This window comes from Python bivittatus, unplaced genomic scaffold (assembly GCF_059951505.1).
Source record: "Python bivittatus isolate LINGU-HERP-01145 unplaced genomic scaffold, Pbiv_v1 ctg000980_np1212, whole genome shotgun sequence".
NCBI classification, from domain to species: Eukaryota; Metazoa; Chordata; class Lepidosauria; order Squamata; family Pythonidae; genus Python; species Python bivittatus.
The window spans coordinates 23,294,082-23,366,170 of record NW_028277125.1 but is presented as its reverse complement, the minus strand read 5'-3'; positions in this window follow the sequence as shown (position 1 = coordinate 23,366,170).

The window sequence follows — 72,089 nt, the reverse complement described above, 5'->3', positions numbered from 1 at the left end:
TTTTTCATTGTCTTTCAGGAAAAACAAGAACAAAACAACAGGGGGGAAGAAAAAAGCAAAGGAGAGTATCTCAACAGTATATTTTGCAATAAATGAATAACTGGATATGCTCTTTATGGTAGCCACATGTTCTCAAAATGTTCCTACCGTCCCCCAAAGATTTGGGACCCTTGTAGGATGCCATTGATGATTCAGTCTTTCTTTATTGAAGGAATCACAGCTGGCTCACTTCATAAGTACACGGAGGCAGGACTAGCCAATGTGTAACTTAGTGAGTACTTGCAGAAGCCAACCCCTTTCAGCTGAATATTAGTCTACATGTTACACAGAAACATAACTACTAGGAAGGAAGGAGAAGAATGAGGTAACTTTAAGCAAATAAGTAGCAATTGTGTCCTACCTACATTTGCTTATATCAAATTGCCTGCTTCCCATTTTTACCTCTTCCATTGCCTGGTGCAGAATAGGTTTAGCCTTACAAACCCAGATCTGAAATTCTGTGGAGGAAATTCATGTAGGGGCAAACTGGAGCAGAAAAACATGGCTGCATGGAGAAGGGAGAAATACATACCCTCCAATTTTCTGTGTTCAACGTGATTTCCCCCCCCCCCCCTTAAAGTGGCTGGCCCTTTCTTTGTGCCCGTTTGTAGTTAGCTACTCAGCCTGCTTTCAGTGAGAAATTCCAGGAACAGTTTACTCATTTTTTTTTTAAATGCTCAGCTGTCATTGTGCAGTTTTTAAGCTCTTGCCCTGTTTTCACAAAGCCTTAAGTTCCTTATTGCCATCTGTTATACCCATTGTAACAGGGGCTGACATAAAGGAAAGGTCAACATTTCGACAGGAGAGAGAGGATGTGCGACAAATTGTTACAGAGCTTTGAGAGAATGACAGCATGATTCTTGTGACTCTTTCTTAAACATCTTGCACGTACTTTGAACATGCTTTTTTTTTTCAGCCTTCCTACTTCACCTCCTCCTCACAATCTTACACACATCTACTTAGAAGTAAATCCCAAGAATTCAGTAGAGGTTACATATATTACATGCATACATACATTTGCTTGGGATGAAGGGGAAGTTTCTTCTTTTTATTTTTTGAGGGGGGGATTTTTCTTTTCTTTCCTCTGCACATTCTTATTTTTTAATGTAAGTCTGCATTACATTTTTGTAATAGTTTTATCTGTTCTATGTGATCTTTAATAAAATGATTGCAAAACTGATATAATTCTCTTGCCCTTATCCCCATTTATATATATATTTGATTACAAATAAGTATTAAAACCTAATGCTTAATCTCTGATCACAATATGTTCGTTTTTAACCTACAGAAGTTCCCAGAGGAATTCTAAGTGTTTCCTTCAATAGCTCAACTTCCCATAATAAAGAACTTTGTAAAATATTTTGAATTATTCTCTTGGTACATAATATCTGTCCCCATTATTGAAAGAGCAGTACATTAGCATGCAGCTCACAGCAGATATAAAGAATACATTCTTTCCTTAAGTAAACTGAGAAACATAAAACTAAGCAAGCTTTTAGCAAGCTCCTATCCTGTCTAGAAATAAAGGATATATCAATATGTTTATTCAAAAGAAGATGGATGAATGTAACCTATGATTCTTAACTGCAATTTTAGCACATATTATGATAATTACCTTTTCTTTAATGTCCTAGGGAACTTTGAAACCAGGCCATGCGCCTGCAGGCTTCTTCTATCAACCCCCAATGGTTTTGCTTTTGTTTGCTGTCCACCTGTTCAAATTAAAACTGCAAGTAATTGCATTAAACAGGTTTTTTTTTTCTATGTAGAAATTGTGGCCTACCTACATTTGTGTGAAGCTTAGGGCTACCATATCTGGGCTGAAAAAATCTCGTAGTTGTCTGAATTTTTGCAGCCCAAATAAAGTTAGGCTTTTCCAGTTTTGTGCCTCAGACTTTTGCCCAACAGCAGCCTATAATCACTTATTTATTTATGAATGCCGACTGAATCTGAACCAATGACTGCATTTATTCCACCACCCCCTAATGTTAGGGGCTATGAATGTGGAGAAGAAAGTCTCTCCCCTCCTTCAATCATATTTTGCTCTGATTGAAGGAGAAGAATACCTACAAGCATTAACTTTGCTTTGATTACCCCATTCTCTTCCTCTTTGGAAAGTTGCAAGAAGAACCGAATAGTTTTCAGGCTGTTAGTTATTTTGCCCATTTAAGAAATGCACAGTGCTGCCAGAAACAGAAGCAATTCTACTGCCACTCAACTACCCAACATAAAAGGTTTTAAGAGAAAGTCACTACTTGGGCCCCATACTTGAATGGGTTAACGGGACAAATTGCATTTTGATTAATAACAGTCTTTTAGCCATAGTAAGGGCATGGAGAATCCATTTACATTGTCAGTTGTCAAATTCCATGTACTAGGTATGTAGTTCAAGACAATATTATCCTCTGAAAATTTTAGCTTTTGTTGCACAGTTACATTTATATGGTCCAGTACTTTCTCCCAAAACTTAATAAGTGTAGGATATTGTAAAAACATGTTTTAAAGAAACATTATCCTTATTACATCTCCAACAAAATGCTGTCTTAAACAGTCCTTTTCTATATAAACATAGTGGAGTCCAATAAATTCTAAATATTATTTTTATTGTATAAGTTGTATTTTAAGGTGCATTGACACTCTTGCTATAGAAGTTAAGTTCCACTGTCTACACAATATAGGAACCTCTAATTATTTATTCCACTAATCTCTCAGCATCTGCATATCAAATTGATTTATTGATAAAAAAATACCTATAAAAACTAATAGTAGGTTGTTTTTTTTAAGTTTTAAAGGATTTAACAAGTTGTTCTAGTATATCAGGTGTCTCAGAAGCTGAAAATGCTGTTGGCCCAAACAATGTTGTTAACAAATGTTGTAACTGTAAATATTGCCATTGATTTACATCTGATAGAGGATATTTATCTCTTGACATGGTGTGTATTAAAAATTCATCTTCATCATCTATCAATTGGTCCAAAGTCAATATCCCTGCTTCCATCCAATTTTTCCATATCGCGATCTTTTCCCCAATTTTTAATGTTGGGTTTCCCTATAAAATCAATTTAGCATGGGAAAAAGGATTGAGTCTTTTTTTATTAAACATTACATTACATAGCTTTCTAACTGACATAATTTTTTTCCAGGGATACTTGAGTTTTTGAATCCTAATACTGTCCATCCAACCAAAGGTGCTACATATGTATATTCCAAAGTTGCCCAAATCAGAAAATTAACACCAATTGTTGGCTTCCAGTATTTGATAATTGGCAATAGGTAAGTTTGATGATATAGCTCCAGATTTGGAAAACTGAATCCTCCCCCATTAACTGTTAGTTGCATTTTCTGTACAGATATTCTCAGAGTCAAAGAACCCCATAAAAGTTTTCTAAACAAAGAATTTATTTTCTGAAAATAACTTCCAGATATTGGAACAGGAATTCCTCTCAGAATATAAATTAATCTGGGAATAATATTCATTTTGAGAACATTCATCTTTCCCCAAAGGGTAAGATTTAATGACTCCCATCTATTAATATCTGAAGAAACCTCTTTATATATTTTATTTATATTATATGTTACTGAGTTATATCTTTTGGTATGCACATACCTAAATATTTAATGGTTTCGGTACAAATACGGAATGGATATTCCTTAAATGGATGGGTAAACAAATTTTCATATGCCAGTTCTTAATGTTATAATGCTATAAAGGTTCTTCAAAATGTCAGATGAAGTCACAGTTGTATTATATTTGAATAATGGTCTATTTATTCTGAATTTCTGAAAGTAGCTCCAACATATGGTCACAGTTATTTATTTTGATTCTTCTATTTGTCTAGATATTTATATATTGTCACCTTGTTTTGTGGGTCTTTTGATAGTGGTTCTATAAAAAAATATGCTCTGCCTTATCTGACAGGAGTAATCTTCTCTATCTCATATTGCTCATATTTGGGAAAGTCCACATAAAACTTCTATAGAATACAGGAAGCTGCTTTATTTAGACTGGGCATCAGCAAACTTCTTGTGTAAAGGGTCAGACCCCACCCTCTCCACCTCTGTGAGTATGACTGGCAGGTCTGCAAACCAAGGAGTGTGGTAGCCATTGGATGCCGTCAGCTCTTTGAGGCAATCCAGACAAGGAGCACAAACCATGAGTACTGACACTACCTTTACTGTAAGGTTACAGTAACAGAATCTTGCAAGTCTGAAAGCACCTCCCCCCCCACCTTTACTTTCCAGAGAACTAGGGAGGGTCCCTTCTGAGGTGCTTTCTCCACCCCCACCCCTCCTTTGGACTCAGATTTCTCTTAACGGACCATTGTCTTGGCTATGTCTCTTCCTCCTGTCCCCCAAGGTTATTCTCACAGCCCATTGCACTGCCAGCAGGGAGGCCAATTATGAGTCACAGCTGTCCAAGGTGCCCTGGCCCTCAGCCCCATCCCTTGCTCTGGGGGCTTAGCTGAGGCTTGGGCCTGGCAATATGCTGCCCACCTGCCCATTCTTAGCTCAGGCTGTATGAAAACTGGCTGGATTTGGTCCATGGGCTGTAGTTTGCCAACCCCTGATTTAGGCAGTGTTCACTTATGTTTAACTAAGTCAGGTGAACACCTAGCAGATGCATTTTTCCTCTTACTTTAGTTTTTTTTTTTTTTTTAATATATATGCTCTTTCTTTTTTCTTTTAAATTAAGTTGTTCACTGCTTTGGGCATCTAGTAGATGGAAAGGGGAAATGATATTTTTCCTAAAAGAATAAAATAAATATCCATACCAAGCTCCTGCTGCCTACCAGTGTAACTCACATTATATAGTCTCCAAGGTAACCAAGGAAGCATGGTTTTGTCTCGGTTGGTTTCTGGCCCAATCATCCTATAAAAATATTCACTGAGTTGTTTTTTTGTCTGTTTTATACTGGACTGAGTGATAATGATTTGGGATATGGCAGCTTCATGTAGTTCCTTATCAATGCATCATTATCTCGCATTAAGCATAAACTTTTCATGGGTAAGGAAGCTTCTAAAATGTTCTGGCCTCAGGCTTACAGACTCTGATGGATCCTGGAGATTTCACTGTTGCTGGTGGGTGTGTTCAAAATTTGCCCATTGGACCTGTTCAAATAGTCAATGCTGACTATATAGCATAAAGCTTTGGTCATCAGTTTGAGATACGGCAGGGATTGGCCTGCTGCATTCATGTAATAAGTAATATTTTATGGAGTAAGAAAATATTTTCTTCTAATTGTATCTATTAATGGATATTTCTAAGCATATTCTTTTTGACTGGAACTCATGAACAGTTAAGGTGTTATAGAAGTAGAATTCAGGTGATTCTCTGATGGTTTCTTAAATGTGATCAACATTTCAGCTTAGCAGAGGAGGATGGGAAAAGAAGGCTTCCATTGCTTTGGCCTTCCATTGCTGCTTCCTACAAGGATTTAGGCGATAAAACTTTCTTCCCTTTAGAAATGGTGTCTTGGGAAATGAAATGGAAGTTGCTCAGGTCTTGATCAGCCAGTTTTGCACTTTTATTTTATTTATTATATCTTATCAATTTATAACTTGACTTCCTACAAATGTACCAGATGTATAACAGCCATGATAAAACAACTAACACAAAGTCCCATACACAAACACAATGTTAAAGGAAGAAACCACAAAAATGTCACATCAGTTACCATGGAACCTAGTAACTCAATGAATGCCTAGTAAAACAGGTGAATCTTAGTTCAGCATCAAAATGTCAGTAAGACTGCCATGACATTTAATCTATTGCTGGGATAACAAAATAAGCCTCATGTTCAGTTCTAGGAATACATATAGGCTGATATAAGGAGAGGAGTTCTTTCAATGCTGGTGTCAAGCTATTTTGTAGATCCATTATCTGGAATTCAGCTTACAAACAAATAAGCAACCAATGCAATTTCTTCTTGATTGATATTTATGATCCCTGATAGTTGTTTCTATCAGTATCCTACTATATGTATTTTGCACTAATTGTAGTTTGGTGGGGGGAGGTCATTTTCAAGAGCAGTTCCACATAAATTTTGGCTTGTATTATTGTAATGCGTTTTATCTAGGCCTCTTTGACTGAGGCCAGCCTACCTTTCTTAGAACCTCTGAGGTACAAGCTGTAGGTAGGAAAAGGCATTCTGTATTACTGATGACACCTGGCATTCCAGTGATAACTGAACACTGAATCAAGAAGCACTTCCAGACTGTGTTTTTTCACCCTCAGTGGGAATGCAACACCATCCAGTCCAGGCTGTTTACTTAATTCTGGACCTTAGAGTTATCCATAGGCACTGATCCAGCACTAAACTCATTTAACTCAGATGATAAACTGAAAGGCAGCTGGATATCATCAGTATACTGGTGGTACTTTGCCATTATTCCCCTAAGGACCTCTTCCTGTGACTACCTATTAAGGTAAATAGGATGGAACCCTGTAAATCCTATGGCACAATGACCAGGGGTCCAAAGGAAAATAACCCAGTGCCCCTTTGAAAAAAATTCTGGGCTTCATCCTAGACAATTGCTTAAATGAGAATCAAAAGTTAAAGATACCAAGTGAAAGTTTGGGAGCATCAAAGGAAAACTCTGTTCCTGACAGAAATAACCCATTAGAGAAAAAGGGCCATTTTCAGAACCAAAACTGTAGTAGAGAAATATAAATGAGTCAAAATAACCTCTTCCTCCAAGTATTCCTGGAGTTGCCTAGTCACCATCACAGATCTGTGGAGAACTTTTAAAAGAATGGTTGCTCTTTGAAAGTTATGGGCATCACTTTCTTCCCTAAAGAGTAATGAATGAATTAGGCAAACCAGTCAATCTCCCTAAAATAAATATCGGACACATGAAAAGTGAAGTGAAGTCTACGTCTTTTCAGATGGACCTTTCTAAGAACTTATACACTTTATCTGGTTGCATCAGCTGAAAGTTACCTCACACAACCTACCTCAGTGATGCTCTGAAAGCCTGTACTAATATTAAAATAAGATTACTGCACCAGAAAACCAGTGTAAGACTTGGATTTTTGATCTACAGAACTTACTAGATGACTTTGATCTGATTGTTCTTGTTTAGCAGAAACTGCCCTCATGCATGCAGATTTAAGCTCTGGAGCAAAGGTGAGATATAAATGCAATAAATAAAATAACAATAGCATCAATTTCTCAGTGAACACATATGACTTTGCTATCAAAGTGCCTTGCAAATTTATTATGCATGCTACTGACAACGTTCAGCCAATACTCACAATTTTATGTGGTGTTTTCAATGTGCTTTCAACACCTAGCCCTGCAAGACATTTAATCTATCTAAAGGTGGCACTTTACTCTCTTATTAGATGTCAGGGGAGAAGACTGGAATTAGAACATTTTCATGAGGATAAACAAGTTTCCAGTTGTATCTCAGTAGTGTTTTCTAAAATAAACCATTTATTAGATGTTTCAGCTTTGCTTTAAAAAGGATCCAGATAAAATGGAAAAAGTTCAAAGAAAGGAAATAAGGATGACTTGTGAACTAAGAATTCCTACAAGGACGATTTGAAGAAATTAGGAAGAGCCTTCAGAAGAAAATCTCTTTGTCTATGTATATTGCTATCCCATCATTCAATATAATATGAAATAATTTATGTACAAGAATTCCTATCCACAATAATATTACGTGAAGGGTTGTAAAAGGGATCTTTATAGACCCTTCAGTACTACTTGTCCTTATTGATACAGAATCTTAAAACATATAAATTCAAATACAGCTTTACAATTTTTATGGCTCACATTCTGAATCGAAAGTTTGATTAAAAACACACTTACCTACATCAATATGTACCTGTCCAACTCAAAGTATAGCTGGCCAAGTTAAATTTGAGTACCAGAAAAAATGAAGCAGGATAATAACTCCAGATTACCACAATTCTCATCTACAGTGGTACCTCTACTTACGAACTTAATCCGTTCCGTGACTCTGATCGCAAGTCGAGTTGGTCGCAAGTCGAAGTAAATTTTCCCATAAGGTTCAATGTAATTACTGTTAATCCATTCTGGCGTCTGTGGACCACGCGTCAGGGGCGGAAAAATGGCCGCTGACCACGCGGCACGGGCGGAAAATGGCTGCGGACCATGTGGAACGGGTGGAAAATGGCCGCGGATCCGGTTCGTAAGTCGAGGTGAGTTCATAAGTAGAGGTAAATTTTGGGGGCCGGAGCTGATCGTATCTCGAAAATTTTGTAAGTAGGGGTGTTTGTAAGTAGAGGTATCACTGTACAGTAATTTTATAACTTCTGACAAAGCTTGGCCAATCTCAGTTTGATATTCTTCTGTCTATTCATATGTTCCCCTTGAGTGTTACCAGCTCATTCAGTTCTCCTGGGAACCACTTGATGGTCTTAGATCCATCTCACTTTGAAAGCCATCTCTTTCTGAGTCTGAGAGGTAACCATTCTGGCATTATCCCATGTGCTGCGTAAACTTCAATTTGTCTGCTTCTTTGGCTCATGTGGATGTCATGTAATCTTTCATACGCACACACACACACAAAGTTTACTTTATAATAACATCAGTAACAATATAGTAACAATGTTGCAAATTATCTGATATGCAAAAGAATGAACTACATGGCCAGGCGCTGGGCTAGCTCTTAAAAATGCTACGTGCCACTAAAAAAATAATTGCATAAGAGCAAATAAAGGTGACAGCAACCAGTCTAGGTTAGGATTAGCAGTACTGTAACTGCTGTTTCTCTTTGTTTGCCTAGCTTGCAAGCCACATTGCCATAGGGTTCAGCCCTTGCTCAGACCCTTGTTGGAATCTGAATGTATTAGTTTTATGCCATTTAAATGCTATTGCAGATCTTCTAGAGAAGCTGGGATTCTGACCCTTTTGCCTTTGCCCACCTAATAGCTTGTTTTTGGTTTTGTGTTTGGTTAAGGAAGGCCCATAATCAGATTTGTGAGCTCCCTTTCCTTAGGATTACATCACCAAGTGGACCTGATCTTAACCTGCATTTAAAATAAACATGCCATTTTATTATTTTTGTAAAGGAATGGCTAGACAACATGCTCCATATGTTTATTAAGAGAGTAAGCATTCTTTGAATTCTGAAACGCTATACAGTCTCCCACAGCTCTGTGATAGAATGCACGTTTCATATTCCAGTGGCCCTAGAGTCAATTCACTGACATTTTAGAAGATGAGATCAGAAGTGAGAGAGAGAGACTTCTGCCTGAGTTCCTGGAGTTCCCCTGTCTTTGAGGGCTGTTACTATTTGACTAGATGAACGAAGTGTCTTACTCAATATGAGACAGTTCTCTATCTGCTTATGATTGCTCCACAGCTTTCAGAATGGCTAACAAAATACAGAGACGCAGTCTGGTGTAGTGGCTAAAGATACCAGAATAGAAACCGGGAAACCATAAGTTCCAGTCCTGTCTTATGCTTGCGTTTGGTGACTTTGGGGCAGTTTCTCTCTCTCTCCTTCAGCTCTAGAAAGAAGGCAATGGCGAACCACTTCCAAAAATCATGCTAAGAGAACTGCACATACTTGTCAAGACTGACTTGAAGGTATGTGTGAGTGCACAGACACAAAACAATACAAAAACCATATGGAAAAAGCAGCTATATAAAATAGGGCCCTATATATAAAGATCTAAAAGGCGAAGGGCTAGCTGCCACTGAAAAATAAAATAGGGGCAATGTCTTGCAGCCATAGATGGGGAGGGCGTTCCAATAAAGGGGTGCATTACTGAGAAATCTCTGAGGCATCACCTCTCTCCCTCCAGACATGAGGATCTAGTCATCTACTTCTTTCATAGCAAGGAGGGAAGGAGGGAATCAAAAAAATAAAAACCCTGTTATAGTTTCATGTGAACAAACAAACAAACAAATAAAGAAGTGTTAAAAGAGACCCAGATTCAATTCCACCCTCAGCCATGGAAGGCCATCCTCTCCCTTTGTTCAACCTATCTCACAGAGGAGTTTTTGGTGAGGGGAAATGCACTGTGTTTTATTGTCCTCTGTTTACTTCTGCTACATTCCCAATTAGACTACAGTGAACCTCCTCTTCAAACATCTTGGCAGGTTAGTACAGACTGTCCTGAGGACACAGCCTTAGAAAGAGCTCAAAACAATATTAAGTGCTCAGCAGGTATTCATAGAAGCTAATTATAATGATGAACATATAGACTATAAGGATGCAGAATCAGATAATGGAAGAATTCTTGACGTCTGTTCAAGATACCACTCATCTGAGATGCATAATCATCAACCTGGCATATGAACTTGCATCCAGTAAAAAATATCTCCACCACTCAATTGCCATTACAGTTACCTTCCAAAATAATATATTTAGGGAAGATGCCATAATTCATTGCCTAACTCATCAAAATGGGTAGAAAGAAATCTTAGTTTCTATAGGTATTCGATGCTACTTTTCTTTTTTTTTTAATGTATTATCTGAGTAACAAAAAGGAGGCCCTTCTGTTACATTAGGTGTAGGGTGTCTCTTAGCCCCAGGGAGCTCTCCTTTCAGAAAATACTTCTGGAAAAGCTGGCGGGGGGTGGGTGGGTGGGCTGTAGAGGGAGTTCCATGTCGGTTGCCCAGGTCTCTTTTAGGCAAAGGAAGTACATATTAGGGACAAGATTAAGCAAACATTTCAAGCTGAGATTTAGTCATAGAATGGAGAGAGAAGAAATCGCAATATAATTATGGCTTTCCACTATCAGTTACTTTGACAACTGTTGCAGTGAGACCATGATGAGAGATGGAGAGCCTGACTTCTCAGCAGACAGCAACAGAAGGGGTGGAGAACCAGCACTATCTGGCACGCCAGTACGAAGAAAGGTCAATGCTCTATTTGCTTTTTGGGGCAGACGGGCACTTTGCATCTACAAGCAATGCAAGCTTTTAAATATGTGTGGGGTATGTGGGGGTGTGTGTACATATACATATACAAGTGTGTACCTATACACTTTGCTTCTCCTTTTAAATTTAAATCACCAAGGTGCTTTTTACCTGAGAAAGAAATTAATCATAGAATGCAAACAAATAGAAATGGGAATAGAGATATACATACATACCCCCCCCCCCAAAAATCATATCCCAGAAATTAATTGGCAAAAATTCCTGTGGCTTTTAAATTACGTCGGACCTCATTTCATATGGATACCCATTGCATTCATTAAGGGCGTGCAGCATGTCATTTTCATACAATGGTCTGTCTCTCTCCAGATAAGTTGCTCAATAGCCCCAGATGCCATCATGTTACAGATTTCCTAGAATTGTCTGGCTGGCCTCTAACAGAAATAGGACATTAGATTACATGTTTCTTGGTCCACTTCAGTGGGTTTCCTGAGATGCACTAATTTAATATTCAAAAAAGTAAATCTGTGCCTTTATTTAAATTTGCTAACCTACTGCATCAATAAGACACAAGACAATATGTTGCTCTGTGTGCATCAATTGTTATGACCCTGCTAAAGCAAGCGAGGGGCATTTTGGAGTGATGAGAATTGATCCATCAGAAATGGAGGCACAACTGCATTCACGATTCCATGGTAGATTATTTACTTATTTTATTTATTTATTTATTTATTTATTTATTTATTTATTTATTTATTTAAATGTATTAGCTGCCCAACTCCAGTAGACTCTGGAGATAAGAGATAGAGATGTGGGCTAGAGGAAGCATGCAGGGACCTTTCTTTGCAATCTAAATTTGATAACATACAATCCTCAGCACCTCCCTTGTCCGTTAGCCATGTTAACAGCACAAATCTGAAGGATCACAATTTATCTCCCTGCTGTAGCCAATCAAACCTGGTAAATCCATTTTTAAGATAGTCACAGCTTTCAAGGTAAGAAGCAGTAACGAAAGTGTTGAGGCATTAAAACAGGGCTCAACAAGAGCTACCATGTCCTTAAAGCTTCAAAAAGGAGTTAACAGTCAGGGCACTCAGGACAAGGGGTCACATTAATCAAATAAAGGAATAAAAAGAGTCTGGAAGTAAATAAAAATTTTAAGCCCAGTTGGCAAATGTACTCTGTACAGTAGCTTCAAGTCTGTTAGTCTTATTATAATAAATAAGATGAAAAAGATGATAGCATTACTTCCAAATAATATTAATTTCTAGAATTATATGGCTTTCTGCTTTGCTTGTTTCTAATTTTGTTTTAAGCCTAGCAGACTAATGAAATACATCGAATGCATCTTCAATCTCTGGGTACACACGCACACACACACACACACACACACACACAGAGAGAAACAGAAGCATAAACAGAATACGAGATCTGGGTAATTATGCTTAATTCTCATTAGAAAAACCCCTAACTTGTGAGTGTTCCAGTAAATTTTCTAGCCAAAGATCAAGTAAACTTGATTGATTCTTTTTATGTAGCCCTTTTTCCTTCAAATATTAGGGTGGGAAAAATACATGACCAATTAGTCACAGAAAATAAAACAAATTATACTGACTACATTGGTTATGAAATAAAACAGTGGTCTATACTACTACTACTGATCATCATCATCATAATCTAATAGATGTTTTACATTAAAATGGCTGGGTAAATAGAACAGTTTTGACTGGGCATTTAAAATATTACAGTATTGCCACCAGTTTTACATCAGTTTGGTGTAGTGTTTAAGGCATCTGGCTAGAGACTGGGAGACCATGAATTCTAGTCCTGCCTAGACACAAAGCCAGCTGGGTGACCTTGGGCCAGTCACTCTCTCTCAGCCCTAGGAAGGAGGCAATGGCAAACCACTTCCAGAACCTTGCCAGGAAAACCGCAGGGACTTGTCCAGGCAGTCACCAGGAGTCAACAGTGACCCGAAGGCACCAGGAAAAAAAAAAAAAAGGCAGCCCACAACTAGTGGGTCACTGGTTTTCTCCCTCATGACTTGCATAATGCACTCTGCAAACAGGAGTGCATAGGAAAAGGCCTCCATCCATTTTGTGTGGGAAGAGGTGTTTCTTCAATCCCAATGAGAGCAGAGCCGCACAGTTTGAGACTTCAGAAGTATATACTGTACCACAAACCTCTGGAGCTGATGAAGTGGCTTCTCCAATACTGCCGCCTCTTTGTAATTGCTCACATGGCAGAAGGAGAAAATGATTAGATACACCATAACCATTACTTTTATTAAATTAAAATTATAATTAATGCAGATTCTACCCTGTCTACCCACTATTGGAATGTGGTCTTCTGGCATGCCATTGAAAGGGTAATGAAAAAAATAATGCTCCCCAGCCTGAGAAAATATTGTACACTCTTAATTTAGAATTTGAAAAATCAGTTATTCTGGGTTGGCCAAGAACAAGGACCCATTTCAACAGTGTCAGCACAGTGCTAGTGACACAGTACTGCTGGGGGGGGGGGGCTGTATTTCACCTGTTCAACCCTTCAAACAGGATGCCTAGGGGGGCTCATTGTACCACTCTGCACACACCTTGCAATGGCCCTTTCATATAGTAATTTTCTCTATCTTTAAATAGTGAACATTCTTATTCATCAGAATAAATTCATCAGTAGTGACAGAGTATGACTCAGGCTCCCAGTCTTCGATGTCACCTTCAAAGTGTTACAACTGAATCCCTCTTCTAGTGTTTCTGTCACCATTCTGTCAACCAGTAAAGAACAGGAAAACCAAACTGGGAAGCCTGGCCCCACAAAAACACCCTTTTTACTCCCTGCACCAAACACGAAGGGAGAACTTTTGAAATGGAAAGCCTAGCATTTATGACTCCTGATAATCCCCGATGCATGCAAATGAGGTGAAGGGGCTATCCAAGAGAAGGTTTGCCAGGACACTCCCACCCATGGAATTTTTTATATATATAAATAATCTGGAGGATAAAATAAATTAAATCTAACTGCACTATGGCCACAATTCCATTTTCCATTAATATTTTGTCTTCTTTAAAGCATGTGTATACATACACACATCAATTTGTAAACTACTGAGGGATTTTTTTTTCCTTTTAATCAGTGAATTCCAGAGCTTCCTTTCTTATACCCTACAAGCTGGATTTCTACCTATATTTTCAACTTTCTTTTAGTTTCTGAAAAACCACTAAGACATCCTGTCATAAAACTGATAGCAAAGTTGGGCTGTCTTCCTGCCACACCAGTTTCCTCATGACAAAGAGGAAATGACAATTACTCATTTTCCCCTTACCACATTAACAGAGGTCTGGAGCAAACTCAGCTATTTGGCATAGATTTTCCTTGGCCGCTGAAGTCTTTTTTTCCCCCCTAATTTTTGCACAATCATTTATCCTGTGGAATACAAAAGACTTTCAGTTTGCTCAGTCCTATTGTACAAGGAAATGTGTTCTATTCAAATGAGGTGCAACGATTTTCTGAAAGCCATGCCATGCATTTTTTTATGAATGGGAGCAGGAAGTGTCAACAATTTAATGTTTTATCACAGGTAACAAGCAATGTTCTTTTCTGAACTGGCATCTTGTTTCCACAGCCTATTATGTGTACCAAACACAGTTGGGTGCTTTATATCTACTTAGTATGGTTATCATTTTTGTCAATTTCAGAGCCCTTTACAATTGTTCTCTCTAGATAGACTCAGTTCATAGAAAAATAGAGGCCATGTGATTTTCATACGATTTAAAGAATATTTGCTTCACCAAATAACTTGGCAAAACAAATTGAAAATTGAAGGAAAGTGAAGAATTAAAAACTTCACTCATTGAAGAGAAAATGCAAAATAATAGTTGGGCTCTTGTCTAGAAATAGTCCTAAATTTAGGAAATTAGAAAAAAGTCCAGGGCACCTTTTTTCCTGACCATAAACATATGTGTGTTGGGGGGCAGGGGTAAGGAGAACAATATAGACTTTCTGTATATGGACTTGACCACAGTCTTATCCAGCAATTCCATCTCATAAGTCATGGAAGAAGAATTTTTGTTTTAATACTAGAATTCCATTCCTATAGTTCTGAAATGACACAATTTGAGATCTTTCTCCCAAACCACATGCTCCCCTTTTTGCTATCTTATTTAATGTATTGTCTAATCTGAAAATCATTTTGGAATACTGGCTATTTTGAAATTTTTTGAATGGTTCTTATGATGATGCTATCTTAGTAGGATTAAAAAAAACCACACACACTAGGAAAGGTAATGGATCAGAATGAGTGCAAACATTTAGCAATACAGCAATTCACTTTAAAGTTGTATGTATGTATGTCTTTTCCATTACAAAAATCATAAAATGTTTCCCTGGAGTACATGATTTGCTCTTAGTGCTTAATGGAAACCAGAAAAGATCATGGATTTCTATTACTGGTTTCCCCAAATTAATTTCATTTTACAAGTTTACACTTGAGAAATAGTTACTCAGATTGATCATTCTTTTTCCATATATGTGTATGAGCTAAGCATTTGTTCACATACATTAAGTCTTATAAATCTTGCAGTAGTTTTGAATTTTATTGTCTGTAGGATTAATGACTGGTTATTATAGTGTTTGTTTCTGATTCCTTCTGAATTGGATAGTTCATGAGAGAACATAACACAGTTGCACAATCTGGGAAATCATTCTCAAGCAATTAATATTGTGTGAGAGGGAAAACAGCTCTATGTCACATTATGATTGCCCAGATCTACAATTTACTTTCCATTGAAATGGGAAGGGGAAATAAGGCTGTTCAGTATTCCAAATTATATGCACAGTAGGCTCCTCAGTTCATACCTGGTGTGTCAAACACAAGGAAAGTGCTGGGCATGGGTAACAAGTTTTTAACAAAGAGTTATGATGCCTGCCCAGGTTTAATCATAAGAAGGTGAAGATCTTCTGAATAGGGTTATTGATCTCTCTGCTTTTCACTCTGCAAGTCTTGTTTTATCAGCACAAACAATCTCTTTCTGATCTAAATGTAGGGCTGGGGCAGGAAACTCATTGTTCAGATTTTGTCTTGTTCTGCTCTAATACTGTTTGGCTCCACAAATGGCAAAGTATTTGTTAAATATTCAGGTTTAGTGACTCAAGCGAATCACTAAAGAAGAGCCCCTTAGCTCAGACAGGACAATGGTGGACCAAGAATATTTACAAGCACTGAAACCTTACAAGTACTAAAAGGACAGAGACCTATTTTACTGTTGCTCCCTTGGAGCAGCTATTTGCATGATGGTACTTGTAATTTATTTATTTATTTTTATTTATTTATTAAATTTGTATGCCACCCATCTCCCCCAACGGGTGACTTTGGCAGCTCACAATTAAAACAAAACCCACAAACAAAAATAAATACCACATTAATTCATTAAAATTAATTAACCAATTAAAAAGTCAAGCTATAAAGCAAACCCTATACTTAATTTAGGAGGTATTAACCAGCCATCATCTGGGAAAGGCAGAAGGAAAGAGAAGAAGAGGACAACCAGCAGCAAGGTGGGTGGACTCAGTTACAGTCATAATGAGTGCACTGTTGGGAGACTTGAAAGAACAGGTTAGGGATAGATCATCATGGAGAAAATCTATCTATGTGGTCACTTGGAGTTGAAAATGACTTGATGGCACATAATCAATAAATCAATCAACCTAGTAAGAGCCCAATCCATACATTTGTCCTCTTTTAAAACCATCAAAACTAGTACCCATTACCATCTCTGAGAGCAATTTCCAATTTTAACAATTAGATTTATGTCTGCCTGGGCTGTACAGCACATTAGGCAATGATTTTGATCAGATGCAATAATGTCTGTTTCTTTTTACACCATACTCATGTTTTGCAGATCTTCTTTAAACATTTTGCACCTGGTCTGAATGGTCTGCCTCTTTTTTCTTCCTCCAGGTGACATCCCGTACATGGCTGTCTTGGGAGGGCACCTTTGGCAGCCATAGAATGTATCCAACAAAGTATACCCTGAACTTTATCCCAGTCCCCTGGAACTTGTGCAAGTCACTTCCTTGTAGGAGCTCATTAGTAGTATGAAGATGGTACCTGATGCCAAGGATCTTTTATAGGCAGCACTGGTGGAATATATTGATCTATCCTTGTTATCATCTTCCAAGTTTCACCACCATATATTGATCTTGGTAGAATCATAGTATTCTGGGTCAGACTTTTATTGCAATCTTGATAGCTGATAAAGACCAAATTGGATACATTTGTTGGAATATGACCAATGCTTTTCCTATCCTGCAGTAACATTTGCCTCAGTGCAGTGCCTCTATCATTAGAGATTATACTTCCTATAGCGGTGAATTGCTGCATATCCTCAATACTTTGACATCTAACAACTAGTGCATTTCCTTGAACATTATCAACTTGTAAGAAGTTATCCTTATTCCAGTTTCAATGGCTTCTATTTCCAGCTTAGTGGTCATACTCGGTAGATATTTATTTCCACTAGCAATGCTGTATCATCTGTGAATTCCAGATCGATAAGCCCACACTGATCCTTTCAAAGAATTCCTGATTCTATGCAGTTCATAGCTGTCCATGGTGAAATCCTGCTTGTTCTTCCAACAGTTGCTTGTCTACCACATCCAGCAGTTGCTTGAGTAGGATGATGCAAAAGACCTTGCCAGGAATGAGAGTATAATGCCTCTCAAATTGTTATAATTGGTGGCATTGCCATTCATAAGCAATTTGGTGATCATTCCCTTTCTCTGTTTCCCCAGGATGCATTCTGTTTACCAACATTCATTCATCTTCTGTTAATTCTCCCACCATGTGGTTTACCTCTAGCTTCAGCAGTTCAGCTGAGATCTACTCATGCAGAGAAACTTACAAATACATTTGTTGAATATTTTTCTGCCACAAAAACAATTACAATTAAAGAGTCTGTTTCAATTTCTTAACCCAATGTGTTTTTCCCCAGGCAATGAGCATTGGAAATAAAAATGAATTCAGAATTCAGGCTTCATTGCATATTTTTGAAAGATGTTAAAAGGCAGGTTTTAAGCTACTTAGCAAAAGAGGGCTTCAGCTGCCACGGTCATTCATCTAATGCTATATACCAAAATAGCATAACTAACATAGGCTAATTTAGAAATACTTTGCAACAAAATTCACAGATGGTTGATTTGTCATTTTTATTTTAATGAACATCCAGAAATCTAATGTTAGTAATTTGTTTGATGACACAGAATACTTTCTCTGGGACTGCCTAGGCAAAGTGGAGTAACTGGGGTTCCTTCATATATGATGAGATGTTTGCTGTTCTTATAATTCAATCCTATTAATTCTTTCCATATATGTGTGTGTAGACACACACATACACACTTGTTCAGATCTAAACTATAAACATTTTTTTCATAATATTGCATTTTTTGACATTTTGCTACTATTGGAAAATTTATGTCAGTAAGAATAAGGCTTTCTTTGAAATAATGTAGCCAAGAGAAAGGGCCATCCTTTTTTATAGTTGTTAATAAATACCTGTGCAAAGAATCACTGTAGCAATGCATGGTCTCTCCAGGAACATAATGGATGACCCAAATCTCAGCAAAAGTGTTAAAAAGGAAATGTGTTGAGTTTATGCTCAAAAGTTTTAAAATGGCCTTTCTATTTCCATTGACGACCTTCTGTGAGCATCTATATTTCACTGCTATTATTATTGGTGTTGTCATGTTTCAATTGCTTCAAGCAACAAAATATATTATATAATTAGCATAATATGTACAGAATATATATAATTAATATTTAAAAACTGGGTGACACCAAAAGGAAGAAGCCAGACTACCTTGATGGAATTTCCTAAATAAGCCACTATGATCAGGTTCATACATCATGCTAAACCTTGTATGAGATGGGTGGCTATACAAATATGATAAACAAACAAACAAACAAACAAACAGTAATATGATTTGTTTGGTCTTGGCTTAGTGATATAAAAAAACCCCAGGCTTTGAGGTTTGTAAACCATGATTTTTGGCTTAGCACAACATTCTGTCTTATTCAACAACCCAAGTCTATAAAGAGCTGCCTAATTCTCTTAGCTATACAAAGCCTTTTGGTAGTTTTGCAGCAAAACTCCATGGTGTGAAAAATGATATAACGTAACTGAAGATGCACATGATATTGCTGGAAATAAGCAGTTCAGTACCTAGATGGGAGACAGTCTTGAACTGCATAATAAAGCAAAGACTATAAATATTTTACCTAAATATTCAACCAGTAGACACCTACGCTTGGATTCAATATTAAATTGGCAGGAATATTTTAAGGAACTTAAATATGAAGGGTTTTCTATACCCTGTCAGAATCTTCTGATCATCCCCTAGGCTGGTAAGGTAAAAGGGGTGAGGGGTAAAGACAGTTGTGGTCCCCATATTCTGAAATGATCTCCTCCTTAAAGGGAAGTTAACAACCTCCCTGTTGTTCTTTTGGATAGTGTTAAAGGCTAAATTGTTTCAGAGGGCAGTTGAGGACCACTATCATTGCACTACTTGTATCAATTAAATATTTAATTGTTTTTATTCTGTTGATGATATATGTATAAGCTTCTATGATGTAAGTTTCCAGGTGTCATTATAGAATATAGTAGGATAAACAAGCAAACAAGGAATTTCTATAGCAACAGGTTAAGCATCACAACTTCCTCCCTTCTTTAAGCAGAAAGATTTGTGGCGTTGACCCTAGTACATAATATGTCTATGTGAACCAGGCAAAATCCAATTTAAGTTGTTTTTCAGAAAATTCAGCCAGTGTAATTTGGACACTTATATTGACTGGAAAAAATCTGTTGGTTTGATTCAGATTTCTAAATTAGTTTAGAAAAAAAATATGGTTCATATGCAGAAGCATCTAAAACTACCCAAATTGCTTTGGGAGTATCCAATTCCATGCAATATTTTCAACCAGTTTTCTGGTTTAATTCAAAAAGCTAATCTGATCAAATCACCTTAAGACTGAATATTTTCACAGCTCAGATATATAACCCATTATTAATTTGCAACGGTTGTTCAGTGACTTAATGTCACTATAAATCATACTAACTTTGATTATTTCTGGCTTAATATGTTGTGTTTACCCACCCCTTAAGACTTAGTGTCATATACAAGTCAGGCCATTATGGCTTGGTCAACAGAAGCCATTGGCTTAGCATTATGTGCAAATAGAACCAATCTGTGTCCAAAGAGTAAATCAGTGAAAATTTAGATGAAGAACTGGAAGCAATCTAAATAGAGATGATTGCCTTTTTTATCTGTCATGAATGGACATATTTGTTTATCTGAAAAAAATTGCACTTATTTGAAACTATTTGACATCTCAAATATAGACCCATCTCAGGTTTTGCTATACTAAACTGATGCATTGAAGACACAAATGTGAATGAATTAGTTGCTGGGTGGAAAAAAATAGACAGTTGGGGGAATAATTAACATTGAGTTGATGGGATGTTGGGGTGGGGTGGGAGAAGGCATAGAACTATTTAAATTGAAAAGTACAGCCAGTCTAAGGTTGGGTAACCATAGTTGTTGTAATCTCACATGCAGATATTTATATAAGTCTACAGATGGTGTCAATTCTTTGTATTGTTAAAGTCACTTTTTCAAAATGAAAGTTAATCAGAGTGTAATGGTATGTGGGCGTGATCTTGGGAGACTGGAGGGAGAGTCGCAGACTGGACAACTGGCATGTAAAAGGTAACTCAGCCGACAGAAGGAGGGAGGGCGTGGGAAATGTTTCAGAAGGGATCCTCCCTAGTTTTCCAGAGAGTAAAAGGAGAGGAGAAATACTTTCAGTCTTGCAAGATTCTATTAATGTAACTTTACAATAAAGATAGAGCTAGTACTCCTGACAGTATTAGCATGTGCTTCTTGTCTGGACTACCTCACAGGGCTAATGCAGAATTGAGACAGGGTAAGACATTTCAAGATTTTAATCATTTAAATCCTGACCAATCCACCCCAACTACTTACCTTTCACAAAAGAATTGTGTGGTGCCTCATTTAGAAAAGCAAACTGATAGCTAACTATAATTAAGAGCTCTACCTAACTGCCAAAGAATGATTGATCCTGATATTACTTAACTAATTTCAGATCCTGAGAGAAACCAATTTATTTGCAAAGTTTCTTTTCCATATGAGGCTTGGTTGTGTTCAAAACCAGACAGTTAATCAAGTCCTCTATAGATTCAATTTTGTTGATAATTCTGATATGTTCAGTGCCTTGGGATGAATTAGAAGTGGAGAACTATCAAATATACAAGTATTTCAACAAGTACTGTTACTGCAAGCCTATTCTTGTTATTTCTGTGATAGTACCTAGCTTTTTTAACAATTGTCTCTGAAATAAGCATTTATGAAGAGAGTTGTATGTTAACCCTATAGTGATAGTTTTCTTCTATTTGTGTCATAAACTATACTTGAGATAAAAAAGGAACATCTATAAAATTATTTTATTTATTGCCATGTTTAAATAGATGTCTTCAGGGAAGACAACTGAATAAGTCACAACTGCCTAGGTTTACACCTTACACTAAGTAATGTGGTTTGTTTGCTTTTGATTTGCCCTATTGTGTGAACCCCTACCACTATGGTTTATAGCAGGCATGCACAATTTTCATTGAATCAAGGACCACATTAATTTTTGTAGATCAAGTGGAAGGTCATGCTATCCATGATGGGATCACATAAAATATATAAAAATGGACCTGGGGTGAAGATTCATTAAATATTGTCTGTCCCCTTTCCACAAATTTGTGATTTTATTTTTAGAAAAAAAAACAACGCAGAGACTTCATATACATTTTTGTAGATATTTTTAATTCTATTTTTTTCTAGTATTTTTTTCTAGTAATATGTTCTCTTAATACATATATTTTTGGAAAGTATTTCTTCCTAATATATGCTTTGTTTTATACAATTTTCTCTAACATGTTCATTTTTATATGCATTTTTGACTGGAGAATTGCATTGAAAAATTTGGAAAAGTACCACATCTGAAAGACTGTTGTGTCATTCACAAAGTTTTATCGCATTCTGATGTGAACTGGCCTAATTAACAATTACTGGACTAATATATAAACTAAAAAAAAATTCTCCCATATGTTCAAATGCCATATCAGTCCCACACTTGAAGAGCACATATCCTTGCTAGTTCAGAAAGAGATCTCCAAGAAAAATCTGGCCCTCATAACACCACAGCTGTAGCAGTTGTCTTGATTTACCCCAAAGGTTTCCTTTTTCAGAAGATCTAAAACTTATTTCTGATTTAGATTAAGAATAGCAAGCTACTCCTGGAGACTCTGAAACAGGACATGGAAATCCTATTTCTTTAGGTGAGAAACCTCAAAAATGCTTCTTCAACGTGCAACAGCTCTTTGTCTTTCTAACTGCTGACTGAGTCATCCAACCTATGGAGAATAGACAGCAGAGAGTATAGTCAGTGGCCAGGCAGAGGAATATGTGAGAAATGTTTAGTCAGCAATGGATTCCTTGTGAGTAAGGGTCTTATCATGAATAGAAAGGGTCCAGGATAGCCTTGGGTGCCTGGTTATAGCTGAGCTCCAGACTGTGCTTGGAAGACTCAGCTTTAAAAGGCTTTGGTCTCAGGCTTTCAGTTCTTGGAACATTGTATGTTAGCACAAAAGATACTTGCCTTGAAACAAAACTGCTTTGACAATCTTGCACCTGCTTTGTGCAGGCGGGGTCTCTGTCAGATTTGCTGTACTTGATCCTGGGATTTATTTCTGCTGGCAAAGTGCAGATTTATTCTAAGTGGGACCTGAAAATCAGCAGCTGACTCTCTCTTGTTGCTGACTCTTATGAGAATAACTGTTCCTTGAAGAAAAATGTTCTGGGTGGTGGAAGGATTTGTAAACCTCTTCTCTGCCCCACTTGCTGGTGCTATAATTGATGGGAGCCTCTAACGCCACAGGAGACTGCCACACCTCCTCCTTCTCCAGGGAGGCAAAAGTGTGCCAAGAAAATGGAAAGGGAGAAATGTCACATTAAATGCTAATTCTTTATGAATACGTTCTGCTTTGTAAAGCAAAACTGTACAAAGTGAAATTTTGCTTATTTCCTTTGTAAATTTCATTATTCCATCTTCATTAATAATATTGTCTCATGTTTTATGTTTCACTACATATTTGTTGAACTCCCATCGAGCTCAGGAAATTACCAAATAAGAAATCAGACTGGAGGTTATGAGGTAATTCATTACAGGTAGTCTTTGCTTAGTGACCACAATTGGGACCTGCAACTCCATTGCTAAGTGACATGGTTGCTAAGTGAAACATCATGTGACTGTGACAGGCTTACAACTTCACTTCTACTGTGGTTGTTACGCAAATCACTACAGGTTGTTAAGTCAGACATCACGTGACCATGACTTGTGATTTTACTGCTGGCTTTTCCATTGACTCTGCTTGTCAGAAGCCAGTGGTGAAGCGCGCAACTGACAATCATGTGACCATGGGGCACTGCAATGGTGGTAAATGCCCACCTGTTGTGAAGTGCCCGAATGTCGATCACGTGACCACTGGCACATTGCAATGATTGTAAATGTGAGGACTGGTTGTAAAGTTACTTTTTCAGTGCCATCATAACTTTGAACGGGTGCTAAATAGGGCAGTCGTTAAATGAGGTCTACCTGTAGTAGTTTTTAAATAGTTGACTCCTGAAAAAGAACTCAGATTAGAGCAAGTGTAAGAATTCATCTATTAGGAATGGACTGTAGGAATTGCATTAAAATGAAGGAGATACGTTTGGTGAAGTTTCATTTCAGGGCCTCTGCGAGGATGATTATTTATTTATTTATTTATTTATTTATTTATTTATTTATTTAACTTTTGTGACTATTGCAATGCTTGAGCAGACACAAAGCATTTTAAGTGATGAAGCTATACACATGAACTATTTATTCTAAAGCCTATGATATACTAATAACAGCAAACTCACTACTTGACATTTATAGTTTAGCATGATTAATACATACTAATATTCCTTAGAAATTCCTCAAACACTCAATGGGATAAGAGTGAATGTATGTATATGGGTGTGCTCCTACAAATAGATGGTTAGGATATGTAGAAGCAACTCTAAAATAACCACTCAGGATTAAATTTTTCTTCGCTTTGAGAAGACATATACTTATTTTTTATGCAGCTGCCTCAATTCTTTTTAGGGGTTTGACATTTTTATTTCCTTTGAATATCATGGCTGAAGTTGACCTTTTTAATCCCCAAAACACAGTTAAGTATAAATATACATACTTTCCTTAATGAAGCAGTGACTTCCCTCTAGTTCAACACTGCACTCATAAAAAAAGTTTCATTTGTTGTATTGGGAATGCCAATGCACTATGACTCTTATATGTTAAGCACTGGAAGAATCTCCAGGGATCTGGTTTTGCCCACCTTGAAAGAGATGGTTGTTCACCCCCTCATCAAGAAGCCATCCCTGGACCCAATGAATCTGAACAATTTTCATCCAGTCTCCAGAAAGTGGTCTGAGAAGGTGGTTGGCTTACAGCCCCAGAGGAACCTGGAGGAAGCAGATTATGTGGACTCAATTCAGTTTGGGTACAGGCCAGGTCATAGGACTGAGACGACATTGATAGTACTTGTTGATGACCTTTGGGGTGGGGGTAGTGCACCCATCCTGGCCCTCCTTGTTCTCCCAGCAGCCTTCAATACCATTGATCATAGTATCCTTCAGAGTTGACTCAGGGGATTGGGAGTGGGAAGTGCACTCCTTTCTCTGGAGCAGGTTCCAGTCACTACTGGTAGGGGGAGAAAGACTGAGCCCAATTTCCCTGCTATTCGGGGTCCCTCTGGGTTCTACTCTGTCTCTCCTATTAAACATCTATTTAACATCTCCCTGCTTTTATTTAACATGTTCGTTTAATGTGAAAATGTGGGATGAGGTCATCTGTTGACATAGGGTAAGGTATCACCAATATGTTGATGATATCCCAGTTATACATATCTGCCCTGGGCCCACCAAGTGATGCCATCAAGGTTCCTTCCCAGTGCCTGGAGGCTGCAGGAGTTTGGATGTGGGAGAACAGGCCTCCTGCAGCCTCCAGGCACTGGGAAGGAACCTTGATGGCGTGGGGCTACTCATGGGGCTATCCTTGAAGACATTTGGAAGCTGCAGATGGTCCAGAATGCAGCAGCATGGGTGGTTCTTGGTGTTCCATATTTTGCTCATGTAGTAATACACCACTGCTGGGTGAGCTGTACTGGCTCCCAGGGGATTTCTGGATGCTATTCAAGGTGCTAGTTATCACCTATAAAGTTCTACATGGCATAGGGCCAGTCTATTTGTGAACTGCCTGTCTCTGATTCTGCTTTCCCCCCTAGATCTAACAGACCCATTGCTCTGGGTCTCTTCTATCAAGCAATGTCATCTTGCTGGATGCAGGAGTCATGCCTTCTCTGTTGCAGTGCCTGCCTGTGTAACACTATCCGTCCTGAGATCTGAATGTCCCCAACCCCGTTAGCCTTTCATAGGGCTTTAAAAGTCTGGCTATTCCCCCAACAAGCTGTGCTGGTTAATTCATTTTTATTGTTCTTTTCTATAAATGGAATGATTTCTGTGACCTTATAAATTATTTGGATAGTTGATTTTTTTGAGGGGGGTATCCTTGTATGCCACCCAGAGTCATTGCCATGAGAAGGGCAGCTATATATATCATTTAAACAAGCAAACAAACAAATAATAAATAAATAAACCTAGCCCCTATTACTACTATAGACTCACTATTGCAGTGGGTGAACACAACTAATATTCTCATTCAGCCATGAAACTAAATTCAGCTTGCACAAACCCCTTTCCTTTCTTCCTAAGAGGACTTCAAGGAGATCAGAAGATGTTGTTTATTTGTTTAATTAAAGGTTATGAAGTTGGCTTCTTTCAATAAAACATAAGACAGTGGTCATGTTTTGCTTAAGAACATCCAAGAAATATCTGATTTGCTACAATTTATGAGACAGCATGCTAAACCAAATTAAGGGGATATTTAAGTCCCTAAAAGATTACCAAGATTAAGATCATGGTTATTCAAAATAGTAATCCTAATTAAAATAGTGGTGATTCTAAATAATCAAAGAAATATGGGAGTTAGGCCCATGGAATTCAGTGCGACTTAATTCTGAACAAACACCTGTAGAATTTTGCTACATATGCATCAAAGACTGCATGGAGTAAACAAAGTAAATAGAAGATTCCACACCACCCTGGGGAAACTCCTTTCCTCTAATGCTAGAACTCTGAATCATTTGGTGAAACTATTAGACAATGGCACCAGTAAGTTCAATACAGATGAAATCAAGTATTTCTTCCAGTTTGGTTGACTGCACACATACTAAATACAATCTGTAGAAAACAGCAGTGAAACTCACATATCTTTGCCTCCAGGGCTGGGGTTAAAGATTTGTCAGTTTCACCATTGAATTTCATTTAAGTTTCATTTCTATAGTGAACTGGATTTTTCACATTTCATATCTTAATATTGCCTAGCACAATATTCAAACCTGGTCAGAGTCAGACCCTGGATTCATTTTTACCAGTTTGTCCAACTGACAGGGCTTCTTTAGAGATCCAGGCCAATGTTTTCTAGCTCTACCTGGAGATGCTGGGGTGGAAAGACCAGTTGCTGCGGCACAGGGATGGGAAGATGCTGTTGTGCTCATGTCCTGGTTCTGAGATTGTCCCAGGAGACTGGTTGGAAATTGTGGCGGGGAAAAATGCTTGACTAGATAGCCCTTTGTCCTGTTCATGCATGGCAATTTTTTTTATTCCAACCCAACAGAAAAAACCAAAACAGAACAGAATGAAATGGGAGCAGATTTGATGTGGAGAAAGAAGCAAAAGAAAGATCAGATCTGAAAAGGGGAAAAATCTGAGGCTATCAAGGAAAAAACATGGGAATCTTCAAAGCATCTGTACAGAGAGGGAGTTGGGCAGTAGTTCAGAAGGCTGCTGACTCCTCCATTCAAAGTCCTTCTCCCTCTTGGTCACCTATCTGTGCTCCTCAGTGCACACATCCAATATGTACAAATTTATCCTCCTAATTAGCCTTTCTCTCACACATACAGTTAACCTATATCCACACACCCTAATCAGTCTCTGGGAAAGAATCTGTGTGTATAACCACATACATAAATGCAATGTATTGTTTTTTTGTTTTTTTTACACAGAAGGAAATACAGATGCCTCCTGTGGCCACTGGTTGTAAAGGGGCTGGAGAGAATTATGGATGTTTCCTTTTCCTTGTTATGCTTTTAAATTTTTAAGATGTTTGTTCATCCAGACCCATCTGTTTCTTTTTCTTAACTAGTTTCCCCCCCCCCCAACATCAGCTACTAAGATTTTTTTTTTGGCTCAAACCAAAATAATGGTTTGCACATTCAGCCATTGGCAATTCTTGCTGCAGAGTAAAAACAAAATTATAACAACTATAATTAGACATAAGAATAATCTGAGACATTTGTATGCATTAGTAGAATAGCAATATCCACATTAAAACAAAACCAAACCTGATCTAGACAGATGAATATGGTTTCCCTCATGTAAGTGGGGGTTAATGGGTCAATCATGCTCTTGTTTTGCTCTCATTTTCAAATATACTTCAAGTCCTTCTGACATTGTTTATCTAAAGAACATTGTAGACCTATTCAGTTATAAGACCTATTGAGTACAGTAGGAATTATTTTCAGGTGAGTATATAATTCCAGATTCGTTCACACATAATGATAGATATACAGATAGATATGTAGATAATTCATCTCTTAGTAGCAGCATTAACAAAAAGTCAAAGACCAATACAGGTAGACCCCAGTTTAAGAACAAGTTCCATTCCCAAGGTCTGTCCTTAAGTCAAATTTGTATGTAAGCTGGAGCAGTATTATTGTATAATACTATATAAGTAGTATTGTGTAATTAAGTTCAACCATTGTGTATTTAACTTGAATTTTGCCACAATAGGCTCTGTTCTTAACTATGGGTCATCCTTCAACTGGGTGTTCTTAACCTGGGGACTACCTGTACTAGGAAAGATAATTGAGGCTGTGTTCATGTGACACATTAAACCACAAATATATATTGCATCAACCACATTATAGCTTAGCATGCTGTGAGAATTCAGCTTATGTGTTTTGCAGATCTAAACAATTAGATCACCTGAATAAACCATGGATAAGCACATTACATGAATAAAAATTGACAGGAGAGAGAGAAAACAGTTGGCTGGCATTCTTTGGTGCTGTTAATCTTTAGCTTCCCTACTTTTCTTCCCCTTTTCGTCTCATTCTAGGTTAATGTGATATAACAGGATCAGGGTTAGTAAATATCATCATCTGAGAATACCCTTACCCTTGGCATTTTCAAATAAAAGCAAGAGTTTCTTTCTACAATATAGTCCTAATCTGCTCTTCAGGATTCCTTCATTTTTTTACAATGAAGGCACCCAAAATTTACATATCTACTTGCACGGCAGCTCTTTCAGGAGAAGTGATACAGTGTAATATACAGAGCTTGTCCTGCTATACAAGACTATCTGAAGCCATAAGCTGGCTTTACAATAGTATTAAAATGTTAGGGAAAAATGGAGACTTCCAAAATAATGATAGCAGTAGTTTTACAAAAATTACACAATATCTCAGTGCATCTGACTTTTAGTGTAACATTTTCCAGATGAATGTGAGCTTGAAGATAAAAAAATACAATTTATCTCAGCATTCATTAGAAATCACAGTGGAACAGAGATAAGATCAGCAAGTGCACCATGTATTAAAAACAAGCTGATTTACAGTAAGTCACCCAATGAAACAACAGTCAATATTTCTTTGAAAGTTGGGAAGATCAGAGAACACTCTGGAACACTGTAAAATACTACACAAGATCTTTTGTAATTAGTGTAAAAATACCTATCTGGATTGGATCAAAAATCTATCTAATCTGGCATTCTGATTCAGATAGTACAAGAGCAATCTTGTTTAAAAGTTAGAAGTGGTAGACAAGAAGAATGGCCTTCCCCTATTAGCAATTTTGCTTAAAATAAAACATTTATATTTTGCTTTTATCAGCATAACCTCAAATAATAAAAAGGGTGATTAAAATTATTATTTTTATTGTTGTGCACTTGATATGTATTATTTCTGTTGGGGTGGAATTGAGAAATGAGGGCTTCTTAGAATTAAGCACCACTGATCCAAATAAAAATGCTTATCAAATTTTGTCCTGCTTTTTTCCTTCTATTATCTCCAGCATTTCAAAGCAGAATATAAATGGCTTACAATTAGCTACTTAATACTGGATTAATGAAAACACTTTTTTTGGTTGCCCATCATGAAACTCTTCAGTTGAAAGCAGCACACCCATTATAAAGCAGATGTTGGTCATCTGCTACTGTCCTTGGAGCAACTTGGTTAGTCTAACTTGCAGCTACTTGGAATAATCCAAAATAAATGTTTTGTTTTGGCTTCTCACGAATAAAAATTTGAAAAATGAGGAAGTCCTCTAAAATCACTCAGTCTGCAGCCACAATGAAGCACCATTGTTCAAAAAAATATTTGGTAAAAATGGGCGTCCAGTTCTTGGGCAAGTCAGAGTATTCTTGTCACTTTTTTAATTCATTCAGGGAACATGTATTTCTACTTGGTCTTCTCTCCCCCTTCCCATTCAAAGTCCTCCATGGAGTCTAGTTCAAATGGGTAACTTTCAACTTGCAAGATTCTGTTAATGGAATCTTACAATAAAGTAGAGCTAGTGCTTCTGGGCGTGCTTTTTGTCTGGACTACCTTGTAAGGCTGACACAGCATGACCATTTTGGGCTGGGAATTTGGGGATTTGTACTATTCTACAGTAGTGGGATAGGAGGAGGAGCAAGGAGCAATCTTATTAATTTGCCTTCTGATGAATGGATGCTTGGACATACAAGCAGACAGCAATGTTGTGCATAGGATTGCCACCACCAGGAAAAACAACAAAGACCTTTTTCCCAATTCCAAAGATGCTCTCCAGGCCCAAAGACATGCCGATCCATGCTATATGGATGAGCCAAGAAGGTGATTATTGTGTGCAAGCCAGGTGAAAGGAAGTACTGAGGCAGGTCATGCTTACACAATCACTCTCCCTGTCATTCATCCATGCACTGAATCCTGTTCTGAATTTATTTTGGAGGAATAATAACTGTCTGGTGATCCTACCAGCTAAATAACCCCAACATGCTAAACTGAATAGCTCAAGACTCACTATTCTATGTTTGGTTTTCATTTAACATGTTGCATGAATCCAGCTTTTCAGCAAATTCAGCAAGGCATATTTAAGCAAACTATGCCTTTCTGTCATTGGAAATTCAAGTCTTTCACACATGGCATACAACTCTCCAGAGTTTAAAAGTCAGTCAGCATTCAGTCCAAACTTCTATAACTGACTGTGGCCCTGATTGCCTAGTCCCAGGGTAGATACCTAGTCCCAGAATCTATACCTTTGAATTTAGGATGCATAGCAATTGTTGGTAAGTTACACTATAGCACCAGCCCTGCCCAATGTACAAAGAAGTTTGAGCAACTATAATGAATGCCTCTTTGCCAAGAGGGGAGATGCCACCATTCTTGAAAAAGGCACTAGAGCTCCTCCACATGAAGAGGCCAGCCCTAGGGCCAGCCAAACTAGACAACTACTGCCTATTCTCCAACTTCCCCTTTTTGGGAAGGGTTGTTGACAAGGTAGTAGGGCATCACTATAAAAGGTTGTGGAAGAAATGGATTATCTAAATCTTTTTCAGTCAAGGTTAAGGTTCAGTCAAGGATGGAAACCACACTGGTCATTTTCATGGATGACTACTGTATGGTAGGACTTGATTAAGGAGTGTGGTTGTGGTCTTTCCTGGAGTGGAAGGTAGTGTCACTCATGCACTTGGCACTTCATGTTTTAATAGCCCCACTAGAGTTTCCACACCAGGAAATCAACCCCACAAGAAAACTATAACTATCTTTATTGAGGCTTGCTATAATAACAGAATCTTGCAACTCTGATTGTGCTGTATCTCCAACCCATCCTTATACCCCAATAAATCAGGGAGGTACCTGCTTGAGGCGCTTCCAAATATTACCTTGTTTCTCAGGGCTTAAAAAAAATCTTATAAACCCTTTTGCCTAGGTAATGTTTTTTGCATATTTCCGTCAAGGTCATCTTCCTTATTCTTTACATGTTTGGACTACTCAAATTCACTTTATATGGGGTTACGTTTGAAGACCCTGGAAATGACAACTGGTACAAAAATGCAGCTCCTGTAATATTAACCAGAAGAACCTGATATTCTCATATTATACCAGTACTACAGGAGCCGCATGTTTTGCTGTTTTGTTTCTCAGTACAGGTTATAATTTATAAAGTCTTCAATGGCTTGGGGACTAGATATCTTCAGAATGGGTTACTTGGAGTGGACTAAGACATCCAGGCAGAGAATCTGTACCAGGAAAGAGCAACAGGAGGTAGCCCAGAGGTAAGCATTCTCTATTGGGGCTCTACTCTTATGTAATAGCTTGCTCCCTGAGATGAAAACAGCTCCTTTCCTCTCAATTTTTCCAAAACTTGTAAAAGCTTGATTTTACCATGGGACCATGGGGTGGGGGTGAGGGGTAATAATAAACATGGCATCCTGGGAGAGTAATGGGCACAGTAATATAAGGATTTGTAGCATTTATTGTAGAAATTGCTGTAAATGTTATTGGTTGGTAATGGAATGATGATACTGTATTACAGGACTTGTAAGCTATTTAGATATATTTCACAGGAGTGGCTTAGAAAAAGCAACATAAATAAACAAACATGAAAAAAACCAAACTAGAATAGGCAACAAACAAAGGTAAAGTTTACTGTCCTGATTTACCATTAGAGCAACTACTTTATTGTACCTAATTGGTGTTGCTCTCTGGAGTGGCTTTCTGCCCCATGGACTGAGCTATTGAGTTGCTTCAATAGAACATTGTGATTTTCTAATTGGGTGACTTCATAATGAACTACTCTAAGAAACATCTCAGAGTGATATCTGTGGGGCAGTCAGCCAAAGGCTAGCCAGAGGATGAATGGTGATGCTCTCCCCACTAGGCAACAGGAGTTTTGTGTTTTGGTCTCTTTTTTCTACCACAGATGGTAGATCTTCTAGGGCAGGATTCCTCAACCTCAGCAACTTTAAGACGGGTGGACTTCAACTCCCAGAATTCCCCAGCCACCCATGTCCACCCGTCTTAAAGTTGCTGAGGTTGAGGAACCATGTTCTAGGGTATCTACTTTATAAAGACATTAGAACTTGGCCCCAAATACCTGGACAATTCCTACATGGGAAGAAAGAGTTAATAAACATTCTGGCCCTTGTCTGCCACCTAGTGGGTATCAAGAGGTTTGCAGGTCAGGTCTACCGCTTTGTATACAATAATTCCTTGGCAGGGTCCAAAGATAGGCTGCAGCAAGGTTTAATCAAAGCATAAGAAAAATAAATAGATGAAAATCTGATTGCTCAGCAATTCTTAAGTAAGGGGATGATATATAATTAAAAGCTGTGCCTGAATACAAAATATGGGCCTCACAACCTTTTGATTCCCGTCATTACTTGAAAATTTTAAGTACCATATTTAGTATACCAGGTTAACCTACTCATTAAAAAAAAAGTTCAAGTGTGACAGTTGAAGGTCTAAACTCTGGGGAAGAGGGGAGAAATGGTGGGTTTAAAGGTTCATAAGTTCCAAGTAAAATAACAGTGATGCACCACAGTTGCGCATTATAACCAGGTTTCTGCTTAAGAATGCTTAAGTTGAGATGCCTCAATCATTCCCAGCACCATTTGAAAATGGCAAAACAAATCAATTATTTAAAACAGATGTTGCTTCTGAAATAGGACATCATGATCTACTTGCAGCCTTTTAAATTATATAAATGCTAATGGTGGCTTTTAAAGATCCAATGAAGAAACTTCAGACAAGCATCCTTTTTTTTAAATGACAGATACCGACAAGTGGAAAGCAAGCTTGTAATTTCTAATCAGTATCTGTCAGATACAAATTCTAAAACACACCTTGCAATGACTTTAGAACTTCTTGGCTTTATCAGAAAAAGCAGAACTTGTTTGTTCAATTAAACAATATTCTGATTTTACTGAAGATAAACATGAAATTCTTTTGCTCACTTTCTCAGGTTAGTCTCAGGACATGATTTACTTGCTTTACATAGAGGATTGGACCCAGTTCCTGCATTGTATCTTCTTTTGTTTTAAGTCACAGATTTCAAATTGGGCATGTGTGAGTGTGTTATAAAGTTTTCTCTGGAAAAACTTCCTGGGAATAATTTAGGACAGGGTTTTTTAACCTTAGCAACTTCAAAACGTGTGGACTTCAACTTTCAGAATTCTGGGAGTTGAAGTTCACAAGTCTTAAAGTTGCCAGGTTTGAAAAACACTAACTTAAAGCAACTTCTGTTCCTGATTCTACAGTAGAACTTCTCATCTTCTTTGGCCCTGTTTTATTGTGTCCTTTGGGATTTATTCCCAGGTAAATGTACACTGAGAGCCAGTGTGGTGTAGTGGTTAAAGGTTGTTTAGTCGTTAAGTCGTGTCCGACTCTTCGTGACCCCATGAACCACATCGCACGAGGCCTTCCTGTCCTTCACTGCCTCCCTGAGTTTGCTCAGTTTCATGCTCATTGCTTCAGTGATGCTATCTTACCATCTCATCCTCTGCCGTCCTCTTCTCCTTTTGCCTTCAATCTTTCCCAGCATCAGGGTCTTCTCCAAAGAGATCTCTCTTCGCATTAGGTGGCCAAAATATCTGAGCTTGAGCTTCATTATCGATCCTTCCAATGAGCAATCAGGGTTGATTTCCTTTAAGATTGACTGGTTTGACCTCCTAGCAGTCCAGGGAACTCTTAAGAGTCTTCTCCAGCACCACAGTTCAAAGGCATCAATTCTTCGGCGCTCGGCCTTTTTATGGTCCAGCTCTCACAGCCATACATTACTACTGGAAAAACCATAGCTTTGACTATGCGGATCTTTGTCGGCAAGGTGACGTCTCTGCTTTTTAATATGCTATCTAGGCTTGCCATAGCTTTCCTCCCAAGGAGCAAGTGTCTTTTAATTTCATGGCTGCAGTCTCCGTCTGCGGTGATCTTGGAGCCCAAATAAATGAAGTCTGTTACTGCTTCCATTTCTACCCCTTCTATTTGCCAGGAATTGATGTGTCCAGATGCCATGATCTTAGTTTTTTTAATGTTGAGTTTCAAGCCAGCTTTCGCACTCTCCTCTTTCACCCTAATCAAGAGGCTCTTTAGTTCTTCTTCACTTTCTGCCATTAGGGTGGTATCGTCTGCATATCTTAGGTTATTGATGTTTCTCCCTGCAATCTTAATTCCGACTTGTGATTCTTCCAGCCTGGCATTTCTCATGATGTACTCTGCATATAGGTTAAATACGCAGGGTGACAGTATACAGCCTTGTCGTACACCTTTCCCTATTTTGAACCAATTGGTTGTTCCATGACCGGTTCTAACTGTTGCTTCTTGGTTAAAGTGGTTAAAGGTACAATGTTAGAAACCAGGAGACTGTGAGTTCTAGTCCTACTTGAAGCATGAAACCAGTTGGACAACTCTGGACCAGTCACTCTCTCTCAGCCCTAGCAGTGGAAGGCAATGGTAAACCACTTAAGAAAATTGTATGGACTTGTCTAGGCAGTCAGTGAGAGTCAAGAGCATCCAAAAGAAAAAAAAAAGTTTACTTCAGTGGCACTAACAGTCTTTTTCTAATTTCAAGGATGCATGGGAATTGTACTTCAGTGAACAGACTAGGCTAGAAATAATCAATGCAGTCTTTTTTGAGGTGAGGATGAAGGTGCGGGAAACATGCCTTTTAAACTAGTAAAAACATGATAGTTCACAGTAGGCAAGGTGCAGGCCAAATACAGCCCCCTAATCCAGTGTTGTCCAAACTTGGCCACTTTAAGATGAGTGGACTTCAACTCCCAGAATTCCCCAGCCAGCCATGAGTTGAAGTCCACTCATCTTAAAGTGGCCAAGTTTGGACAACACTGCCCTAATCCTATCTGTGAAATCTCTGGAATCCCACAGTTCTTTCCTCTTCAATTCAGCAAAGCAGTTTTAAAGGAAAGAGGCCTTAAAATAATTTGTTTTTGAATAAAATCAGCCTCTCAGCACCTCCCGAAAAGCAGGTTCAACATTTTGATGCTGACGTCTCCTGAGATGCCCTTTTCTTTTCTTTTCTTTTCTTTTCTTTTCTTTTCTTTTCTTTTCTTTTCTTTTCTTTTCTTTTCTTTTCTTTTCTTTTTTACTATCATAGGGTTGCTGGAAAACAATAAATACCTCAACATCAAAGTGATTCCTTGGTTGAAAAAAAAGGGGCCTGCCCCCTAAGATATATTTTCACTGTAGGTAAGTCACGATGCAAAACTGAATTTCAAAAACATGAACTTCTCTTGCTTTCATTAGTGAGACCTGAAATTTCAAAAGAGCCAAAAGCAATAAAAGTCAGTTCTACTGCTCTAATTCTTCACTCATCTTGAAGGAAAGAACTAGGTTAAAGGAGATACTTTTAATAATATGGTAATTTACCAAACAAAAAGCTGCTGGGAGGCTTGGAAAGCCCCAGCTAAAAAAATTCAACAAGGAGATGCTGACAGATTTTATCTTCAGGATTGATAAATGAGTCATAGCTGTGATGCAAGTTTAGAATATTATTAAGTTGTTCTGGTTATGTAATGCATAGCACTTTGCTTGTAGCTGGAATCACTGTAAATTTCTTAATCTTACAAGACAAGTCATAAACATACGTGGAGAGATTATACATAATTTGAATACTCTGCTTTTGAGAGCCACATTTCTAAGGTCCCATCATGCAGTGTAAATCAGGGTTAGTGAAACAAGAATAAGGAAATGTTAAGGAGAAAGTATATGATGAAAAGGACACACTGGAATGAAATCCAGAGGCATACTTTGCAGAAAGGTAGCCAAGTAAAATTGAAATCTCTGCATCTAAGAATTTTGGTTTGGCCCAGAAGGAGGATTTGAGACATAAGTTGGCCTCACTGTTTGGCAATCATAAGGATGAGCAGTGTACTAGACAAATACCAGGTGCTACTGTGAACGCTCAATGAGATTTTATGAGATCATGTTGTCCTTGCATAAAACTTCTCACACAGGCTCACCACAACCTCATGAGCCCATAGAGATTTCAATTTATTTTATTTGAAGTGAGCTGGGTGCTTATAGCAGGAGATCTCATCCTGATAACATGTGACAGCAAGAGAAACAGTAGGCAAGCCATAGAAGACAGGCCAAAGATAACCCCATGCTCTTCTATTCTGCAGTCCGTACAGGCAACTATCACTGAAATTCAGCAATAAATCTCCAACATTCAGCAATGGGATTTTTTTTTTTTTTTTGCATGGGGAGAGGGAAATATGGCCTAAATGTAGTATATTTAGTGTCTTCTGAGCACAAAAGAGCTCTTTTGCCTTAACTCCCCAACATGAAAAAAACTCCTAGTATGAAATGAGAAAGTCAAACTATTCCCTTGAGTAATATCACTGCATCACTGCTGTGCTCCTAGATATAGTTATTTAATTGCCAAACCTAACTAGGGCATGTGGTGGGATATATCTGATAGGCTTGTCCTTTATTTAGAACTCTTGAGCATATAGGTAGAGCTCAGACTTTGACCAAAAGATAACATATAGCAAATTTGGTCTTTTCTACTGGCTGAGGAATTCTGGAAGGTGAATTCCACACAGCTTAAAGTTGCTAAGGTTGAGAAACACTGATCTAGTTTTTAATTTTCATTATTTCTCCTTCTATATTCAAACCTGAATATATTATTAAAGAATTAAAGTACAGGACAATACAGGCAAATCTTGAAATCTCAGTGTATAAATCATTTTTGATGTGGATTTAGCTGCCAATGATATGCACATTTTTTGATTCCAGCTCTTAAAGCCCAGCTACAAGGCAAAAAAAAAAGAAGAATTTATTCATCCAGACAGAATCTTTTATTTTTAATTAGAGAAGAAAATTCATATTACAGAGCTTGGAAGGAAAAATATACTCTGCGTGCCAAATTGTCAAATGGATAAATTTTAACAAGATGTTTTGATTTTTGACTTTGGGATCCTGGCCTGTACTTGATTCTGTGAGGAGAAATGCTTATTAGTAATGGGTGAAGGCTATTTTAGGCTCCCAGGGTCTGAATGTTTATGTATCTCTATCATTCCTTTCTCTCCAAAACATCCATTATTTTTGTAGTAGGAGATGATTTTAGGAAGCTACTCTTAGAAAGTATAGTTTGAGATCATAGGCTTTTTAACAAAAAACATGCTGAAAGTATTCCCTTAAAAGATTCAGGCTGGTAAGCAAAACTAAAAAAATTGATAGTACCATCAATACATTATAATGCCATGGTTGCTAACTTGAAGGACAATTCTATGTTAGCTTTGCAAAATAGTGTAAATGTGTGTTAATGATTAAAATCAGAGGGAGAATGACAGAGATTCTATAGGTACAATATATCTTTTACCATAGACGTGAAAGTGTTATAACTTACCTAACGTATACAGTGGAGCTATTTCTCCAGCTAGCAGCAAGGAATGCATTTATACAGCTATGTCCAGTGCAGCAGATGGAATAATCATGAGCTGCTCAGACCTACAACAGTTATCCATGCTTCGATCACATCCTGATTTGACTGCTGCAATGCACACTACTTAGCGTCATCCTTGAGGAGTGTCTGGAAATTGAAATTAATACAAAATATGTCAGGAGCATATTGCAAATTGTTTTCTTGGCCAATTTAAGGCACCAGTAGCAACATTTACTGTATAGACCGTTGACCCTGATGTGCACTACCCGGTCATTGAAGTCAGCAGAAGATGTGCTCGTTTTCAGATGTTTTTCATTTTGTCAGGCACACTGAAAGGTGCCTTATGGAGAAATTTCCCTTGGGAGATGTGCTCAACCCACATTTTGTCAACTTTCTGGAAAGAGGTCAGGAACTTCCTTTTCAACCAGGTTTCTGACTCTGAGTTCATTTTGATAGTGGTTTAATGACACTTTGATTGTTTATGGATTTTTTATGTTTATAAAAATTACAGGCACCATTTAAGCAGAAAGATAGAATAAAAATTGTCAAAATACATAATAATAAAATGGCCATGCATGACCATAAGTTGGGAACTTGAGCCACTGGTCTACAAGAAGAACTAATCAATTAATCCTGGTCAGTTCATGCCTGCTTGTTGATGTTCAACAAGTAGACTCTCACATACTTTGGACATGTGATGCAAATAAAAAAATTACTACAGTTTACAAGATTGAGGCATGTGGAAGGTGAGCATAATGGATAAGGCGAATGCACACAGTTCAAAGAAATTACAAGACTGTCTTTGGAATTGCTATAGAATATTACTAGAGGCAGGGCAAGAAAGTAAGCATTTGCTTATGAGGTCACTAGGACTTGAGCCTTTAAAAAGAGTTTTAATTTTAGTCCTAACAATAACCTCTCCAGCCAAAGGCTGTCATTTAGTATGGTAGAGTTGTAAAATTGACCCTGTGAAAGGCAAGAAGAGGTAATTTGCACTGCTCATCACTACAACTTCATTGTACTCAGTTGAAAAACTATTTTCTTCTTCAGCTATTATAAAGTTGCTATGCATTTTAAAATTAAAAAAAAAACCAAAACAAAGCAAAATTCCCTTGAAGAAATGAAGTCCATTTGATCTAAAGTATTGATTTAATTACTCTACCCACCTTGCAGAATTTCTCAAACAGCCAACAGTGTATGAGAGAGAGAAAGTTGCACGGGTCAGTCTATAATGAGTAGATACACCAGCTGTGAGTCTGAAACATACTGTTTACAGTATGTGTTCCTGTGCCAAAATAAATTGTGCAACAAAACAAGAAGAGGGAAAATGAAAGCTCATTTTAGTGACCTTCTGTGTATTCCACGTATCAGTGGGTTTAGAAGTACCCCACTGATTTTGTTAAAATGGTCCTTTTAAAAATGGGGTGGTAATGTGGAAGATTTTTTAAAGTAATCTGTAAAATATTTGGTAGGTCTAAGATGCTGTAGATCGGAGTGCAATTCCAATAACACAGTACAATTGTTTTGTCACTGTGGTGTTGTGATTAAGGTATTGGGTTAGAATGAGGTTGAAGTCCATCCTAAACTATGGAAGTTCACAGGGTAATTTATTACAAGTTTCTTTTGTAAGCAAAAGGAAGCTAATTCCCACCTGGGAAACAAACAAATTACTACATCTTCTGCATATAACAAAGCTGGAATTGCACCATCTGCTAGCATGGGAAGGTGATGAGCAGAAGACAGGAATGAATGTATAGTTTGAAAAGTAGTGGAAGTAAAATATATCCTTCCTTTTTCTCTTTGGGTGGTACCAGCTCCAGAAGGATGACCCCAGGGGGGACATGTAACAGGTGTTAGAATAAAGAATCTGGATAAGGAGGAGCAATCTTTTATGCACTGATGATTCCCTTAGTTTTTTCTCACAGCCTCTCCTTTGGAATCAAATCAAAAGCTGATTAGAAATCCACAAAGTCTGCAAAAAGAGAGACTTTAAGACAGTGAGGGAGCATTTTTTGGCTAAATGATGAAAGACCAGATGATGGTCCAAGGTTGAAAGGTCCCCTCTGAGTCAAACCTACTCCTCAGTAAGAATATTTTCACTTTGGATCCAATACAACAGTTTTATCTGTAATTGGTGGGCTCTAGTCTATTTCCTTAGTTATTACAGAAAGTAGTGACAGCAGTCTGGTTCTACTCAGATGGACAATATTCAGTACTGGTAATACAAGTAAATAAAGCAGTCAGCACTGGGATCCACCAATTTTTAATTTAGTCATTCTGGAGGGATAAAATCATTTCCAGGAACTTTCCCAGTTAACTGTGTGATAAGGTCCTTAACCTTGGCTATAGAGGTTAATTGTTTCCCTGTGAATCTGATTCTCAGAGACCATTTTAAATCAGCTTGGCTAACAAGACCTAATAGCAAACTCCAGTCTTTAGGTTTCTCTTTGGAAAGCCTCTGCCTGTTAGGGTTTGAAAATATCAGGAGTCCTCTTAAGCAGCATGCCTGGGATATTGAGTTCTAAACTAGTCCGAGCCTGGTATCTAATCCCACAGTCTGTGGATTTTTTTCAAATGGGCACATGCCATCATCCTATCCTTCACCCACTCTAGTTCTAAAATTTCATTGGTCCTTCACCTTCGCCAAGATGGATGTGCTACCCTCCACAGTCCTGGAGGGCATTATAAAAATATCTCTCTACATCAGTGTGTATGCCCATGTGAGGATGCTGTGGAGTCTCTGAGCCCCATGCTCCTCTATTGCTCTCTTTCCAGGGACTCTCAGATGACATTCATCTATCCATTTCAGAAGAAATACCCTGGCAGACAGTGTCTAACTTTGGAGTTCTTATTGCTCTCTGAGTTTGCTTGTTTGTTTGCTGATGTTCATTACCCAACTAGGTAACATCATCAGAGTGAGTTACACTATAATGAAATGTCTGAAAGCAAACAACCAAGTTCAGAGAGCACCAAGAACTCCACAGTTCAACCCTGAGCTACAGATATTCTCTTCTATTAGTACCTAGCTAATTTGTTGCTTCTGTCTGACCAGGACTTTGATGTATCCCCCCAGAGTTTTCTGGTTGTAAGGCCAAAATAAAGGTTAAGTAAAATTCACTGGGTGATGTTGAGCCAGTCTCTCAATCCACTCTACCTCATAAGTTGACTATTGTATGGAATAACTGAAGGGAGTGCTATGCCTGATATCTTGAGCTCCTACAGGAAAGATGGAATATAAATAAATAAAATAGAAAAATACAAGCCAAGCCAATAATAAGTGCTAGTCAGGTCTGATGCCATATATAATATAATATATTACTTAGTTCTGGGGTCTCTAATGTTATAGTTTGCCTTCTGAACCATTATTTTAGTCTATGGTATTATTTTTACTATACATTGCAGTTAGGCATTTCCTTCAGCTATAATTGGTCCCTGTTAAAAAGAGAGAGGAAGAAAGATGTGCTCGCATGCCATAATTACCTCCCGTTGGAAGTTGCCAGCAAGAGCTATGATTCTTGGCCTTATAGAAAAGCTTTTAGCTTTAAAGGTTTGTTGAAAAAGAAAAAAAAGAGAGAGAATGAAATACTCTTTTTGAAAAAACAAAAACAAAAAACTGCATAATCTCTAATTTGTATACATTTATTAAGAAACCTCTCCTGGCCCCGTAACAATGCATCCTGGCAAGCTTAGAAAAGTATCCTGTCCTTTATAGGTGAAAAACGATGGACAGTCAAGGGAGAAGGATGTGGTATATAGAATATGCAACTCAGTGACAATTATTTCATCCTAGGTGATGGATCAGGATATAATTAACTGTATGCTTCATGGTATATCAGGAAAGACTGGAGAAGCCACAACTATAAACATTCATTTGATATAATTTTTTTCAAAATTTGTGGGATCAAAGTCAAGTCTCATTATGCATTCAGGAATTACAAGCTTGCCAGATTTGACTTTAGAGTAATCCATGTTTCCTAAGTTTTGATAGTACCAGTATGGCCATTCAGGCCCAATGAGAAATAATCACCAATAACAGGGCAGTTGGAACAGGAAGCACTGAATAAAGGTCTTCATCCATAAATTTAAGGTGTAAGTTTGAGAGTATAATGGTACAACAACCAGGAGATTACATAGTTAATAATGGAGCCTGCATGCTAGAAGAAAAGAAGAAAAGAGGCAATGAGGTGTCACTCACAATGACAGATAGGTGAGAGAAATAAGCGTTGAGACTTAAACATAAATTGCCACACAGAGACATTAGTCTTACCTGCATGGCCCCAAGCTTTCCTTTTGTAACAATTAAAGTATGAAAAAAGATAGATGACAATAGTGTAATGCCATCGGAAGCGGTGGACAGCTCATCCCATGTGCTGCAGTGGTTGCTAAGGCAACAATCCTTTGAAATGCTAGAAGTAAACACCAGTCCAAATCTTCAGGAGGAAGCTCATTCTGAAGTAGATTGCTTTCTAAATTCATTTGAATGTTCCTTCAGACCAATAAATATGATTAAATAAGGTGAGGCTGCTTGTGCTATTGAAAAGAGCAACAAGGACTCATCTATTAAAAATACAATCTGTACTATTCTCTATAAAAAATTTAAATGTATAGATTTTGAGAAAGTAGAACACTCAGATGTGCTTGTCACTGAGTTGTCCTCCAGTTCTGGTCATTCCACTCTCAGATACGCCCTCCTTTTTCAAATACACCAGGTCACCTTATTGAAATCTCTTGTGTTTATGCTATAGGAATTGACTCATATAAGAGAAAATAAGAGTGCAGTGAAGAATGGAGAGGAGTGTTCACTGGTCTTGGGTAGACTGTTCCAGAGTTGTTCCAGATTTAGGGGCCAGAATAATAATTAGTGAGCAGCATTATTTTTTCCACCAGTCAGTGGGATTTCAAAATCAGAAGCATGTTCTGATAAGAGGTAACCGATCTGAGAAGGTAAGATAATCTTTCAGGGGAAAACTGGCAAGTGTAGTGGTTGTAGGACATCCTTCTTGCTAGTTGAGCTTACCTGTGCATCCTACATTACATTCTGCACACACACACACACACACACACATGTTTCTGCCTAACAAATGTCTCATTTTGCTCTGAAAGGACAGGCCATAAATTTGTTTCAAGTTCCAGTTTGCTGAAACATGCCATGGTTGAAACATTTAGGACAAATTAGACAAGACAGAGATCCACTAGGAATCTGTTTCTACATTTTTTTTCTAAGCAGAATGTGGATCATGCTTCAGTAAGTTGTATCCCTCCCCACCTGCTCTAATTGCTTATCCATATCTGCAAATTGTCAAACAGAAAAATAGTAGCTTCAGATTAAGAAGGATGTTATCTGAAAGATTTGTTCATGGGTCATCCCTTAGATCATTATCAAGGACAGCTAACAGCAAAGAGATCTGTAGAGAGAAAAAATGTCTGTTCAAGAGTGCTACATTTAACATGACCATGAAAACTGGGGGAAACACTGTGTAGTGATGATGTACATGTGATTTATCCCTCCCTAGGCCTCTCTGCATTTAGGATAAATTTCTACAGAAGGGGCCTTTGTATGCGTAGCCCTCTCCCTACAGAAATATGCATTATATTCATGATTACCTAAAAATGGCATGGCATGTCAGAAGTGGATTGTTTGGCCCCTAGTTCTTGTATTCATTTATTTAGATTTATGGATTTATTTCTTAATGCTGATATCCTTCCTTTCCTCTAAGGGATGTGGAGTAGTTTCCTCTAAGAAGCTCAAGTCAGCATAGACGAGGCTACCCTTCATTTTACCATCATGGTAACAAGTCAATGAAGTAAGTTGGTCTAAGAGAAAGTCTCAGGAAGAGTAACCTGAGAGAATTCATGGGTAAGGGGGAATGTCTGTCTGGGTCTCCCTGGTCCCAATCCAACATCCTAACCACTACAACACAATCTTACATCTTAACTGGAAGCAGAAAAACTAAACAGTACTCAAGTACATCCTCATGGATGTGTAAATCAAAACCAATTCAAATGTTCAAGTTGATTCAGATAATTGATCTAATTCATTTTGAATGTTTGAATCAATTCATAAAATTACATCCAATCAAATCAGATATCCACAATAATTTGGAAGTCCCAGTTCAATTTAGACCACTGAAATATAGGTGTGCATGTACAAAAGGTTAGTTCATACTGGACTGAATAATTGAGGCACTTTCAATTCAATTGTCTAATCAGTTTGACAATCCCAATATGTCTAAATTAGTTCAGATCAATTCAGAGTTTAAAATATTTTCACAGGCCTACTTAAGTAAACTGTAAATAGTGTAGAATGCACATGTGAGTACAGGTAGTCCTTGTTTAGCGACTGCCTCATTTAGCAACCATTCGCAATTATGACAGTGATGAAAAAAGTAACTTTACAACCAATCCTTGTATTTATGGCTTTTGCAGGTCTGTAAAGCAAAGGAAAGCTGAAGGAAGATAATAAGCACAGTTGCGGTTTCACTTAGTGACCACTTTGCTTAATGACTGAGTTACCAGTCCCAGTTGTGGTTGCTAAACAAGGACTATCTGTATATTAAACATCCAGGAATTGCTGTTCTTTAAATGTGCTACTTCAATCATTCAACCCTATAAGGTATACAGTACACAATATATGTTGGATAAGGAATCTGCAGCTTTGAAATGGAACTCTCAGCATCTTTCACCTTTGGTCATGCTATCTAAGACTGTTGGAAATGACAGTGCAGCAACATCTGCAAGATTTCCTACACTAGATATACCTTGTGTATTGGTCTGAGATACCACAGTGTTGCCCCAACAGGGAAGAAACCATTTGGAGGGCAAGATATCTGGTGCTGAAAAACAACCACTGCTCACTTACCAACTCTACTTTCAGTTAGCTAGCAGACTGTTCACCACTGACATGTAACAAAAATAGACTATGATTTCAGCCTAATGTCTTCAAGTTGAACATTCATAGTAGGTTAGGTAAATCCAAAATTTACAAACATCAAATTGACTTACAGTTACATGCAGAAGAATATCAGTTTACATTTATCATGACATATAAATGTTTTGATCTGAGTGCAGAATATAAATATTATTAATAGGAACTTAACTCTGCAGGATGGTTTTAATGCCATGACATTTTCTTCAGGTGACGCAAATGTCTAGAGTTGCAGCATTGCTTTGTTCATTCCAACGCAATGTTGTAATGGCATCAAGAGATGGGAAATCGGTCAAAGATACATGCAAACACCATAGTCAATAAATAAAGAACAGACATGTAACATTTGGGATGTGTGCATTTGCCCTGCCTCATTTATGCTAACCTCCAGTCGCCATATGAAATGGAACATGGCTATAGAGTTCCACATGATCAGGAACTTTGATTTTGCAAATTGTGGCATTCATTGTGCAAATCACTGTAACTGCATGAAGGCCCACGGGGGATGCAAACGAGGCTCGATAGAATGCAGATCTGGGCAGAATGCAAGAGAAATGGTTTCTCTTCTTCCAAATATCTACCATGAAATATAGATATAGCTGGATACACATTTAGGGATCCATTCACAGGCTCTACATACCTGACACTATTGTCATCTTAATAAGGAGAGTCTCACCATTAAGCACAGCAGAGAGGAAACCTCCAATTGTACTAATCTGAGGTCTTGGAGCAATGACACATCGGCCCCGACACTCCCCGTGGTTCATGGAGGAGTTGAGGGTGCTGAAGAGGGTTAAGAGATGTCTAGAGTGCCACTGGAGGAAAACAAAGACTGAATCTGACCGAACACAGGTTAAAGCCGCTATCAAGGCCTACCTTGTGGCAATAAAAGCGGCGAAGCGCCTCTACTTCTCCGCCCTTATTGCATCCGCAGAATGCTGCCCGCCGGCCCTGTTCAGGATCACTAGGTCTCTCCTTGGTAAGGGGGATGTGGGGGTTCATTTGCAGGGCCGTGCAGAGGAATTTTCAGAGCATCTGCAGGACAAAGTTGCTTGGATTCGTTCCAAGTTAGACTCCGAGCGTGGGGCAGGGTCTGGGGAGACACTGAGGGACTCTTCTTACCCAGTTATCTGGGAACGATTTGATCCTGTTGCTCCTGAGGAAGTGGACAGGATCCTGGGGACTGTGAAGGCCACCACTTGCCATCTTGATCCATGCCCCTCCTGGCTGGTGAAAGCAGATCGGGGGGTGACATGTGGTTGGATCCAGGCAATGGTTACTACATCCTTGCAGGAGGGGGTGTTTCCAGTTGCTTTTAAGGAGGCATAGGTGCACCCCCTCCTCAAGAAACCCTCCCTGGATCCTACTGTGCTGGACAATTTTCGTCCAGTTTCCCACCTCCCCTTTTTGGGTTCTGGAGGAAATGGATTATCTGGATCCCTTCCAGTCAGGTTTCAGGCCCAGATATGGAATGGAAACGGCATTGGTTGCACTTATGGATGACCTCTGGTGGGAGCGGGATGGTGGAAGTGCGACCATCCTTGCTCTCCTTGATCTCTCAGCAGCTTTCGATACCGTCGACCACGGTATCCTGTTGGGATGGCTCAGGGAATTGGGGGTGGGTGGCATGGTCTTGTGCTGGTTTGCCTTCTTTCCCCGGGGCTGATCCCAATCGGTGGTGATAGGGACCAAGAGGTCCCATCCTCAGCCCCTCCTTTGTGGGGTGCCACAGGGTTCGGTTCTCTCTCCGCTTCTTTTCAATATCTACATGAAACCGCTGGGCAAGATCATCCGTCATCATGGGATGAGGCATCATCGGTATGCTGATGATACGCAGCTATACATCTCCATCCCTGGTGAAGTAAGTGATGCTGTGGCCACCCTTTCGCGGTGCCTGGAGGCTGTAAGGGTCTGGATGGGGAACAACAGGCTTGGTAAGACAGGGTGGCTGTGGGTTAATGGCTCCTCTGTATCTGGGATTTTGTCATCTTTGGTGCTGGATGGGGTGGCACTGCCCCAGACAGACCCAGTGTGTAATCTGGGGGTCCTCCTAGACTCACAGCTCCTGCTTGAAGAGCAGGTGACAGCCGTGGCAAGGAGGGCCTTTGCACAACTTTGGGTTATGCATCAGTTACTCCCTTTCCTGGATCGGGATGCCCTTTGAACAGGGCCCTTTGATTCACGCCCTTGTTATCTCCCAGATAGACTACTGCAATGCACTCTGCATGGGCCTACCGTTGAAGAGTATCCGGAAGCTGCAGCTGGTCCAGAATGCAGCCGCGCGGGCTATTGTTGGAGCCCCAAGGAGGGCCCATGTAACGCCTCTGCTCCACGAGCTGCATTGGGTGCCAGTTTGCTTCTGGGTCCAATTCAAGATGTTGGTTATCACCTTTAAAGCCCTACATGGCATGGGACCAGGTTATCTAAGGGACCGCCTCTCCCCTATGACTTCAACCCGTCCCACCCGATCACACAGAAAGGGCATGCTTTGGACCCCCTCTGTGAAAGAACTTTGACTGGCGGGGTCCAGAAGGCAGGCCTTCTCTGTGGTAGCCCCCGCTCTTTGGAACATTCTGCCCCTGGAGGTGCGATTGGCCCCCACACTCCTGGCCTTCCGTAAGGCTTTGAAGACCTGGTTCTGCCACCTGGCCTGGGGTGGGGTGGGAATACTTCAAGCATGGGGATGGCTAGCCCCATAGAGGCCTTCTGTCTTCAGCCTCAGATTTTTCATACTCTTGGACTCTCCTTCTCCTTTTTAGTAATGTTTTTAATTAAAGTTTTATGTATTTATATATTTAATTTTTAATGTTTGTTGTGAATCGCCCAGAGTTCCCCCATTGGGGGGAGATGGGCGGTTGAAAAATTTAATGAATGAATGAATGAATGAATGAATGAATGAATGAATGAATAAATAAATAAATAAATAAATAAATAAATACAATTAAATTAAAGCCTCACTCTATTGGCTCCCCCTGCCCCGCCCCCAATGTATCTGACTTGTCTGCTTCTTCTGGAAATAACTCAAGCTCAGCCAGGGAGCATTCAGGTGAGGAAAAAGAATCAAACCAAGAACAAGCTGCATGGTTGGCTAAATTGACTTTAGATATCTGATATTGTGGCAATCAGAAGGCAAATCGCTGAAACTGCATGGGAGTGCATGGGAAACCAGAGGCAGATGAGGCTGGGTGAAGGGCAAGTCTGTTGCTCCCAAGCACGTGCACTCTATCGCTTTTGCAGTTTACAGGGAAGCTGGGAGCACACGCTCTCTAAGCATTTCACTGAGAAGACCGGATGCCTGCCCATCGGGGGAGAAAACATGGCATTTTTGGAGAGTCAAAAGCAGAAGGTACATGAGCTACTAAAGAGGTGCTGTCTTTCAAATGAAAGGCAACTCCTCTTTCCCAGGCTCTGATTCCTTTCTCCTCGTGGGATAAAAGTGAGAGGGAAGCTTTGCACTTCATGGCAGAGAGCCTCAGGATCAAATGTTAGGAGTGGAATCTGGCGTTTGCAAGAAGCCTGTAGGAATGCTAGGATCAAAGAAGAAACTGCAAAGAGGAGCATAGAAGATCCATGAATGAATTCTGCCTCAAACACATGCAGCAACTATCAAATGTTTGGGGGGAGGTAGTAAGAAGGAAGACACCATACACATTTGGAGACAGCATGGTTTTGTCTGAAGCCTTAAAAATACAGGATCGCTGGGATAATCCTGCCATCTCAGCAGTGCTTTAAATAGTGCTGGCAGTGAGCAGACCTTCCTCTGGCAAGTAGTATTTGTTGCATTGAAAAAAAAAAAGAAAAAAGATGTAGCAGCGAAAGCTAGTAAGTAGTGCATTACACTCCATGATATCTGCTTTCCTACTAGGGTCAAGTATCAGTTTTGATGGAGAGGAAGATACTGAGTTGGATCAGAAAATAAATGGGGGGAAGGGGCAGAATGATTCACTTTTCCTATGACTACCGGCCCAATCTTATTTTTTAAAAAATGGCACATTCCTAAAAAAAAATAAAAAATCAGCCACCAGTAGAAATCTCATCTTGGTTATCTCCTTTCCTTACCTAGGTCAATCCCAGTCTTTGATATGCTCTTAGTAGTGGAGGCATTCCTGAAGAATCTTATACATGGATATCTGAAGCTTGCCCATACATTTGGATTTGATCTATCTGAAGCTAACTAGCTGTGCATTCAAAGCTGAAGAAGGCAATATTCAACAGTTTAATACAAAATTCAGCACTGAAAATAAATTCCTTTTTAAAAACAATAGCACTGAAACACACACACACATATGCACACACACATGCATGTATAGATTCAATTACAGTGATGATGGGTGGACTTATTCGGAGATACACAGTCCCACAAATAACCTAGCCCTGTGGCGTGAAGGGCTTTGTAAATGATAACCAGCACCTTGTATATACTATACTATAAGCACCACAATGAATACTTTGCTTTAAAATAAATTGTAACACAGGCACCTGCCCTCTGGAATGACACTGCCTTGATGTCACAAAACCTTTTATACATATATATATATATATATATCCCCCACAGGCATTCTAAAGTTCTGTTTCAGCAAATGCTTTCAACGTTTGTCCAGAAAGTTTTTTCATGCATCTTCTACAGATTTTGATGGACACATTTACTCCATTGCAATAAAATAATGTACCCTTGAGTGGCAAGTAATGATCTGTACTTTACTATGCTTGGCATTAGAATGAGCAGTGCATAACTGGGGAGAAACCCACCAGGTCACAGGATGTTCTACAAATAAAGCACCTCTAACAGGCCTCTTCCCACCTTCTTACAAGGTAAGAAATTCTTCGGCTTTTATTAATTAACCTACGTTGGGGCTGTGCAGCAATCCAGATTTAAAAACAAAATGTGACTCCGAGTGCACACAGGAACACCTGTTGTCAATACTTTAGAGCACTTAATTTTGTCCTGAGGTTATGCCGCTGCCCACCAAAGGAGAAACATGATTCCAGGAAATGACATATTTGGTTTAAGGGTTGGTTTAAATCTGAGGAGAATGAACTCAGTAAGAAAGAGAGAACCATTATTAGTTTTCCTACAGGTGTTTTTATGGGTTGACCCAGATTTTTCTTTTTGAAATCACATTGGGATTGTTGGAAAATAATTAACCATTAAAATCAATGCACTACTTACAGGCTTTCGCTGCTACATCTTTTTTCTTTTTTTTTTCAATGCAACAAATACTACTTGCCAGAGGAAGGTCTGCTCACTGCCAGCACTATTTAAAGCACTGCTGAGATGGCAGGATTATCCCAGCGATCCTGTATTTTTAAGGCTTCAGACAAAACCATGCAGTCTCCAAATGTGTATGGTGTCTTCCTTCTTACTACCTCCCCCCAAACATTTGATAGTTGCTGCATGTGTTTGAGGCAGAATTCATTCATGGATCTTCTATGCTCCTCTTTGCAGTTTCTTCTTTGATCCTAGCATTCCTACAGGCTTCTTGCAAACGCCAGATTCCACTCCTAACATTTGATCCTGAGGCTCTCTGCCATGAAGTGCAAAGCTTCCCTCTCACTTTTATCCCACGAGGAGAAAGGAATCAGAGCCTGGGAAAGAGGAGTTGCCTTTCATTTGAAAGACAGCACCTCTTTAGTAGCTCATGTACCTTCTGCTTTTGACTCTCCAAAAATGCCATGTTTTCTCCCCCGATGGGCAGGCATCCGGTCTTCTCAGTGAAATGCTTAGAGAGCGTGTGCTCCCAGCTTCCCTGTAAACTGCAAAAGCGAGAGAGTGCACGTGCTTGGGAGCAACAGACTTGCCCTTCACCCAGCCTCATCTGCCTCTGGTTTCCCATGCACTCCCATGCAGTTTCAGCGATTTGCCTTCTGATTGCCACAATATCAGATATCTAAAGTCAATTTAGCCAACCATGCAGCTTGTTCTTGGTTTGATTCTTTTTCCTCACCTGAATGCTCCCTGGCTGAGCTTGAGTTATTTCCAGAAGAAGCAGACAAGTCAGATACATTGGGGGCGGGGCAGGGGGAGCCAATAGAGTGAGGCTTTAATTGATCTAAGACCTCAAATTAATACAATTATAGGTTTCCTCTCTGCTGTGCTTAATGGTGAAACTCTCCCTATTAAGATGACAACAGTGTCAGGTATGTGGAGGGCGGAGCTGGCGTCGCGGCGATACGGCGGGCGATCCTGGGCTCCCAGGATGGCAGCCGATATCTCCTCTCCCAGACGGTCCCGATGGACCTAAGCCGTCCCGTAGAGATGGCGAACGCAAAGGGCGCGTCCCGCGGATCTCAGGAACGCCGCAAGTCCCAGATCGATCCGGGGAGAAGCTCTTGAAGCCGGCGGAGGAGAGGCAGCCAAAAATGGCTGCGAAAGCCGGGACAGCTCCAAAGGAAGATGGAAGAGAAGGGTGTCAACTGGGTGAGATGGACTTTTACTATTCAACTATTCTTAGAGAACACCTTAAGTAACTTAAAGAGATTTTTAAAAGTGAAGAAAAGTGGATTAAGCGGCGAGATTGAACCCTATTAAAAAAAAGAAGGGGGAGAAAATTTTTCTTTTTCAACTTTCCCTTTTTAGTGGAATTGACAAGATGTTTTTCTTTTAAAAAAATATATTTTTAACTGGATTGGCTTTCTCTTTTAATACTCAATAACTCTTTATTTTAAGCCTTTTTTTTTTACTAAGATTTCTTTATTGTTATAAGAAATTTATATCTTTTGACTTTGAAATGGGGAAAGTGGAGTTAAGAAAGTAAATGAAAGAAAGTTCCACTGCCATTTAGAGGCGCGACTTAGTGCTTTTTTTTTTTCATTGTGACGCACGCTCAAAGACCCTGTGCTTTCTAAAAAGATAGTGGGATGTGCATGTTTATACTGGTGCCATCCGTAACTATAAACAAGAAAGTGGAGTTGAAAGCGACTTTGAAAATATTAAGATGGAAAGTTTGAGCCAGTCACAAGAGCCTTGATTAGTGGCAGTAGCTCTTTTTCTGCTAGAAGCTCTGCTTTGCTCTTTATTCCCCCCCAGATGGATTTTTTTAAAGAGGCTTAGCCTTTTCCTTCTTTCCTTTTCTTTTTATTTTTTCTTTTTTTTTTCTCTCCTTTTGCTTCTTTTTTTCTCTTATTTTTGGCAAGAAAAAAGATAAAGAATCCTTTGACTCAATGAAGGTTTATCAAGATAATAGACTATACGAGAAACACAATGCAGAAAAAGATCTTTAAACTATTGAGGATGACTATAAAAAATTGGAAGAAGAGCTGCAGAAATTCTCAAAAAAAAAAAAAAAAAAAGAAAAAGAAAAAGATATTAAAGCTAAAATGGACTTAATTAAACATAAAACGGGATCATTGGAAAAGGAAGAAATAGTACAAGAAATCAGAAACATTAAACGGAATTATTGTGAGGCCTATAAACTGAGAATTAAAAGGATTAATCAACTGATAAATGAAGAGAGACAGATCTGTTCTTGGCACTGAGGGTGAGAAAAAGATTATACAAGATTATAATGGAAAATCGTACTAAGAGAATGTACAAAAAGAAGAAGTAAAACAATATTGAAAGAAACTATTGCAGATGTTTAAAGAGAAAATCAGGGGAATACAACAATGACGGAACTGACAGAAGCTTCCAAAAGCAGAATGTTCAAAAGGACACTTATTATTGCTTTCTCTTATCCAATAATATAGAAAAAAGGAATGAACAGCCAGATATTTTGGGATATTGAATGAAAAGGGTGAACTCAAAATTATGCAAGCGCTGGAATAAAGTATAAATCTGAGATATATAGTTAAAAATTGTATAATATGTAGTGAAATCTGGTTAGAACTGTAACTTGGTTAGAATTGTAATTGATACTGTAACTGATATTGGTTAGAATTGTAATTCTTAAGAATTGGAAAAATTAAAAAGTACTTATGCAGGAGGAAGTTATTCAAAATTATGGAATGTGCAGAGATGAGTTAAATTGAGATTTGAAATTAGAGTAAGAAGATAAGCAATTTTATATGACACGATTTGTTTTTATTAATGATTAGATGAGAAAATATAGTAATGTAATAGATTAGGAAATTTTATAATAGAAATTTGATATTAATTATCATATATATACACATATAATAGATAGATGGAGATGTATTACTAATCCTATTGAAAGTTAAAATTTTTTGCAATATATGATTTTATAGATTAGCTATGAATGATTAATAATTGTTAATTGATAAGTATACAAGTATATTTTGAATAGATGATATGAGAATTTAAGATTATGAAAGGGGCACCAACGAGTTTAACTGGTTGACACACGGTATAAAATGGAAGATGCTTTTTTATGCCTTTTTATGTTTTTGTTTGTTCATGTTTGTTTTGTGTTTGTTGTAAAAATAAAAAAAACATTATAAAAAAAAAAAAACAGTGTCAGGTATGTAGAGTCTGTGAATGGATCCCTAAATGTGTATCCAGCTATATCTATGTTCCATGGTAGATATTTGGAAGAAGAGGAACCATTTTCAGATATTTGTCCTTCCCTGATACCCTTCCTGCATTCCCATCTGGGTCCCTGGGTCAGTGTCTTACATCATATCCTTCTTGATCATTAATTCTTTGCGAATTAATGTATTTTATTGCTTTTATTTTTTCAGAACAGATGTCCCTAATATTTTGGGTCAGTGCAGAAATTTGGAATGTTGAGAGCATGTTACAGTCAGTCTCTCAAAATTGTCTGCCATGGTGAGCATGGGCAATTTCAAAGCACCTGTTGACAGGATGACAAGCTGGTTAGTTGGGTTTCTCTTATGCCTTCTAGTCTCTCAAGTTTCTGTACTCCATCTCAAGGTAGTGGTGTATGGTTTTTTGGTGGGGTGGGAGAAGTGAGCAAACAATACTTACCATTTTTAGTTTATAGGAATGTGTGCAGAATATATGTGGGACTTAAAAATTCTGCTGGCAAATTTTATTTTAGAAGAATGTCATTTTGCTTTGCACTATGATGGTTTTCCTTTAAAAAAAAAGGCATCTTTAATCGTGAAACATAGACTTATCAGGCACTAAAGGAGGTTTTTGGAAGCATACTGAAGTCCAAGGGCACCATTCGGGGAATGCGAGTATGTTTAAATAGCTTTTAATCCCCTCCAGGAGGAGGAGGAGGAGGAAGAAGAGAAAGGTTTTAGTAATCAAATGGGCATGTTTCACTTAGATTTGCATGCAAGGCAATTTCCCAGTAGCATTTAATATGGAGAAAACTATAGCTTGGGGGTAGAATCATAGGATCATAGGTCTTTTCCCCTCAGGCCATCCCAGGCAACTGGTTTTCCAATCTTTGTTTGGGAACCTCCAGTGATGGAGCATTCATGAGTTCAAGAAGCAGGCTGTTAACTACTTAGTAGCTCTCAAATCAGGAAATTGCTCTTTGTTTCAGGTTTGGAATTTTCTCTGGTTCTTGTCCTACTCCCTGGGGCAGCTCTTCAAGTATTGAGAGATAACTATCATGTCCCCCCTTAGCCTTCTCTTCTTTAGGCTAAACACACCAGTTCTTGTAACTGTTCTTCATATGGTTTACCGTCCAAGCCCATCACCATCTTTTTTGCTCTCTTTTCTGCTCTCTATTGACTTAGGATCCTTCTTGTATTATAGCAACCAAAATTGGACACAGGATTCCAGATGCAGTCTGACCAATGCAGCATAGAGCACAATGATCATTTTCCATGCTCTTGACATTATACTTCTGTTGATGTAGCCCAAGTTTGCATTGGCTCTTTTGGCTTCTGCAGCCCATGGCTCATGCTTAATCACTGGTCTACTAGGATACCAAGATCCTTCTCACAAGTACTACTACCAACCCTGGTACCACCTATCTTGTACCTGTACATCTGGCTTTTCCTACCTAAATGCAGAACCTTATATTTCTTGACACTGAACATCATTTTGTTGGATAGGGCCCAATATTTGTGTCTATCAAGATCCTTTTAAACCCTGAGCTTATCTTCTGAGTTTTGTGTCATCTGCAAATCTGATGAACATCCGTTCCATCTCCTCATCTAAGTCATTTATAAAAATGTTGGGGAGCACTGGGCCAAGGACAGAGCCCTGAGGTACCCCACTGTAAATTTTCTCCATGTAGATATAGCTCCACACACCGAGTATAGTTCAAGGAACTGTGAAGCCATCTGGTTGTGGGATCATCCATCTGACATTGTTCCATTTTATCAAAAAGGAGGTAATGGTCAACTTTATCAAATGCCTCACTGAGGTCAATGTTTGCTACCCACATCATTCCTTTGATCTACTAATCTAGTCACTTTATTAAAAAAAAAAAAAAGCAACAAGATCTGGTATGACCCAGTTTTAACAAACCCACACTGGCTTCTAGTAACCCCTTATTCCTTTCTAAGTGTTTGATGACTTTTTATAGGATTTTCCCAGGTATTAATGTTAATGTGATTTGTCTATAGTTTCCTGATTCCCCCCCCCCCCCCCCCGCTTTTAAGGATTGCAACAAAGTTAACTCTTCTCCTATCTTCTGGCACTTCCCTTGTATTCCAGAAGTTCTTAAAATTACAGTCAGTGCTTCTGAGATCACATCCACCTGTTCCTTTAGCACCCTGGGATGTAATCCAGCTGACCCTGGTGACTTGAATTCATTCAAGACAGCTAGGTGTTGTCTCATCCCTTCCTTGCCTAGAAGACCTGCATTTCTCTTCTACTCCTCATGATGCACATTTTGACAGATCAGACCACTTTTTCTTTTTGTAAAAAGACAGATGCAAAATAGGAACTGACCAGTTCAGTTTTCTGCCCATTATCTGTCACCATTTTGCCATCTTCTTCAACCAGCAGACCAATCATTTCCTTGATTTTCCTCTTGTTCCACAAATATCCAAACAACCCCTTTTTGTCATTGTTGGCATTCATTGCTGGGCCTCAGCTTATTCCGAGCTTTAGCTTTCCTGACCCCATCCTTACAAATTTGGGCAATTTCCTGATATTGTGCTTTTGCTATATGTCTCCTTTCTGTTTTTTTTTTAAAACTTGTCCAGTTTATTAGAGAGCTCTTTATGCAACCAGACTGGTTTTATCAACTGTCTCCCCCCCCCGCCCCGGCTTTTTTTTTGCTTTTGTATTATCTGTGTTTAAGTCTTAATTATTTCATTTTTCAAAAATATCCAACCCTCCTGAATAGCTTTTCCTTCAGGATTCCCATTGATTGAAACCTTCTTACTTTTCCCCTTTGCCTATTGAAATCAGCTCTCTTGAAATCTAGAACACTAATTTCACTATCTTCAGTTCTCCCTGATTATAATATGGGGAATTTTAGGATCTCATGGTCACTCTCTCCCAAAGTTTCTACAACTTCCACTTCCTCAACCACTTCTTCCTTGTTAATAACTATTAAATCCAGTATAGGTTATCCCCTAGTTCCTGCTTCCACATTTTGGATGATTAAGTTGTCTAGAAAGTATGTCAAGAACTCCCATTTGTCACAGAGTTTGATTCCCAGTTGATGTGGAGTAGTTGAAATACCCCTTTACCACTGTGACATGTTTCCTGGACATCTCAGCCATCTGATTTGTGAAGATTTCATCTATATCTTCTGCTTGGTTGGACATACCCACAGCAGTGTCATTATTGTTTCTTTTCCCCTTATTAAGTGACCCAGTCACTTTCTGCAGGATTTTCATCTTTTGTATCATGAATCTTCACAGAGGTAACATCAATCTTTATGTATAATGTGACATCCCCCTTCCCACCACCCTCCACTCTTGTTTGGTCTTTTTGAACAAATTATATCCTTCCAATATTATATTCCAAACATTATTTCCATTCCAACTGATTTCAGTAATACCACATTTGCACCCCTCCCACCTGTACAAATTTGCACGCAGAAAGGGTTTAAAGTTCAAACTCCCTTGCATCCTGTTTGAGTGTGTATGTTTTCCTTCCCAAAATTTATTCACAAAATTCCTCCTTTTTTCTCTCCTTTGGCATGCAACTCCCATTTTGAAATCTTCATTAGAAAATTTCACTCTAGTAAAATAGATTAAACTTGTCTATGTCTATTTTTAACTATGTTCTGTTTATTTACATAATTTTCCTTCAGAGAATTTAGTACATTGCTTTTAACCCATTTTCCCCTTCAAAATCCTACTTTGCAAGGATTTAAGAACTTTTCTTCTCCTTTCATCACCACAGATCTTATATTTCCATTACTTTTCCATTAATTGGATTTTCCCATCATCCTTTGTTCTTGTTTTCATGGAAATCTCCTTCTTGTCTTCTGGCCTTTCAAGTGAATCTTTTAAAAATGCATTTGTGTTCCCTTCTCCTATACTATTACAGTTTTTTTAAAAATTCTCAGCCATTCATTTATACCATCCAGATCAACTTTCCTGCTCAGAAACTTTTGGCATAATCAGTAGTTCTCTACCAAAAAGGCAGCTATCATGTGTTTGCCTTTTGATACAGCAAATATTTGATAACAGCAGCCATTGAATACAACCAGACAGTTATGTACAGTACATCTCTTCAAATGATTATCATTAGGAGTGAGCACCCAAGTGAACCCAGTTCAGGAATTCAGAAAACAGTTTGATTCATATAAAATCTCTTTGGAGGTCATTTACTTTTACCTTGAGAGAAATCCCAAGGTCATTTTGGAACATCCAAAGATGTATAATTCACTGTCTTTTGTCACTGGGAAATCATTAAATAGAACCAACCCAATTTTCCTTTTTTACATAATTAAATTTAAAAAGAATTAAATTAAATATGAGGCCAAAGCAGCCCATTCTGATGGAAAGAAGACTGACAAGTTTCAAACAGATAAATGTAGAGAATTTTGTGTAAGAATAAGAGTTTGGGGATTTTCAAAATAAGATTCATTTAACTCTCTGAGTTTCTCTGGGCAAGTTCTATGAATTAGAATAAAGTCTATATAATTTTGGAAAGATAGGAATGGAGGTGCGATTGAGATAGGGATGTTTGAAATGAATTTTGGTCAGCAAACTAAACAAGGTTAGAAAAAGGTCAGAAAAGTAATTTTTGTTAGTTTTACCATAATTTATTTGTGTGTTGCTCAATCAACAGCAGAAACTGAAATGCTTTATCTTTCATAAAGTAGGTGGATGACTGTACTGAAGAAATATACAAAAGTGGATAGTGCAAAGTTTGTGCAGGGGGACTTTAAAACATAGTGTTTATTTTTAAAATTATTAGTAGGATTACTTTATAACAAAGTGATAATACATGCTAAAGTACAGATAGTACAGGTTTTTTGGTAAAGATATAGTAACTACTACATAGTTGGCTCATTCGGGGAATTTTGTCTGTTTTCATTAAGGAGTTCCATTATTTAAATAAATATCTCCCAAAGGAACCATAAGAGTTTAGTGGTAAAACTGAATGATTCTGCTGAATTTTAATATTAAATTACCTATACCATTTCTTATGAAAGTCATATGCTGCACCATTTAGTAGTCAATGTTCTTAAGTCACTGTTTTTGCTAAACAATAGTCCACATCATTGGATACCAAGGATCCAATGTTAAGATTTTAAGGTAAGTTTCAGTTTTGCCTCACTACTTGACCCATTGCTACACAGAGAAACATTAGGAATTTCTCATGCTTTATTGGTTTAACATCATTAGAAGTAATATATATTAAAGCCAGGTTCATATTTTAGGCTAGTTGTTGGCTTGTAATTTTTCTACATATTCAGATTTTGACAATTTGATCATAAATACAAGGGTTTTTTTTCATAGCACTGTCCCCAACAATTAGGGAAACATTTTTATCATATGGCTTAATTTAATTTGGGTGGTATATGAAATACCTATTTAATGTGCTTTCCTTAATTTTGTAGAACACAATCTGAAAGACTTCTTGTGCCATATTTGTTCCTACTGTTGCAGATCTCTTTGTTAAAATCCTTTTCCCAAAGATTATAAATGCTCAATAAATCTTTTTTTCACAGATTTCTGATACTTTGCCTTACAGATGTTAGGGTAACTAAGAGCTAATTATTTAAATGAGGTTAGGACTTGTGTAGCTTGTCTTAGACTACAGGATGAGAACTAAACTTGATCCAAAAGGTGATGAATCTTGAACTTGCTTAAGCTGCTGTACCATTTCTTCTATAAACTCACTATTCAGAATAATAAGAAATTTAAAGATGCTTATACTGCTTTTAACCGATTTACCTAAAAGGCAAGGATATATCACTTTAGTGTTGTTTGCTCATTATATTCTATTTTAATTCAGTTTTTCCCTTTATCTTAATTTACTGTCACAAACTGTTTCAACTGAAATGCTTCATAATTATATGACAAAATTGCAATCCTTGGAAAACACTTCTAACACTTCTAAAGTGACTTCTAAACATCTCTCCTAATGGAATGTGATTTGAAATAAAAAAGGGAGTCTAGGAACAATCCTTAACTCATAACTCTTCTTTCAAAGAAATTCTGATCAAGGAATTTCATTTAGAGGACACGTTTCTGCTTCCTGTCTGGACCATTTTATCCTCCTGATACCTCTGAGGAGTCATGTACAAAGCAAAGAAAAAATATAAATCTAATAAATAAATAACAAATAAAGCCAATTAGGCCAAGGAAGAGTGATTGTCCTAGATTATCCCATCAGTGTGATGATTGATTTGGCATTTGAACCGTAATACTCCTCTTAGTAGTCAAGCAACCTGACCACTATCCTGCAACAACTTTCATGCCAGTTGTGTGATTTTTGCTTGAAATGACTAACTGGCATTTTAAAAGTTCCAAATTCTATTTTTGAGAGATTTATGAAATGAATCAGCCTTATGTTTCTTTTTCTTTTTTCTGTATCAGGGAAACAGAAGGGGGGGGGGGAACCACTAACTCTTCCCCCTCACATCCATCTTCAAGTAAAAAAATTGCTAATCATTATTCATTCTGAAGATTAATTTGAAGTAATTTTTTCCTATCTGGAAAACTCCAACTGTATCGGATTACTACTGGGGCTGAGGACAGCTGTTAAATACATATTAAAGATAAATAACAGATTCATTTACTTCTGATTAATATGTTCTGGATAATAGTTAAAAAACTGGAGTGACTTCCAAAAGAATTCCCCATCCAAGATAAACGATAACTATGTACTCTAACTATGTCCTCTTAAATTTATTTTTTAAAATATTAACTCCAATCATTCATCTCCTGCTAATCCCACTGTCACTGTTTATATCCATTCTTAACTTTGTAATGAACAGACATTTTACTTCTCTTTACTTTTATTGAATATTGTTAATGTAAGAGATAACCTTTCAATAAGTTGTTTCCAGTGTGTTGTAGAAATATGAAAGAGGCTATGCCACTTAGGATATAAAGCAATTCATCAGAAAAAAAGTGGGATTACTGAACAAGTTTAGAATAAGGTTTTAAAAGGTCTAGGAACAGGCTCTCTGATCTCCACAAATAACATTGCAGGTGATGCACAATTAGTCTTACACAAGAACTTTTAAAATGTTTTTAATTATTTTAAAAATTTAAAAATTGGATAAATAATATTTGTTTATATAAAATAAAATAATAAAATAAAATAAAATAAAATATATACACATAATTGTTCAGTGCTCATGCGGTGTGAGAGCCAGTGTGGCATAGTGGTTAAGGTCTGGATGAGAAGCAGGCAGGCACAGGTTTTAGTTCACCCTCAGCTATAGAAGCTCAGTTTGGCCCAGTCACTCTCTCACAGGCCAACCCACCTTGCCAAGTTGTTACTGTGAGGAAAAATAGGAGGAGGGAGCACTGTGTCTGTTTCCTTGAGCTCCTGTACAAAAGATGGGAATATAATCCAATCAGTAATAATAGGATGAAAATCATACAGGAAAGGGTCAAATAGCTAATATGGCTCAGAAAAATCCTGTATATTTTCAAAAAAGAGTGTTTAGATTAATTTTTCATGGGACAAATATACCATTGAGCTAAGTGTGGACTGAAAAATTTGAGTATACTTCCTTTCATTGTACATTTGTTTTGGCAGCACTCCGTATCCTCCTTGACTTCCCAAGATTCATTTAGACCTCATGGGAAGTTCTCATGAGGGAACTTCTCCCACTGGACCTTTTCAAATTAGGAAGTGTGGGCAGCCAGGGCAGACTCAAAGTGATGGAACAATATGCCATGAAAACAACATCACCAGCAGTAGTACTGATTGCCTCTTACAACAATGAAGTAAAATCCCAACAAAAGAAATTTGAATGAGATTCTCAGATACCTGGAGAATCAGGCTGAAAAAATGAAAAATTACATAGCAAATTTTGGCACATTAGAGAAATTGAGGGAGAGGAGCACTGTTCCTGCCTCCTATCATGCTGGCATGGGTCCAGTAGAACTTTGAACAAGATGTTCTCTTGCCTGTGGACCCCTCAATTTCACTGCTACATACCCATCCATATAACTGCTCTGCCCAGAAATACTGTTCTCTCATGACATGAGCAATTGTTATATAATATTACTTCATTAGTGTCCCTGAGTTTAGTGACTTTGCAATCATGTTAAGATAGTTTCTTCTGGACATTCCTAATTTAGGTAAAGTGCTTCATTTAGGTAAATTACTTGGGAGGGTGCTTTGGGCATAAAAGTTTATCCTTTCTTATGATTGCTTATTAGCAATGTTACTTCAGCAACTCATTCATTTCTCTTGTCAAGCATTTAATTCAGACATCCATCAATACTGGGCATTTTATCTATGCTGGAAAATGATTGAATTTAAAATCTCTTGAAACAAATAACCAGAAAAAGGATCTAATTAGTCTATTCCCTGTTATTGTTTTTCTCTCTAGTGACTGGCTAATTTGCTCTAAGTTTGCCTCTAGTAATTGATCCCATTTTCTTCCTGGATTTTTTTTTTTAAACAGTACAGAAAATACCTGAGCTGAAATAAGACCAAAATGTCTCCAACAGGTTAGTCTGCCAAATTGGTAATGGTCAAACTTGGGATTTGGACATGAACTTTGAGAGAGATATAGAAAGAGAGAGAGAGAGACAGAGACAGAGACAGAGACAGAGACAGACAGATGTCTCTGTCTGTTTCTAACAGTGTTCAAATTTCATCACAGGAAATATAAAAAGTAACTTTAGTAGGCTTCCAGGTGAAGAAAAATGGCAGACTGACATGTCTTCGAAGAGTGGGGATGATGCTGAGGCAGAGAACCACAACTGGGCAGCTAGTCCAGACCAGTGAAGCTTCTCCAGACAAAGAGATCACCCACATGTGCTCCAGAAGGCAGCTCCTCATGAGGAAATCTGCAGGTATCCTGTGAGTAGAGCGCTGGGAGCCAAGGAAGAAAGATCAAGCTCACAGCCTCAAGCGGAGCCAGTAAAGAACACTGGGTCCACCCAAACTCCACTTTCTAAAACACATTTGGATTATAACTATTTAAAATATATAGAGTTCTTCAGAGAAGCAGAGTAACTAGACCTCCTGGTGTGTGTTCCTATGACTGGGGGTGTGAATAAAGGAAAACAGAAAGAAATAAGCACAAGGATTCAAAAATAATCAACAAAAAGCTTGCTAAGAGTTTGGACTATGAAAATTTAAAATGGATAAAGGCCTTAGCTGAATTTGGACTTTGCTTATTTTAAAACATTTGAATTAATTAAACCAATTAATTAATTAACTGATTAAATAGCACATACCTCTGTGGGAAAGAAGATTGTTTTGGTTTTCCAAGAGAAATGATCGGTGGATTTTTCTAAACAGAAAGACAAGGGACCATTATTAAAGCGCACAGATTGTAGAACATGTTGAATGGGACTAAAGAGTTAAGAATATAGAGAAAGGGGGAAAAAAGAAGGCCTTCATTTTGGCTGTTGTTTTCCCTTTTTGGACAAATCAGAGAGAGAGAGAGAGAGAGAGAGAGAGAGAGAGAGAGAGAGAGAGAAATGGCTATTATCAGGAAATCAGTGAAAGAAGGGAGGAGAGGATTGCTAATACCAGCAAATACCAGGAAAAAAGATTACACCAGGAATGTTACAAAGAATGTTTGAGGAATTGGTAATTGGGATAAAATTAGTGAGTGAATTTGTTAAGAAAGACCTGGTTGAAAGATTTGCAAATATGGAAGAGAAAGTGAATAAAAAATTGGAAGAATCTGCAATACTAATGATTGGAGAAGTTAAACAAATTGAGGGGGAAAAGGAGATCCCAGAAAATAAGAAGGAAATAACAACTAGAGAAATGAATGAAGCCCTGGATGTGACATTGTTGGAACCAAGAGAAGAAGAAATTTATCTGAGACTGAGAATAATTTTGGAACCACCTGGGGAAGGCATTAAGAAGAGGACTGTCAAAGCTCTAACAGAATCAATGGATTGGAGGGAGGAAGGTATGGATACAGAAGTGGACAGGATGCACAGAATCAACACAAAATATGTAAAGATAAAATGTTTCAAGAGATATACCTGTGTAGTCTGTCTGGAAGATGATAAGAGATCAAGTTATACAACAATACTTTAACCCAGTTTGGGTTAATTCTGCCCAAAGAAACATCTATTAGAAGATTGCCTATAAGGAAAGAATATAAAATAGTCTTGTTTGATCAGGGGTAAAATAATAAGTACTTTTATAAAAGATTGAAACCCCTTTATGGACTTTTTGCTGACCTGGGTGATGTTTGGTTTTGTTAATTAAAAAGGGTGAATATGGGGAGAAGGGAAATATGTCTGACATTTTAAATGGGAAGGAGAGAAAATGAGCGTGTTTGTTACTGCTGTTAAGAAGATTGGAAAGTCGCTTCTTTTTTCTAATTTATTTTTCTTTTTTCTTTCTTGTACTTTTCCTTTCCTTTTTTTCTTTTTTCTTCACTCTCTGTTTTATATTTTTTCATGTTTCTTTTATTCATGTAAAAAAAATACAATAGAAATGATAAAAAACAAAAGTAACTTTAGTAGTACATCAAAATTCAGCAGACTTCCGCAAGAACAAAAAGTTGATAGAGATGAAGGTTTTAAAAGATTATAAGAGAAGTTCCACCCAAAAGCACAAATGAGTAATACTTTGTACTCCCCCACAGCTCCCAGGTTTTTTGCCACTGATTGTCTCTCCTGACTGGTATCCTTCCTACAAGAAGCTGTGAGCCTATCCAGACACTGAAAGTTGTACTAGGTAACAGTCCCATCACTGATCCACCTAGTTCAGTATTACTTATACATATTAGCAGCAGCTCTGTAGGATTATGGACAATACTAGCCAGGGATACCCAAGGCCCTCCTTTATTCCTGAACCATCTTTTCTTTTTAACAAGTTGACTATATGAAGTCAGAGGAGGACTTGGAGCTTTGGAAATAAAGAGCAACCTCGACAGTATACTGCCCACCCTTCGCTTACAGGATGAATGCAATAAAAATTATCAAAGGATGGTGAAGGAAAATAAATATGTAAGACGCTGAACAAGTTTTAAGGTATCTAGAAATGTCATGATGATGTGATGATGTAAGTTCTTATAATATTACTAGATTTATATCCTACCTTTTCTCCAAGAGCTCAAGTTACCTTTCATGGGGCTGTCCCTCCATTTTATCCTCACAAATGTACCTGCAAGCTAGGCTACACTGTAAGAGAGAGTGCTTGGCTCAAAGTTATCCACTGAGATTCCATGGCTAAGGTTAGACTTGAATCTGGTGCACTCCCATTCTATTCAGTGCCTTAATCATTATTCCAACCATCTCAATGATAATATACCACAGTGGTTATGATCTCATTCTTGCAAACCAATTATTCTTCTCATATACAATACATAACATATATACTTTCCTATTAGATTCATCCCATCTAGTGCTGGCAGAGAAATTCCCCTGGAAGTTTTCCTCATAATTCTTATTCAGTTTGATGAAAGAGAATTTGCTTTGTTCATTTCTTTCAAAGGAGAAAATTTCAAAGAAATTCTCAAGGGTGCAATATGAAGTTTTTTCGTTATAAGATGGCCAAAGGATATACACACCTGGCTGGACTTTCATTGTACAGTAATCTCTTCCAGCTTCCTCACAATTTAATTCCCAAAGAGGACATCATGGGGAAATTCCTCCCATTGGGTTTTTCAGTAGCAGCAAATTAGATTTTTTTTTTCTGGAGAAGTTTGGGAAAAATTGCCCTCCCAATCTCTCTGCTCCCAGATTTTGAAAAGGCATTTGTACCTAGGTCCAGCTTTACTCTGATACTCCTTCTCTAGATACTGATTCCTTGTTTTGCTATTAGTACTTGTGCGAAGACTGACTGATCATACTCACTCAGACATCAGCTCCACTGTATTCACTGAGATGTACTCTTGGGTAAGTGCATATACAGAGATGGAGCCTGAATCATCAGTTTGTCATCTTCTAAAGTACATGATATATGAGCAAAATAGGGAAATAGAGCCAAAAAAAAAAAAGCTCAAACCAAAACAACCCACATCTCTTTGGCTTGACAACCTTTGATGATTTAATGATGAACTTTATTGAACCACATTTAAATGACTTCCATTTATATTTCTTGTTCCTAGCAAAAGCATGTGTTCCTATGATTTTGGCATAGCCAAGTAAACAGCTTCTGAATATGTATCAGCTAAGGTTGTGCTACTCCCACTGTTCTGATTCAGTCATTTTTCCCCCTCTGCCTCTTTTGTAAGGGTTGGGTTTTGTTTTTTTGTTTTTTTGGCCCACCTTTTCTCCTTAAATTGAAAGAAAAAAATATGACAGACAATCCTCTTTTCCTAACTGCTAGTCAGATATAATAATAGATATAGTAATAGAAACCTTTATTTCCACGCCTTTACTACAATCCATTTTTTGCCCACCCACTTCTCTGAATGCTTGGAAATTTTACAAATGCTAAATTCAAAATCACTGGAGGACTACTGCTTTTTGTAGATTATTATTATTTATGTTTATCTAGGAGTGTACCCATTCAGCACAAATATAATTTAAACTATTACCTCTGTTTTTAGTCTTTCCACCTTTGTACATAAACATTTCAAGCACCTTCCCCTTTATTAGCAAAGGAAGGAGCTCTACTCTTTTTCTGACTAGTTTTCCCTTTCCAAATCTCCCCAAGGTAATATATCAAGAAATAGTTGGTTACGTCATAGATTTCTATGATAACATTATTTATTTATTATTTTCTTAATTAATATATTTTTATATCACTCCAGTCTTAAACTCAGGGTAACATACAAGAATTTTGAGAGGCAATCTTAAAAAAAAATAAAAAATCACATAATAATAATAATAATAATAATAATAATAATAATAATAATGTTTGTTTTTAATCTGCGCTCAGTCGTTACCGACTCTGCAGCGACTGCTTTGGACAAGTCCTTTGCAGTTTTCAAGGCAAGGTGTTTCAGAAGTGGTTTGCCAGAGCCTCCTTCCTAGAGCAGAGCCCAGCTGGTGAGCGCAGGAGGCAGGGTTTCCGTTGCTTCGCGCCCTTTTTGGGCGCGCCCAGTTTTTCACGCTTACCAGCAACTGCTCCCAACTCCTTTTTGCAAGGCACCACCAGCATTTTTCCTCCCACTGGAGTGAGAGTACCCATTTATCTACTCACATGAGTTTTCGAACTGTTGGGTAGACAGGAACTGGGGAGGAAACAGGAGCTCACCCTGTTAACGTGAAGGCTGGACTCGAACCGCTGAAGCGTCGACCATTTCTGGCCAGCAACTTTCAGCATCATTAAGCCGCTGCGCCACCGCGTCCCCTATAATAATAATGTAAAACCAGACAAAAATAGATAAAAGATCACTCTACTTCTTACCCACTAGGTCTCAAAAACATCAAAAGCCCATTGAAAAAGAAAACTTGTCAGAAGCCTCCTAAATGCTAGGTGCAGAGGAGCCAAGTGTTTGTCCAAGAACAGCATGTTTCATAAAGATGGGACCCCAACCGAGAAGCCTGTGCACCGGTCCACACTTCTGGTCACAAGGACATGGCACCCTGAGCAGGTCCTCTCTTACTGATCTAAGATGATGGGCAGAGTGAGAAAGCTGGAACATTCTCTTGGACATGCTAAGTTTTTTTTTTCTCATGCAAATTAAAAATAATTAAAAAAAATAAAAAATTATTTTATTAAATAAATTAAATAAAAAGTTAGATTAAAAATAATTTAATTTCTAAGGTGGTACAATCCTTTGTAGACAGTAACACATACTGTATTGGGAATACATTTATAACTTTTTTCCCCCCAATTTCATGTCTTATAACTGAGAAAAACTAGAGTCCTAGATACAATAGCTAGGAAAGATTATTCCTTTTTTTAATAAGTTCAACAACATATGCAGTAAAAACAGTTTGGCTGTCAGTCACTTTTCAGCATGGTTAGATCACAGAGTCCCAATTTCACATGTACTACATTCAGCTAGTTATTCAGCTACACTCAGCAAAACAGATAATAGGACAATAGGTTGAAAAATGATTGATTATATGCCATCAAGTCAGTGTTGACTCTTTGCGACCCATAGATAGATTTTCTCCATGATGAACTATCTCTAACCTGGTCCTTCAGCTCTCCCATTGCCACTGTAACTGGAGCCATCCACCTTGTTGCTGGTCATCATCATCTTCTCTTTCCTTCTGCCTTTCCCAGCATTAGAGCCTCTTCCAGAGAGCTGGGTCTTCACATAATGTGCCCAAAGTAGGATAATTTGAGCCTGGTCATAAAGAGAGGGAAAGATCAGAAGAAGCATAAAGGGTAGATTGTGATGCCAGATTCAGAAAAAAGAAAGAAAACATCTTTTCAATCATACAACAGCTACTGTCTTTCACTATCAGGCAAAAATAAAGGAGTACTAGTTGGGAATTAATTGTACAGGACTGGGAACCAACTCAAATGATATCCCCTAAAACTGAATGGAAGACCAAATATATACAAAGAAACTATACAAACTAAAAGAGTAAAATACGGCTTCCTCTCTTACAAAATTGGAACAGTTTAGCACAAAAGGTTTTGTGGCCACCTTAGTTTTACTTTGTAATATTGCTGGAAGCCACAAGGGTACAGAACCAATGATGTGATGACACCCTTAACTTGCCAGCACAAATGATAAAACTCTTGTTCATATTTGTGAATAGGAGAGTTAAGGGGCTATAGTATCCCTTTCTTTTGTCTCTTCCATTTAATGGAGAACTACTGCCTCATAATGATAAAACAGAGTAGAAAGGGAACACCTCTTGGCAAAGAAGCTTATACTAAGTGCATTTGCTGGAAATGTTGATGCTTTGTTCCTGAAGTCTATACTGAGTGTGCTGATAGTAGTGCAATGTAGTTCAATGTTTCTCATTCAAAGATGCTGTGGAAAACAAAAAAATCCCTTTCCCAGTCAATTTTCCCTATTTTAGCAGGCAAATTTCTCTCCCAGCAGTGAAATAGTCATGATTTGACAGCTGCACCAGAACAATCTGATCAGTTTCCAGGTCTGATTCAAGGTATTGGCTATTACCTTTAAATCTGAAATCACAGGTGGCCAATCTGTGGCCAATGGGCCATATATTGTTCTCAGTCCCATTTTGTGGACCCAGACCTCCCCCAGATACTGCTATTGGAGTTTGGTGGTAAAGCACATACATTGGGTGGTATCATTTATTTATCTTCCATTTTTCCATGAAATAAGTAAAATAGATGCATTAAGCCCTTTCTATTTTAAATACTACCCAACCCCAGGAAACAGCAACAACATCAGAAAACAGACTGGGAAATTATGTTATGAAAGGCATAACCCCAAAATTTGGCTATATTTCTTCCAAGTCTTCTTTTCTTAGTATTCTCTATATCCAAATGCTGACAGATGATATATTATCAACAATCCATTGCTGCAAAACAGATGTAGCAACCAACCTTTCTTCCAATGTTGTATGTTATTTTTAGGCAGCTCACGTCCTAAAAAAATCCATAGCTTGTGATGGTTTCATAGAATCCCAATATTAGGTTTATAGCCAAGAAGAACATATGCATTTTTAACACATAGTAATCAACCCAGAGACATATTAACATCCTTGTTGATTTCAGTCCAAAATGCTGCCATAGAAAGATAACTCCAGACCATATGAGTTAATATTCCAATCCTGAGCTCAATTTCCAACAGCAAAGTGATTGCAACCAATCTTTCTTAAATTGTATATTTTCATACACAAAGTAGTTATTGTAGGAACTTCATTTTAAAATCATAGGAAACTAATGTCACATTATTTAATGTGATTTATCAGGATATTCATGCTCATTATTCTGAGATCATGCAAGTAATATAACTTTCATCAATTTCCTTCAATACCATGTAAAAAAGAGTTACTAGCTTAGAAGCCATAGTTAACTCCTCCATAAAATGCTACTTCCATGGAATTTTAGAAACATGACCAGCCTATGGAGTTTTTACGTATCTCTTCCAATATCACTGTGTATAAGCATCAAAATGGTATAGAGTTAGTGCCCTATAATATTTTGGCATATTTATCTATATAAACATTCTGCTGGTTTCATGTTGTTAACTTTGGTAACAGAAGAATACTTCTGGGCATATGATTTAATTCAACTTGGTGGTCCATGCCATACTGTATTCTTTGTCTAATTGCTATCTTGGCTTGTTCATGCTCCATTTGTGTTAAGAAAGGTAAAAACATGCTGCAAAGACATAACCTTCTCTCCAATGAACATTTCCAAAAGAAAGAGAATTTAACAGGCAATACTAATGGTGTTAATTCAAGTGGGCAGAAATTTAATTTCAGTCATAATTCAATTTTGCTGATTGCTTGCCTTATTTCAGCTTTCATAACAAGACAGGCCTCCAACTGAAGCACTGTGTGCAATGGAACATGGAATCTGGGATAATTTCAAGAATATTAACTATTGGACTTCCAGTGTCCTGTTTTCAGTACAGAACGCTATTTGCATGCCATACAATAATTTTATACAAGATGGTTATGCATAGCTTTAATGTAGACAGAATGAATGGAGTATTCCTACCTGAGTAAAAAAGATAAAATGGCTGATGCTGATCTTTGGGGGTTCTGAGTTATCTAAATTAAATGAGCTCCTGTGGTTTGGAAGATTATGCCCAGATTCTTAAAATGTAAGACTTGTTCAAGTTATGGCCAACACCTATTTTGTGTGCTTTATAAGGCCATTGAGAGCCAGTTTGGTGTGGTGGCTTAAGGTACCTGCTAGAAACCAGGAGACTGTAAGCTGTACAGGTAGTCCTCTGGTTACAATGGCAATTGGGACCAGGATTGCTGTTGCTAAGTGATGCGGTCATGAAGTGCAACATCATGAGACTACATCGCTTAGCAACGGCAATCCCTGGCATTTCTGGTTGCTGTCGTAACCCCAAGATGCATGGGTCATTAAGCAGGAAGAGGTGGGAATCCCAGGTAAGGAAAGTGAGGATGCCATGGGAGTACCATGGGGTAGGGGTGTGCCAAAGGGGATGGGGGAGGCTGGGGAAGGGCAGGGGGTGCAGCTGGTGGAAGAAAAAGCAGGAGTGACTTACTGGAGCAACTTGCGAACTTCCTTGCTGGCTTCTCTTGCTGGTTATGGGAAACAGGCAGGGAAGATCGCAAATGGTGATCACATGACCATGGCTCCCTGTGACATCATAATTACAAGCCAGGCACCGGAGCATGATTGTGATCATGTGACTGCAGGGTTGGTACGATGGCCGGAACATTGAGGATTGGTCATACATCCATTCTTTCAGCACCACCATAACTTTGAATGGTCACTGAATGAATGAACGCAAGCAAGCCAAGGATTACCTGTAGTCCTCCCTTAAGCACAAAGATAGCTGGGTGATTTTCAGACAGGTATTCTCTCTCAGACATAGGAAGAAGGCAATGGCAAAGCCCTCCTGAAAATCTTGGCAAGAAAACTGCAGGGACAAGTCAAGGATGACTTGAAAACATGCATGCACACATGCACAAACACACTAAGACCAATTCTTGCTATAATTTATTTCTAATGCCTGCTGTTTACAGCACTATGAAAAAGCATGCAAAGAATGTCTCTAGCTTTCTGTAAAAAATAATTTCTATTAATGGATTAAAATGTTATAATTTAGAATACATTTTCAAAAAGTTGATTAATAATTGTATTGTTCATTAACTATATGTAGATACTTCCCAAGTGTACCTTGAACTGATTGTACAAGACTACACTGCTTAATTTATTTGAATCTAAAAGCCAGTAACTTATTCAGTTCTCTACCCTTTCTCAATATCGTTGCTTTTTATAATGTAATAAAAATTCTAGTTTAGAGGCATTACATTTTTAAAGTATCTACATAGCAGTGACTATTGGTCAACAATTGGCTATATTGGTCAGGAAACTGATGAGATGTATAAAGAATTATTAATTCTTTAACTTTTCCTTCTGAGAACATAGAACAATTTAGCCAATTGTTACTACTTTTAGAAAGCATGTATGCCAAAACTGGACATCAAATAAATATCAGTGTCTTATCCCATACCAAAGACAGTCCAATACCATTAGCTTTATTAATATGAAAAAAAAACCTCTGCCATTTTTTGTTCCATGTAATAAAATCTAAGATCTTAATAGATCCAAGAACCACTTAAAGATACACACACACACACACACACACACACACACATATAATATCAAATAAAGCCAAGAGCCTAGTCTTATATTGTAATAGCATCTATATGATACTCTGCAACTTTAAATATCAAAGGCTGATAGGAGGAAATAATCCAACTGAACTTCTCTGTACCAAAGTGTGTGTGTGTGTGGGGGGGATATTCCCTTTGAGAAAAATTAATAGAATGCTAAATATCTGCATTCAGGCATGCTATCTTGCAAACTAAACCAAGAATATAATATTGACAGTTTAATGTTACAGTCTAAAGATGGCTCCAAAGTTTTATTCAAATCTCCTCCAACTATTATATGATCCACTGTGTTAAAAATAAATTACATTAAAAAAATTATGTGGATGGACCACATAAATTCAAGGACTGATAATCCCAGGGCTGATAATCCAATCAGACAATAAGAATTAAAAAAAAAAAAAACCTTACTTCTATGATATTTCTTCCTGAACAATCAGTAGTTAAACAGAAATACCTCTTTCATATTTCGAATTGCAATTTACATAATCCCTCCCAACCCAAGCATTCTGTAAAAACTGTTTATCTTTAGTGAAAATATGAATCTCTCTCTCTCAGCCTTTTAATATTCCATGTTATAAACGAGACAGTCATTATATATTATTAATATTTAAAACAGGGAGTGACAAAAACATTGACCATATGCATCCATGCATATTGAAACTCAAGCCAAAAAAAGAATGATAAAAATAAAATCAACAGGAGTTAAATATTATGCCATCCATTCTTGCTATTTTCTATCCAAAGTAATTGTTACTGTTATCCAAAGCATCCAAAGGGTCAAGGGGGGATAAATGACATAAGTGGTATTACGACAGGAACTCCGCCTCTTTTGTACATGCATTGTGATGCTGCACACATGTATGAATGGGGTGGGGCTTGCATTGTGAAGCATCCTGTGGATGCACCTGATGGTTAATATTACATCAATGAATGGGGAGGAAAAAGGGAA